This window comes from Passer domesticus, chromosome 9 (assembly GCF_036417665.1).
Source record: "Passer domesticus isolate bPasDom1 chromosome 9, bPasDom1.hap1, whole genome shotgun sequence".
Classification (NCBI taxonomy): Eukaryota; Metazoa; Chordata; class Aves; order Passeriformes; family Passeridae; genus Passer; species Passer domesticus.
Window position 1 is genome coordinate 15,453,712 of NC_087482.1, and position 68,339 is coordinate 15,522,050.

The 68,339-nt window shown below is 53.1% G+C and overlaps 2 protein-coding genes, 5 long non-coding RNA genes and 1 pseudogene across 7 annotated transcripts; 1 reads left to right on the forward strand and 7 right to left on the reverse strand.

The window, feature by feature from the left end:
• Positions 1 to 17,100: 17,100 nt before the first annotated feature.
• On the reverse strand, positions 17,101 to 17,540 carry LOC135307531 (uncharacterized). Its single transcript, XR_010368270.1, has 3 exons — positions 17,460 to 17,540; positions 17,291 to 17,371; positions 17,101 to 17,202 (listed from the first exon to the last, which is right to left on the reverse strand). It is a non-coding gene; the product is annotated as an uncharacterized LOC135307531 (long non-coding RNA).
• Positions 17,541 to 18,179: 639 nt separating this feature from the next.
• Positions 18,180 to 18,709, reverse strand: LOC135307671 (uncharacterized). Its single transcript, XR_010368361.1, has 3 exons — positions 18,637 to 18,709; positions 18,448 to 18,549; positions 18,180 to 18,287 (listed from the first exon to the last, which is right to left on the reverse strand). It is a non-coding gene; the product is annotated as an uncharacterized LOC135307671 (long non-coding RNA).
• A 1,930-nt stretch (positions 18,710 to 20,639) lies between these two features.
• On the reverse strand, positions 20,640 to 21,059 carry LOC135307954 (uncharacterized). Its single transcript, XR_010368521.1, has 3 exons — positions 20,985 to 21,059; positions 20,825 to 20,896; positions 20,640 to 20,737 (listed from the first exon to the last, which is right to left on the reverse strand). It is a non-coding gene; the product is annotated as an uncharacterized LOC135307954 (long non-coding RNA).
• A 967-nt stretch (positions 21,060 to 22,026) lies between these two features.
• On the reverse strand, positions 22,027 to 28,073 carry LOC135308296 (uncharacterized). The gene is made up of 9 exons (XM_064433237.1): positions 27,977 to 28,073; positions 27,788 to 27,889; positions 27,222 to 27,329; positions 26,502 to 26,573; positions 26,333 to 26,413; positions 26,144 to 26,245; positions 25,597 to 25,713; positions 25,206 to 25,277; positions 22,027 to 22,049 (listed from the first exon to the last, which is right to left on the reverse strand). The coding sequence occupies exons 2-9, from the start codon at positions 27,861 to 27,863 to the stop codon at positions 22,027 to 22,029; spliced, it is 651 nt and encodes a 216-aa protein (XP_064289307.1). The 5' UTR covers positions 27,864 to 27,889; positions 27,977 to 28,073.
• A 7,462-nt stretch (positions 28,074 to 35,535) lies between these two features.
• On the reverse strand, positions 35,536 to 38,734 carry LOC135307222 (uncharacterized). The gene is made up of 4 exons (XR_010367942.1): positions 38,690 to 38,734; positions 36,036 to 36,107; positions 35,763 to 35,834; positions 35,536 to 35,675 (listed from the first exon to the last, which is right to left on the reverse strand). It is a non-coding gene; the product is annotated as an uncharacterized LOC135307222 (long non-coding RNA).
• Positions 38,735 to 48,222: 9,488 nt separating this feature from the next.
• LOC135307223 (EF-hand and coiled-coil domain-containing protein 1-like) lies at positions 48,223 to 52,130 on the reverse strand (annotated as a pseudogene).
• A 1,644-nt stretch (positions 52,131 to 53,774) lies between these two features.
• LOC135308297 (actin-binding protein WASF2-like) lies at positions 53,775 to 57,028 on the reverse strand. Its single transcript, XM_064433238.1, has 6 exons — positions 56,985 to 57,028; positions 56,557 to 56,628; positions 55,860 to 55,955; positions 55,319 to 55,432; positions 54,552 to 54,726; positions 53,775 to 54,024 (listed from the first exon to the last, which is right to left on the reverse strand). The coding sequence occupies exons 2-6, from the start codon at positions 56,612 to 56,614 to the stop codon at positions 53,775 to 53,777; spliced, it is 693 nt and encodes a 230-aa protein (XP_064289308.1). The 5' UTR covers positions 56,615 to 56,628; positions 56,985 to 57,028.
• A 7,430-nt stretch (positions 57,029 to 64,458) lies between these two features.
• LOC135307224 (uncharacterized) lies at positions 64,459 to 65,852 on the forward strand. Its single transcript, XR_010367943.1, has 5 exons — positions 64,459 to 64,562; positions 64,994 to 65,110; positions 65,430 to 65,501; positions 65,590 to 65,663; positions 65,751 to 65,852. It is a non-coding gene; the product is annotated as an uncharacterized LOC135307224 (long non-coding RNA).
• The last annotated feature ends 2,487 nt before the right edge of the window (positions 65,853 to 68,339 follow it).

Genomic DNA, 68,339 nt, shown 5'->3' on the forward strand with positions numbered 1-68,339 from the left:
CTGTGTGTGGTAAATAGGTATGATTCATGCTGACAACATTGAAAGAGTAATCAATACTGATACAGTAATTAATATTTGGAAATAATAAAACAGTTAAAGGTGTAATGCCAAGCAAGAAAGGGAGAGGAGGGGTTATCCCTCTCCCCACCGTTCTCCTGCAGCTGTTCAGAACAGGAAGAAGGAAGAGATAACAATGACTGAATTAAGTTGGAAGAGAGGAGAATTTGGTTGGACACCAGGCAAATGTTGAATGTATGAGATTCACATCTTTAATGTTAGAACACAATATTGGCTTATACAGTACCAGCTTGGTGCGCATGTGTAATCCAAAAGATGAACTACAGGACATGGATGAAGAGGAGAGGCCTTCCTCAAAGAAGATCCCCAAAGAGTGGTACAACTTACTTAAAGAAGTGTGGAGCATGCGTGGTAAAGGTGATGATGAGGGCGGTGATACAAGTGTGATGAATTGAAAATGGGAGGAGATGGTAATGACATACAGCATAAAAAGGGGAATTTTGTCTTCACAAGCTAGTCCGTGAGGTGACGGGGGTCCAAAAGCCCTGCACTCCATACCCCAGGCATACCCCGCATGGTTAGTTTTGCTTATACGCTATTATCAGGACCAAATTATTCGTAATTTAAACCAAATTATATAGTCAGTGTTTCGAGTTTATTCAATTGTATATATATTAAGTTACATAATTAAAATTGCTGTTTTATTTAATTTTGTTTGGGTTTGTTTTTTTGTTTTTTTTGATTGGAAAACTTGGCAAATATAACATGTGGAATGTCCTCCACAGCAGAGTGTCAGACCTCTGAATCTTTTTAAACAATTTTATCAAGGTAGAACTGTGGCAGCTTCAGCTGGTGCCTCTGGAGGACCTTGAACAAAGAACCCCTGAGCTTTTCTACCCTCCCAGGTGATGTGTGATAGTCTGGGGTCTTCCTGCTGTGTCCGAGTGCCAGGCCACTGGCTGGCACCACAGGTCCCCAGACCCTCTGCAGAGGCATCCGTCTCCTAGAGTCAAGTTTAGTCTGTCACATTTGGCTTTTCTCTCTGATCCACCACCAGGACCAAAGATCACACGGTCGTGAGGATGTAAAAATGCCTGTTCCTTCTGGAACATTGCTGTTGCGTGACAGCCGTGCAGGCAGAGTGGGCAGCTGTAGGGATACTGACTCGTTTCCCTGGTCCCAGCCGTGCTGCATCCATCGAGCTGCTGGGTGTTGGTGCTCGCTGGGACGCGGCCCGGCCCGGCACCACGGGAGTTAGGAAGGAATCCCCACGCGTTAAAGCAGACGATTTAGCCAGGGATTTTAAGTTGTTTCTCAGTTAACCTTGTAAAAGGCCAAAACAAGTCTCCTATGAATTCTGTCCCTGTCAAGTTCAGTTCTGCCCCGAAATCCCCTCAGCATTCTCAGGGCAGTGGCAGGAGCCGGGTGCTGGCCCGGAGCCCCGCTGGCCGGGGAGAGCACGGCCCAGAGCGAGCCCCTGCTGCCCGGGATGGCCACAGGCCCGGGGGAGCCTGGTGGGCAACGCCAGGGCCCTGTCCAGGGCTCCTGGGGCTCCTCTGGCACCTGTTCCGTCCCCTCGGGCGCTGAGCGGTGCCCGTCCCGCAGGGCTGTCTGTGCCCGGCCCCAAAAGAGGCAGGGCCGGGGCTGTGGCCCCTGGGCTGGCGGTGCCGCCTGCCCGGCGCTCAGCACCGCCCGTGCCGTGCCGGTGCAGCGTGACCCAGCGGGGCAGCTCCGCCTCGGCGCCTCGCCACCGCCATCCCGGCACGGCGGCTGGCCCTGGGCCGCGGCAGCCCCGAGCCGCACGGGCCCGGGAGGGACTGCCGGAGGTCCCCGTCCCCTGCGTGCCTCAGCAGACACTCCAGCCCCACTGTGTGGCAGCAGGAGGGACACAAAGCACCTGCACGCTTATGAGAGTCCACAGCCCTTTCTACATGTGAAATGAGACCTCAGAACCGTGACATGTGCCTCAGGAGAGATCCCAGCACCCTGCACACCTTGGGAGAGATCCCAAACCCTCTGCATGCCTCACACAGGATTCCAAATCCCTTGCATGACTTGAAGTGGACCCCAGTGCCCTCCATGCCTCAGAGGAAACCTAAAATATTCCTGGGTGTCTCACAAGGGACTCCACTCCCTCGTGCACCTTAGGGGGACTCCAAAAACCCCACGTGCCCTACAGGGAAGTCCAGGCCAGCTACGCCGAGTGTTTTGACCTGGAAATCAAGCCTGGTTGGACCTGGGTTGTTGTGTCTCTGGGGCTGCTCACCAGCCCTGTCTGACCCTGAGGCTACACAGCCCTTCCCTTCCCTTCCCTTCCCTTCCCTTCCCTTCCCTTCCCTTCCCTTCCCTTCCCTTCCCTTCCCTTCCCTTCCCTTCCCTTCCCTTCCCTTCCCTTCCCTTCCCTTCCCTTCCCTTCCCTTCCCTTCCCTTCCCTTCCCTTCCCTTCCCTTCCCTTCCCTTCCCTTCCCTTCCTTCTGGCCCTGGCTGAGAGCAGCAGACCCTGTGCAGCACCCTGCATTGGTGATGGCCCATCAATTGGGTCCTATCCAGTGTGTGTTAATTAGGGAGGAGCTTTGTTTTGCCTGCTGACATTGCTGGTCAGGCTGTGTCCCTGGAGATACTCTTGATGGCTTCCCTCTTTTCCTGGCCATGGCACTGGAGGAGGTCTGGGCCCAGATGATCCCACGGAAGGAAATGTCCCTCAGCCCAGGGACGCTCAGCATGGGCTGCCCCATCCCCTCAGGGCCCCACCGCTGGTCACAGTGAAGCCATCTGCAGAATAAATAGACTCCACTGTCGCCCTGGTTTTTAATGTTCTGTCCTGGATTAGGGTAAATCTGGGAGAAAACCTCCAAAGGGGCCCCCCCAGAAAGCAACCCCACATGGCCCCTTCCCCCCAGCAGGTCGGGAAGGATTCCTTGGAGAGAAGTGGAAAGAACCTGTTTATTTGACAGGCAAAACACTCCCAGCACACAAAATGAACAATAGCAGATGACAATGCTTTCACCCATCTGAAAAGGATGACAAATTCAGAAAGTCTTTCCTGGCAGTGGTGGCTCTGTTGTCGCTCTCTCCGGCGCTGGGGATAGCTGCTGCAGCCACAGGATGCAAACTCTCGGTGTTTCCCAGGTCCCAGTCCGGAGCAGGTGTGAGTGGTTCCAAAAAGGGAAAGGAAAAACAGTCCAGGGAAAAATCTGGACTGCTTAGCTAAACTGACTTACAAGCAGAAGCCAAAAAGCAAAAGAAAAGCGGGAGCACAGCAGAAGCAAGAGCAAAGCAAGCAACAGAAAGCAAAGCAAAAAGCAAAAGCTGCACTATGTACTGCGCCGTCTGTCTGTCCTGCCAGCCGTGGGGGAGCAGGCTGATAACAAACCAAAACAAACCTTGCTCTTCAGCACCAGTCGTGAAGGCACAGTACGTAATATCCAGCATTAACAGAACACACGACTGGGGATGCAAGCATCATAACCTCACCCTAGGACAAGTTCTTCTAAGCCTTCTGATGTTTACATTCTTGTAGCAAACTTTCTCACGCATTTTATGCAAATAACTTATTGTTATGCATTCTTTTCTGCAGGAGGAGAAATTTGATGGACTGTTGGTTTGCCCAGTGTCATTGGAGAGGTGGCACTTTCACCCTCCAATCCACTGTAACTTTTGGAAATCTGTAAATGTTGGAGTCAGAAATTCAACTGCCCTCTTTTTTACCTTGGAGAGATGCATGTCTGTGTTGTTTTATTTCATGTCCTATAGAGACACTCCACAACCTGATGTAGTTATGAAGTGGGTATGCGTGTCAGGGCCTGGCACAGGCGAGATGGCTCTCGTGAAAACTTGTGCCCCGAGCCCTGGTCCGAGCCACATCTTTGTTCACAAACATGTTCCATATGCAATGCATTAAACAATCTCTTCATGCACATTCAAACCCTGGCCCCGCCTGTCCTCCCCTCACATGGCGATTAGATCCACGCCCTTCTGGGCACGCGTTGTTTCCTGTGGTGGTCACACTGGGGTCTTTGGTGGTCTCTGAGGCCAAAGGCTGTGGTCTTGCTCATGACTCAACTTTTGAACTTTTCTCCTTTGTGCGTGCACTGTGGTCCCCTGGTGCTTACCTGAGTATGTCTGTTGGTTGGATCAGCTTGGAGACAGGAGCTCCTTAGTCTAGGCTACCTGCATTCCCTGGTCTTCTCCTGGTGTTATGAGTAAAAAAGTAATCTGTAGCTATGATATTTTATTAAAAATCCTTTCCTAGGATTTTTCCCCTCCTGAGGAGCTGAGGGCCTCAGGAAAGAAATGCAAACAATAACTATCTGCTGCTGTGGAATGCAACAGGTGCATCTTCCATTGGTCCATGTGGATTGTTTTCACTTGATGACCAATCACAGCCAACTGTGTTGAGCCTGTGAGCAGTCACAAGATTTTTGTTATGCATTCCATTCTGTTCTTCTTCTTTGTAGCCTTCTGGTCATTTTTTCCTCTCTGTTGTTTTAGTGTAGTTTTAACGTAGTATTTTAATAGAAAATATAATAAATCAGCCTTCTGAAATGGAGTCAAGCCTCGTGTCTCCACACCTGGGGTGTTCTCCCCAACAAATTATCCATTTTTTTTAAGGCTGCAAAGTTAAACAGGTTGGGCCAGTTGCTGAGAGTTGAAATGTTGACTATTTGTTGTTGATAGCTTCATGTAGCAATCACCTCTTGTTAATAGTTTTTCTTCAATTACCTGTTAATGGTTAGAAATCAAGCGCAATTGTCCCCCTGCTGCTTCCCAGGAGCCTGAAGGTAGCAGGGGGAGGTGACATCAGAGCTAGTATGCAGATGAGAATGCATTTCACCAAATTTTGCAATTTTCCAGGAAAAAAAAACTAAAAACAGCAAGCCAACATGGAATTATGAAACCTAAGTAATGTCTAAAGGTGAGGAACTTAATCCAGTATCTGCTAAGATCCTTTTTACTCCTCACCCTAACCTGAAAGGATGTCAGCTAGAAAGAGGACCTGGAATGTTAGACCAAAAAAGTGGAATTCCCACTACTCCCTTGAGGATGGAAGCCCCAGCTCTGCCTGCATACCAGCCGGCACAGGTGCATCATCCTCCTCCTCTGTGCCACTCCTGGGAGCAGCGGGGGTGCGGGCGACCTGTCGTTTCCCACAACCTGAGCTGAATGTTTTTAATAAAGGCATTAAAAAGGAGAAAGCTCTCCTGCCCTGTTTATGACACTGGTATTGTCCTTCATAGCAAGAAGCTTCAGAAATTTGCATTTTCCTATGCCCTTTGTACCTTGGCAGAGGTTTCTTAAGTAAAAGGTTAAAATTCAACACATAATTCTACAATTTAAAATTTAAATGCTTAGTTCATATATTGCTAACTTAATTGAACCCCCCAAAACCTCCATTTCAACAGCAGCCCCTGCCTGGCTTCTGCCTGCCCATACCGTGGGCATCCACGGCTCCTCCTGGGCATGGAGCTCAGTCAGTGCTGGTGCTGGGTGGGCTTTGCTGCTGCTGCCACCTGGACACTGGGGTGACCGCTTGTCCTGGGTCACAGTGTAAAGATGTATTCTAATGCCATCCTCAAGAGCTGCTGAAACCTGGAGGGGCATTGTTTCTTCCTTATCATCCTGTTAATCAACAAGATCACCGCTCTGTCTCCACCTACCAAGGAGAAGAAAACACAAGTTTTCCTAGGTGCCGTAGGCTTTTGGAGAATGCATATTCCCTAGGACAGGCAGATTGTGAGCCCTCTCTACCTTGTTACCCACAAGAAGAACGATTTCCACTGGTGTCCTGAACAGCAACAAGCCCTTGCCCAGATTAAGCAGGCAATCGCTCATGCGGTAGCCCTTGGCCCAGTCAGGATGGGACCAGAGGTGAAGAATGTGCTCTACTCTGCAGCTGGGAACCATGGTTTGTCCTGGAGTCTTTGGCAGAGGTGCCTGGTGAGACTCAAGGCTGACCACTAGGACTCTGGAGATGGAGCTATGAAGGCTCTGAAGCAAACTACATTCCCAGAGAGAAGGAAATCTTGGCTGCCTATGAAGGAGTTCAAGCTGCCTCAGAAGTAACTGGCACCAAAACGCAGCTGCTTCTGGCACCCCAGCTACCAGTGCTGGGCTGGATGTTTAAAGGAAATGGTCCTTCCACACATCACGCCACCGACACCACATGGAGCAAATGGATTACCCTCATCACGCAGCGCACCCAGATTGGAAATGCAAATGGCCCTGGCATTCTGGAAATTCTATCAAACCGGCCTGAAGGGGAGACTTTTGGATTGTCTTCTGAAGAAGAAGAGGAGCAAGTGGCACGTGCCAAGGAAGCCCCACCATATAGTGAGCTACCGGAGCCTGACAGACAATATGCCCTCTTCTCTAATGGTTCCTGCTGAATTATAGGCACTAACCGGAAATGGAAAGCTGCAGCGTGGAACCCCACAGGACAAGTTGCACAAGCTACTGAGAGACAAGCTGGATCAAGTCAGGTTGCAGAGCTTAAAGCTGTCCAGCTGGCTTTGGCTATTGTCAAACGAGAGAAGTGGCCGAGGCTCTATCTCTACACCGATTCATGGATGGCAGCTAATGCTCTGTGGGGATGGCTGCATTGCTGGAAAAAGGCCAACTGGCAGCGCAGAGGGAAACCCATCTGGGCCACCAAGATTTGGCAGGACATTGCCACCCGAGTAGAGAGGCTGACCGTGAGATTCGACATGTGGATGTGCATGTACCCGAGAGTCGGGCTAATGAAGAGCATCACAACAACAAACAGGTGGACCAAGCTGCCAAGGTGAAAGTATCACAGGTGGATCTAGACTGGCAGCACAAGGGAGAATCATTCCTAGCTCTCTCGTTGGGCCCACGGTGCCTCTGGTCGTCAGGGGAGAGATGCAACATAGCGATGGGCCCGTGACCGAGGGGTGGGCCTTACTATGGACAACATCTCACAGGTCATCCACAACTGCGAGAGCTGCGCTGCAATCAAACAGGCCAAGCAGGTGAAGCCTCTGTGGTACGGTGGGCGATGGTTGAAGTACAGGTATGGGGAAGCCTGGCAAACTGACCTCATCACGCTTCCCCAAACCCGCCAAGGCAAGCGCTACATGCTGACCATGGTAGAACCTACCACAGAGTGGTTGGAAACCTACCCTGTGCCTCATGCTACTGCCTGGAACACCATCTTGGGCCTAGAAAAGCAAATCCTGTGGAGACAAGGCACCCCTGAGAGAATTGAGTCGGACAATGGAATTCATTTCAAGAACAGCCTTATCAACACCTGGGCCAGAGAAGATGGCATTGAAAGGACATATCATATCCCCTATCACGCACCAGCTGCTGGGAAAGTTGAACCATGCAAAGGAATACTTAAGACTATCCTGAAGGCACTTGGTGGAGGAACCTTCAGGAACTGGGAACTGAACTTAGCAAAAGCCATCTGGATGGTCAACACCTGAGGACCTATCAATCCTGGTGCTGCCCAGTCTGAACCCCTGCACACAGGGGATGGAGACAAAGTTCCTGTGATACACATGAAAGGTATTTTAGGAAAGACTGTTTGGATTAATCCTACCGCAAGCAAGGGCAAACCCATCTGTGGGAATTTTTGCTCAAGGACCTGGTTGCACTGGCTGGGTAATGCAGAAGGACAAGGAAAGTCGTTGGGTACCACAAGGAAATCTAACCTAATTTTAAGCGAGAATTGTGGGTAAAGTTTCATTTTATATTACACATATATATATATAGATAGATACATATATATAGTAAGAGGATATTGGTTTGGGTATAGATGGTAATAGAAGAAGGGTTAGATTATGTCCTAGGTTATAATATAAAATTGTGTTCTATTCCCATCCTCAAGAGCTGCTGAAACCAGGAGGGGCATTGTTTCTTCCTTATCTCCTGTTAATGGGCCCATCAATGTCTTGCCACATGACTCAGAGAGAACTCCCTCCCAGAGCCATTTCTGTTTAATGGCTAATCAAGGACCCACAGCATGAGGCAGAATGATATCAGCCCACTGTGAGATGCTCTGCCCATGGGGGAGGAGCTAAGCATCCCCAGCTGGATATAATCTGGGTTTTGGGACACAACAAGCAGTCTTTCCACTGGATTCCCAGAGGAACCACCGCCCTTACCCACTGCTTTTCCAGAGGATGAGAGCTACCAGATTGTTTCTACAGGATCACCACTTCCACAAGTCCATTTCATCTGGACTGCTTCCACCACCCTAACTAGCAGGGTGTCAGCAGGCTGTATTCTGAGCCTGTCAGTGGTTTTTCTTTTGTATTATTGCATGTATTTTGTTTTTTTTTTTCCTTTTCCTAATATATTGTATTTCTGACTTGGAGTTTCTCACTGGTTTTGCTTTGAAACCACAACACAGATCCTTCTCTTTATTTAAACAGAAGAATAGGCCATTGCCTACCCTGCAAGCGGGGGGGGTGGGGGGGGTGTCACCTTCAGTGATTCCTAGAGGGAAAGGCTAGGGGGCTCAGGGGCAGAGGGAGGGATGTGTTGGTCTCAGGAGGGGCTGGAGGGTGCTGGGCTGGTCCTGGGGTCCCTAGAGGTACTCGAATTGGCTGGGATGGGACAGACGGAGAGAAAAAAAGGGATGAAGGCAGCTTGGGGAGGCCCATGGGGAGAGCAGGTGGCAGTGGGATCTACAGGGTAAAAGGAGGTTCCCTCGTAGTTGGTTGTTCTGGGGTCCTCTTCACAGAAGACTTGAGAGGGCTGTCCAGGCCGTTCCTGCTGCTGGAGGAGCTGCTCACGCTGTCTGGCTGTGAGGTGCAGCCACGGTCTTCCAACTCCTGTCCTGAGGTGCTCCTGTGCAGAGAGGAGGTGGCTGAGGCCCCAGCTGCCAGTGGCACACAGGGACCCTCGTGCACAGCAGGGCCCAGAGCTGGCAAGGCTCCCCAGCACGGCTGGAGCTGCTGGCACAGCTGGGCCCAGCTGGACAGCTGCCCCTCAAGGCCCCGGCCAGCAGGGCACGGCTCTGGGCAGGGTCCCTGGCCAGGAGCGGGCCCCAGAGCACCTCTGCCTTTCAAGGGCAACCTCGGCCCTGCTCTTTCTCTTCCCCAACTCCCTCTGCCTCTGCCCCGAGCCCCTGGGGCTGCTCTTGGCCAGGCAGTCCCAGTGGGAGCCAGCTCTGGCTGCAGCCCCAGCGGGGCCCCCAGGACAAGGCCCAGCAATTGAGAGGCCAATGGAAGCACTGGGCAGCAGCAGAAGCCTCACCAGAGTTATTTGGACAATCATGGAATGGCCACAACTCCACTGCAGCCTCAATGGGAATGTTCCCTGTCCACGTTAGACTTTGAAAAGAAGCTGTTGGAGGGGGAGAGCAACAAAACACTCACTGTTTTCTGTTCCAAGAATACCAGATTCCAATGCAGAACAACATGAAGACAAGCTCCAAATAAAGCATGCCTGCCAGACACCCTAGCCAGCAGCCGGTTCCCTGACAGAAACCCCTTCCGAGGCCATCCTGGGCATTGGGAACAGGTCTTGTGGTGCCGGCTACATCTGTGGGAGCAATGGGGAGCGTGAGCCCCTGCTGTGCTGCACTGCTGAGCTGGCAGCACGGTGGATACAGGCAGGACGTTCTCTGTTGCCCCAGAGCTGGGGCCTGCAGGCACCTTGCCGGCCCTTGGCACAGGCTGTGCCAGCCAACAAAGCCCAGCAGGCCGGGAGGAGAGCCCGGGGGCAGCGCAGCTGCTCGGGCAGTGGCTGCTGCCAGGGACACGGGCCAAAGCCATCCCTGAGCAGCCACTGCCAGCCCTGGCCCTCCCTGCCCCATGACAGCTCCCCCAGCCCCAGGGGACAGGCTCAGGCCCTGACAGGACCCAGCACAGCCCCTGCTCACTCGGGAGCCAGGGCTGGCTCTGGCCCTGGGCTGGCGGCAGGGCTCCCGCTCGGGGCTGCTCCTGTGCCTTGGGCCTCTGGGCACTCAGGGCCAGCTCCCCAGCAGCTGCAGCGCCAGGGACGTTGCTGCACCAGTCCCGTTTCCCCGGGGCTCTGAACCAGCTCCAGAGGCCTGGAAGCCGAGGCGCCTCCAGCTTTGGCTGCTGCCGGGCCGGGCAAGGGCAGGCCCTGGGGGAAGAGCTGCTGCCACACAGCCCCGGCCAGGGCTGAGCCCGGCACAGCAATTACCTGCTGTGCCTGTGCCCGTGTCTGGCATTGCCTTCCTGCAGCTCGAGCTGCCAATGAGCCACTGCTTCTCCCTGGGTGCTCCTCCTTCTGCACAGCCTTTTGGTCCATCACTTGAACAAGGGAAAAAGGTCAACTGGATCAAATGGAAACACTCCCCACTGGGGAGGTGGCACCTTCATGAGGCAATGCTTGTCTAAGTCACAGGTAAAGATCAGGAAAAAGCCCAGGTAATTGGGGCTGGGCCAGTGCACTCCCATGAGCAAACAGCTACACCCCCTGATCTTCTCAGAGACTGGGAAATGGCAGGGGATCTCCGGCCCACGGTACAGTTGGGGCACCCTATCAGCTAATGCCAAATTCCATCCTGCAGAGGCTGGGGAGGAATTGCAGCAAGGCCAGGCTGGGAAACAGCCCTGCAGGGTGTCAAAGCAGCAGCGGGGCAGCGAGGCTGCCATGGATCCCTTCCTGCTGTGCCGGGCACGGCGTGTCCAGATGTGCAGCCAAAGCCCCCGGCTGCTGAGTCCCAGGGGAAGCATGAGGGAAACGCACCCACCTTGTCCTCCGGGTGCTTGCTTCTGTGTTTGTCTCAGGAATTCATCTGCCTCATGAGACGTTTTGGCTGCAGTATCTTGGGTCTTTACTTTTGGAGGACCTTAAGAGAAAGTAGTTCCATTTCCCAGGAATGGATCCCACAAAAGCGGGGCTCAGCCTGTGGAGTCAGCAGGGACACACTACTCACCCCTGCCATGGGAGCTGGGTTGGGGCCAAGCATCCAGCCCTGGAGCTGGAGAAGTCCTCCCTGCAGACACACCTGTAACTCAACAGCCACAGAAGCTTCTGCCATCTCTGCTGATCTGCACGGGCACCACTGAGCCGCAGGAGCGGTGAGGGGATCGTGCAGGGCGAGGGCACACACGTGCATGGTTCTGTGCTGGCACCTGCAGCAATGCCTCCCTGGCCCAGCTTTGGGCTCTGAGCTGGCAGCTCTCCCAGGGGAAAGGCCTTGACCTACCCTCAGCATCTCCCAGAGCCTCAGTCCTGGATGTGGGAGCTTCACTGGCAGGTTCAGCTGCAAAGAAAGGCAGGACAGAAGAGCTCCTGTGGCACTGCAGGAGATCCTCAGGCTGCCCACAAGGCTCAGCCCCGGGGCACAGCCCTGGGCCCGGCCCCTTCCCTCTCTGCTCTTCTCTGTGGCTGCACAGAGCACACGGAAGGACACACTGGCACAGTACACGGGAGGAGGACTGAAAGATCAATGCTCCTTCCTCCCTCTGACAGCGATCCTGTGGGATCCCTCAGGGATCCAGAAGGGAGCAGGGAAAGATTCTCAGAATCCTTCAGCCCTTACATAATGTTAAGGGAAATGGTTTATAAATGAGCTTTTTTTGCATTGATCCTGATTATTCACTCAGGAAAGGCAGAATGAAAACTTGCCTCCAGCATCCTCCAGGAACTTCAAACCATCCTTCATCAGGACTTCCTGAAAACCCATGTCACGACTCCAGTCTAAAAGGGAGCAGAGATCAGAACCATATCTGTGGCATGAAGGAACCTCTAATGCTACAGGGAAAAGGGCACTGCAAGGGGGTCGGGTAAGGCTATGGGACCCAGATGGGAATGGACATGGCCAAAGCTGCCCAGGGGCCTGGGGAGCTCTGGGCTGGCTCCTGATCACTCTCCACACTCTTTCCCTGCCCTCAGCAACATCCCTGGGAGGGGTGGCTGGAGTAGCCCAGGGCCCCGGGGTTCTCTCCCTCAAACTCACAGAAAATCCTCCCTAAAGCCCTGGGGAAAACTGCAGCAGGCAGTGCCACAGCTATCCATCCGGCCCTCCTACACTCCCTCCTGCCCTCCTTCTGCTGGGAGAGCTCCAAGATCCCAAGAGCAAACAGCCAGGCCCTCTCAGGACACACTGGAGCCTTGCTCTCCCCCTCTGTCCTTTCCCCACCGTGGGCACCCCATGCAGTCACTGCCAGGTTTCAGGACATGTCTCCCATGGAGGGACCCCAGCAGGACTGCTCAGTACCCGAGTGCCCTGAGCCTGCTCGGGATAATTCCCCTGGGCTGTGCCGGTCCAATCCAGGCTGTGCCCGCAGTGCCAAGCAGCAGAGAGGGCAGCTCAAGCCTCAGCAGGGCTCAGGCCCAGAGGCACAGCAATTACCTCCTGTGCCTGTGCCTGGCATGGCCTCCCTTCCTGGAGCTGAGGCTGGCATGCAACCACTGCTTCCTCTGGGGAGTGCTTCCATCTGCACAGACTCTCCTTTCATTTCTGGAGAATGAAAAAGAGACAGCTGGATCAGATGGAAACATTCCTCACTGGGAATGGGGAAGGTGAGGCATCACTTGTGAAAGGAATGCATAAGGATCAGAAAACACCCAGGATTTTGGGACAACCCAAGGCTGCTTCCTTCCCCAAACAGCCCCAACATCTGATCTGCCTGGACACCAGGAAATTGCAGGGCATCTGAGGGTGGGCATGGACTGTCTGTCAGCTGGTGCAATTGGGGCTGTCTGTCAGCTGATGCCAAATGCCTTCCTGCAGAGGCTGGGCAGAAGCTGCAGCCAGGCCAGGATGGGAAACAGCCCTGCAGGGCGTGAAAGCAGCAGCGGGGCAGCGAGGCTGCCATGGATCCCTTCCTGCTGTGCCGGGCACGACGTGTCCAGATGTGCAGCCAAAGCCCCCGGCTGCTGAGTCCCAGGAGCAGCATGAGGGAAATGCACCCACCTTGTCTTCTCTGCAGACGTTCCTTCAGCATTTGCCACATGATTTCTAATGGGTCCTGGAATTTCCTGCCTGCCATGTCTTTGGTCTTTCCCTTTTGGAGGACCTTAAGAGAAAGTAGTTCCATTTCCCAGCAATGGACCCCACAAAAGCAGGGCTCAGCCTGAGGGGTCAGCAGGGACACACTACTCACCCCTGCCATGGGAGCTGGCCTTTTGTGCAGCATCCAAGGTAGGAGTTGGTGAGGTCGTCCCTGCAGACACGCCTGTAACACAACAGCCACAGAAGCTTCTGTCACCTGGTTCTTACCAGTCAGTCAAACATTACGCCTTGGTGGGACAGTGAGAACATACCTGCAGAATGCTCAGAGTGCTTCACAACTTCAGAGCGCCAGGCTAATGGAGAATCCTTCCCAGCATCCCAGTCTGGAAGCAAACCAAGATGAGAACTGTTTCCATTGTGTGCCAGGGCTGGCTCTGGCCCTGGGCTGGCGGCAGGGCTCCTGCTCGGGGCTGCTCCTGTGCCTTGGGCCTCTGGGCACTCAGGGCCAGCTCCGCAGCAGCTGCAGCGCCAGGGACGTTGCTGCACCAGTCCCGTTTCCCCGGGGCTCTGAACCAGCTCCAGAGGCCTGGAAGCCGAGGCGCCTCCAGCTTTGGCTGCTGCCGGGCCGGGCAAGGGCAGGCCCTGGGGGAAGAGCTGCTGCCACACAGCCCCGGCCAGGCCTGAGCCCGGCACAGCAATTACCTGCTGTGCCTGTGCCCGTGTCTGCCATCGCCTTCCTTCCTGCAGCAGGGGCTGGCACCGAAGATGGAGTGCTTCCTTCAAGAAATACCACCTTCCACTGAAGCACTATGTCCATCTCTTGACAAAGGAAGGGAGACAGCTGCATCAGATGGAGCTGTTCCCCACTTGGGTGGTGGCATCAGAGGTAATATTTGTGAAATTTATGGAGCAGGAAAATGGCCAGGTTACAGTGGCATGATGACAGCACTTCCACCACCAAACAGCCACCCTTTTCCTAATCTGCAGGGCTGGATATTGTGGGGGATCTCAGGGTGTGTTACAGTTTGGGCATGGCCTGTCAGCTGATGCCAAATAACTTCCTACAGAGGCTGGGCAGAAGCTGCAGCCAGGCCAGGCTGGGAAACAGCCCTGCAGGGCGTGAAAGCAGCAGCGGGGCAGCAAGGCTGCCATGGATCCCTTCCCGCTGTGCCGGGCATGGCGTGTCCAGATGTGCAGCCAAAGCCCCTGGCTGCTGACTCCCAGGGGAAGCATGAGGGAAATGCACCCACCTTCTCTTCTCTGCAGGGGTTCCTTCAGCTCTTGCTTCATCTGTTTGGATGGTTCCAGGGATATCTTATCTGTTGTATCTTGGATTTTCCCTGTTGGAGTACCTTAGAGAAAAATATTTCCATTTCCCAGGAATGGATCCCAGAAAAGCAGGGTTCAGCCTGTGGGGTCAGCAGGGACACACTACTCACCCCTGAGATGGGAGCTGGGCTTGAGTGCAGCATCCAAGGTAGCAGCTGGAGAAGCTGGAGAAGTCTTCCCTGTAGACACATCTGTAACACAACAGCCACAGAAGCTTCTGTCACCTGGTGCCTGCCCGCTTGTCTACAATTCTTCCTTGGTGGCACACTGAGAACATACCTGCAGGAGGCTCCAAGGGCTTCAAAACTTTATTCATCCAAGCTGATGGAGAAGCCTTCCCAGCACCCTCATCTACAATGCAGCACAGATGAGAACATTTTCCAGTGTGTGCTGGGATCTCTTTCTGCCACAGGGAACTGGGCACTGCCAGGGAGTCGGGTAAGGCCATGGGAGCCAGATGTGAATAGACATGGCCAAAGCTGCCCAGGGGCCTGGGGAGCTCTGGGCTGGCTCTCCACACTCTTTCCCTGCCCTCAGCAACATCCCTGGGAGGGGTGGCTGCAGCAGTGCAGGGACCTGGAACTCTCCCCCTCACACACAGAAGAAATCCTCCCTAAAGCATGGCGGAAAACTGCAGCAGGCAGTGCCACAGCTATCCATCCTGCCCTCCCTCTGTCCCTCCTGCCCTCCTTCTGTGGGGAAACCCCCCAGATCCCAAGGGCAAACAGCCAGGCCCTCTCAGGACACACTGGAGCCTTGCTCTCCCCCTCTGTCCTTTCCCCACCGTGGGCACCCCGTGCAGTCGCTCCCAGGTTTCAGGACATGTCTCCCATGGAGGGACCCCAGCAGGGCTGCTCAGTACCCGAGTGCCCTGAGCCTGCTCGGGATAATTCCCCTGGGCTGTGCTGCTCTAGTCCAGGCTGTGCCCGCACTGCCAAACAGCAGAGAGGGCAGCTCAAGCCTCAGCAGGGCTCAGGCCCAGAGGCACAGCAATTACCTCCTGTGCCTGTGCCTGGCATGGCCTCCCTTCCTGGAGCTGAGGCTGGCATGCAACCACTGCTTCCTCCGGGAAATGCTTCTTTCTCCGCAGGCTCTCCTTTCATTTCTGGAGAATGGAAAAGAGACAGCTGGATCAGATTAAAACATTCCTGACTGGGAATGGGGAAGGGGATAATTTCAGGTGGCATCACTTGTGAAAGGAATGCATAAGGATCAGAAAACACCCAGGATTTTGGGACAACCCAAGGCTGCTTCCTTCCCCAAACAGCCCCAACATCTGATATGCCTGGGCACCAGGAAATTGCAGGGCATCTGAGGGTGGGCATGGCCTGTGGTGCATTTGGGGCTGTCTGCCAGCTGATGCCAAATGCCTTCCTGCAGAGGCTGGGCAGAAGCTGCAGCCAGGCCAGGCTGGGAAGCAGCCCTGCAGGGCGTGAAAGCAGCAGCGGGGCAGCGAGGCTGCCATGGATCCCTTCCTGCTGTGCCGGGCACGACGTGTCCAGATGTGCAGCCAAAGCCCCCGGCTGCTGAGTCCCAGGAGCAGCATGAGGGAAATGCACCCACCTTGTCTTCTCTGCAGACGTTCCTTCAGCATTTGCCACATGATTTCTAATGGGTCCTGGAATTTCCTGCCTGCCATGTCTTTGGTCTTTCCCTTTTGGAGGACCTTAAGAGAAAGTAGTTCCATTTCCCAGGAATGGACCCCACAAAAGCAGGGCTCAGCCTGAGGGGTCAGCAGGGACACACTACTCACCCCTGCCATGGGAGCTGGCCTTTTGTGCAGCATCCAAGGTAGGAGTTGGTGAGGTCGTCCCTGCAGACACGCCTGTAACACAACAGCCACAGAAGCTTCTGTCACCTGGTTCTTACCAGTCAGTCAAACATTACGCCTTGGTGGGACAGTGAGAACATACCTGCAGAATGCTCAGAGTGCTTCACAACTTCAGAGCGCCAGGCTAATGGAGAATCCTTCCCAGCATCCCAGTCTGGAAGCAAACCAAGATGAGAACTGTTTCCATTGTGTGCTAGGGCTGGCTCTGGCCCTGGGCTGGCGGCAGGGCTCCCGCTCGGGGCTGCTCCTGTGCCTTGGGCCTCTGGGCACTCAGGGCCAGCTCCGCAGCAGCTGCAGCGCCAGGGACGTTGCTGCACCAGTCCCGTTTCCCCGGGGCTCTGAACCAGCTCCAGAGGCCTGGAAGCCGAGGCACCTCCAGCTTTGGCTGCTGCCGGGCCGGGCAAGGGCAGGCCCTGGGGGAAGAGCTGCTGCCACACAGCCCCGACCAGGGCTGAGCCCGGCACAGCAATTACCTGCTGTGCCTGTGCCCGTGTCTGGCTTTGCCTTCCTTCCTGCAGCAGGGGCTGGCACCGAAGATGGAGTGCTTCCTTCAAGAAATGCCACCTTCCAGTGAAGCACTATGTCCATCTCTTGACAAAGGAAGGGAGACAGCTGCATCAGATGGAGCTGTTCCCCACTTGGGCGGTGGCATCAGAGGTAATATTTGTGAAATTTATGGAGCAGGAAAATGGCCAGGTTACAGTGGCATGATGAGAGCACTTCCACCTCCAAACAGCCACCCTTTTCCTAATCTGCAGGGCTGGATATAGTGGGGGATCTCAGGGTGTGTTACAGTTTGGGCATGGCCTGTCAGCTGATGCCAAGTAACTTCCTACAGAGGCTGGGCAGAAGCTGCAACCAGGCCAGGCTGGGAAGTAGCCCTGCAGGGCGTGAAAGCAGCAGCGGGGCAGCAAGGCTGCCATGGATCCCTTCCCACTGTGCCAGGCATGGCGTGTCCAGATGTGCAGCCAAAGCCCCCGGCTGCTGACTCCCAGGGGAAGCATGAGGGAAATGCACCCACCTTCTCTTGTCTGCAGGGGTTCCTTCAGCTCTTGCCTCATCTGTTTGGATGGTTCCAGGGATATCTTATCTGTTGTATCTTGGATTTTCCCTGTTGGAGTACCTTAGAGAAAAAATATTTCCATTTCTCAGGAATGGATCCCAGAAAAGCAGGGTTCAGCCTGTGGGGTCAGCAGGGACACACTACTCACCCCTGAGATGGGAGCTGGGCTTGAGTGCAGCATCCAAGGTAGCAGCTGGAGAAGCTGGAGAAGTCTTCCCTGTAGACACATCTGTAACACAACAGCCAAAGAAGCTTCTGTCACCTGGTGCCTGCCCGCTTGTCTACAATTCTTCCTTGGTGGCACACTGAGAACATACCTGCAGGAGGCTCCAAGGGCTTCAAAACTTTATTCATCCAAGCTGATGGAGAAGCCTTCCCAGCACCCTCATCTACAATGCAGCACAGATGAGAACATTTTCCAGTGTGTGCTGGGATCTCTTTCTGCTACAGGGAACTGGGCACTGCCAGGGAGTCGGGTAAGGCCATGGGAGCCAGATGTGAATAGACATGGCCAAAGCTGCCCAGGGGCCTGGGGAGCTCTGGGCTGGCTCCTGGTCACTCTCCACACTCTTTCCCTGCCCTCAGCAACATCCCTGGGAGGGGTGGCTGCAGCAGTGCAGGGACCTGGAACTCTCCCCCTCACACACAGAAGAAATCCTCCCTAAAGCATGGCGGAAAACTGCAGCAGGCAGTGCCACAGCTATCCATCCGGCCCTCCCTCTGTCCCTCCTGCCCTCCTTCTGTGGGGAAACCCCCCAGATCCCAAGGGCAAACAGCCAGGCCCTCTCAGGACACACTGGAGCCTTGCTCTCCCCCTCTGTCCTTTCCCCACCGTGGGCACCCTGTGCACTCGCTGCCAGGTTTCAGGACATGTCTCCCATGGAGGGACCCCAGCAGGACTGCTCAGTGCCCTGAGCCTGCTCGGGATAATTCCCCTGGGCTGTGCCGCTCTAGTCCAGGCTGTGCCCGCACTGCCAAGCAGCAGAGAGGGCAGCTCAAGCCTCAGCAGGGCTCAGGCCCAGAGGCACAGCAATTACCTCCTGTGCCTGTGCCTGGCATCACCTCCCTTCCTGCAGCCGAGGCTGGCACAGAACCACTGCTTCCTCCGGGAAATACTTCCTTCTGCACAGGCTCTCCTTTCATTTCTGGAGAATGAAAAAGAGACAGCTGGATCAGATGGAAACATTCCTCACTGGGAATGGGCCATGGATGCCATCCCGCTGTGCCGGGAACCATGCGTTCAGATGTGCAGCCAAAGCCCCCGGCTGCTGACTCCCAGGGAAAGCATGAGGCAAATGCACCCACCTTGTCCTCCCTGCAGCATTTTCTTCAGCACTTGCCTTGTCTGTTTGGATGGTTCCAGGGATATCTTCTCTGTTGTGTCTTGCATCTTCCTCTTTGGATGAACTTAGAGAAAAATATTTCCATTTCCCAGGAATGCATCCCACAAAAGCAGTGCTCAACTTGTGGGGTCAGCAGGGACACACTACTCACCCCTGCCATGGGGGCTGGCGTTGTTGGCAATAACCACCAAAGTATGTATGAATCTCCTCCCTGCAGACACACCTGTAACTCAACAGCCACAGAAGCTTCTGCCATCTCTGCTGATCTGCACGGGCACCACTGAGCCGCAGCAGCGGTGAGGGGATCGTGCAGGGCGAGGGCACACACGTGCCTGGTTCTGTGCTGGCACCTGCAGCGCTGCCTCCCTGGGCCAGCTTTGGGCTCTGAGCTGGCAGCTCTCCCAGGGGAAAGGCCTTGACCTACCCTCAGCATCTCCCAGAGCCTCAGTCCTGGATGTGGGACCTTCACCGGCAGGTTCAGCTGCAAAGAAAGGCAGGACAGAAGAGCTCCTGTGGCACTGCAGGAGATCCTCAGGCTGCCCACAAGGCTCAGCCCCGGGGCACAGCCCTGGGCCCGGCCCCTTCCCTCTCTGCTCTTCTCTTTGACTGCACAGAGCACATGGAAGGACACACTGGCATTGCACACGGGAGGAAGACTGAAAGCTAAATGCTCCTTCCTCCCAATGACAGCGATCCTGTGGGATCCCTCAGGGCTCCAGAAGGGAGCAGGGCAAGATTTTCAGAATCCTTCAGCCCTTACATAATGTTAAGGTAAATGGCTTATGAGTGAGCTCTTGTCGCATTAATCCTGATTATTCTGTCAAGAAAGGCACACGGAGGAATAGCCTCCAGCATCCTCCAAGAATTTCAAGCCATTTTCCAGCAGGGCTTCCAAAAAATCAAAGTCATGATTCCAGTCTAGAAGGGAGCAGAGAACAGAACGATATCAGTGGCATTCTGGGATCCCCTTCTGCCACAGAGAACTGGGCACTGCAAGGGGGTCGGGTAAAGCCGTGGGAGCCAGATGTGAATAGACTTGGCCAAAGCTGCCCAGGGGCCTGGGGAGCTCTGGGCTGGTTCCTGGTCACTCCCCACACTCTGTCCCTGCCCTCAGCAACATCCTTGAGAGGGGTGGCTGGAGCAGCGCAGGGCCCTGGGACTCTCTCCCTCACACACAGAGGAAATCCTCCCTAAAGCCCTGGGGCAAACTGCAGCAGGCAGTGCCACAGCTATCCCTCCCTCTCTTCCTTCTCCCCTCCTGCCCTCCTTCTGATGGGACACCTCCCCCAGATCCCAAGGGCAAACAGCCAGGCCCTCTCAGGACACACTGGAGCCTTGCTCTCCCCCTCTGTCCTTTCCCCACCGTGGGCACCCCGTGCAGTCACTGCCAGGTTTCAGGACATGTCTCCCATGGAGGGACCCCAGCAGGACTGCTCAGTACCCGAGTGCCCTGAGCCTGCTCGGGATAATTCCCCTGGGCTGTGCCGCTCTAGTCCAGGCTGTGCCCGCACTGCCAAGCAGCAGAGAGGGCAGCTCAAGCCTCAGCAGGGCTCAGGCCCAGAGGCACAGCAATTACCTCCTGGGCCTGTGCCTGGCATGGCCTCCCTTCCTGCAGCAGAGGCTGGCACGGAACCACTGCTTCCTCCGGGAAATGCTTCCATCTGCACAGGCTCTCCTTTCATTTCTGGAGAATGGAAAAGAAACACATGGATCGGATGGAAACATTCCTGATTGGGAATGGGGAAGGGGACAATTTCAGGAGGCATCACTTGTGAAAGGAATGCATAAGGATCAGAAAACACCCAGGATTTTGGGACAACCCAAGGCTGCTTCCTTCCCCAAACAGCCCCAACATCTGATCTGCCTGGACAGAAGGAATTTGCAGGGGATCTGAGGGTGGGCATGGACTGTGGTACAAGTGGGGCTGTCTGCCAGCTGATGCCAAATGCCTTCCTGCAGAGGCTGGGCAGAAGCTGCAGCCAGGCCAGGCTGGCAAACAGCCCTGCAGGGCGTGAAAGCAGCAGCGGGGCAGCAAGGCTGCCATGGATCCCTTCCTGCTGTGCCGGGCACGGCGTGTCCAGATGTGCAGCCAAAGCCCCCGGCTGCTGAGTCCCAGGGGAAGCACGAGGGAAATGCACCCATACACCCACCTTGTCTTCTCTGCAGACATTCCTTCAGCATTTGTCACATGATTTCTAATGGGTCCTGGAATTTCTTGTCTGCCATGTCTTTGGTCTCTCCTGTCGTAGGACCTTAAGAGAAAGTAGTTCCATTTCCCAGGAATGGACCCCACAAAAGCAGGGCTCAGCCTGTGGGGTCAGCAGGGACACACTGCTCACCACTGCCATGGGAGCTGGCCTTTTGTGCAGCATCCAAGGTAGGCGTTGGTGAGGTCGTCCCTGCAGACTCGCCTGTAACACAACAGCCACAGAAGCTTCTGTCACCTGGTTCTTACCAGTCAGTCAAACATTACGCCTTGGTGGGACAGTGAGAACATACCTACAGAATGCTCAGAGGGCTTCACAACTTCAGAGCGCCAGGCTAATGGAGAATCCTTCCCAGCATCCCAGTCTGGAAGCAAACCAAGATGAGAACTGTTTCCATTGTGTGCCAGGGCTGGCTCTGGCCCTGGGCTGGCAGCAGGGCTCCCGCTCGGGGCTGCTCCTGTGCCTTGGGCCTCTGGGCACTCAGGGCCAGCTCCGCAGCAGCTGCAGCAGGAGGGACGTTGCTGCACCAGTCCCGTTTCCCCGGGGCTCTGAACCAGCTCCAGAGGCCTGGAAGCCGAGGCGCCTCCAGCTTTGGCTGCTGCCGGGCCGGGCAAGGGCAGGCCCTGGGGGAAGAGCTGCTGCCACACAGCCCCGACCAGGGCTGAGCCCGGCACAGCAATTACCTGCTGTGCCTGTGCCCGTGTCTGGCTTTGCCTTCCTTCCTGCAGCAGGGGCTGGCACCGAAGATGGAGTGCTTCCTTCAAGAAATACCACCTTCCACTGAAGCACTATGTCCATCTCTTGACAAAGGAAGGGAGACAGCTGCATCAGATGGAGCTGTTCCCCACTTGGGCGGTGGCATCAGAGGTAATATTTGTGAAATTTATGGAGCAGGAAAATGGCCAGGTTACAGTGGCATGATGAGAGCACTTCCACCTCCAAACAGCCACCCTTTTCCTAATCTGCAGGGCTGGATATAGTGGGGGATCTCAGGGTGTGTTACAGTTTGGGCATGGCCTGTCAGCTGATGCCAAGTAACTTCCTACAGAGGCTGGGCAGAAGCTGCAACCAGGCCAGGCTGGGAAGTAGCCCTGCAGGGCGTGAAAGCAGCAGCGGGGCAGCAAGGCTGCCATGGATCCCTTCCCACTGTGCCAGGCATGGCGTGTCCAGATGTGCAGCCAAAGCCCCCGGCTGCTGAGTCCCAGGGGAAGCATGAGGGAAATGCACCCACCTTCTCTTGTCTGCAGGGGTTCCTTCAGCTCTTGCCTCATCTGTTTGGATGGTTCCAGGGATATCTTATCTGTTGTATGTTGGATTTTCCCTGTTGGAGTACCTTAGAGAAAAAATATTTCCATTTCTCAGGAATGGATCCCAGAAAAGCAGGGTTCAGCCTGTGGGGTCAGCAGGGACACACTACTCACCCCTGAGATGGGAGCTGGGCTTGAGTGCAGCATCCAAGGTAGCAGCTGGAGAAGCTGGAGAAGTCTTCCCTGTAGACACATCTGTAACACAACAGCCAAAGAAGCTTCTGTCACCTGGTGCCTGCCCGCTTGTCTACAATTCTTCCTTGGTGGCACACTGAGAACATACCTGCAGGAGGCTCCAAGGGCTTCAAAACTTTATTCATCCAAGCTGATGGAGAAGCCTTCCCAGCACCCTCATCTACAATGCAGCAAAGATGAGAACATTTTCCAGTGTGTGCTGGGATCTCTTTCTGCTACAGGGAACTGGGCACTGCCAGGGAGTCGGGTAAGGCCGTGGGAGCCAGATGTGAATAGACATGGCCAAAGCTGCCCAGGGGCCTGGGGAGCTCTGGGCTGGCTCCTGGTCACTCTCCACACTCTTTCCCTGCCCTCAGCAACATCCCTGGGAGGGGTGGCTGCAGCAGTGCAGGGACCTGGAACTCTCCCCCTCACACACAGAAGAAATCCTCCCTAAAGCATGGGGGAAAACTGCAGCAGGCAGTGCCACAGCTATCCATCCGGCCCTCCCTCTGTCCCTCCTGCCCTCCTTCTGTGGGGAAACCCCCCAGATCCCAAGGGCAAACAGCCAGGCCCTCTCAGGACACACTGGAGCCTTGCTCTCCCCCTCTGTCCTTTCCCCACCGTGGGCACCCCGTGCAGTCACTGCCAGGTTTCAGGACATGTCTCCCATGGAGGGACCCCAACAGGACTGCTCAGTGCCCTGAGCCTGATCGGGATAATTCCCCTGGGCTGTGCTGCTCTAGTCCAGGCTGTGCCCGCACTGCCAAACAGCAGAGAGGGCAGCTCAAGCCTCAGCAGGGCTCAGGCCCAGAGGCACAGCAATTACCTCCTGTGCCTGTGCCTGGCATGGCCTCCCTTCCTGGAGCTGAGGCTGGCATGCAACCACTGCTTCCTCCGGGAAATGCTTCTTTCTCCGCAGGCTCTCCTTTCATTTCTGGAGAATGGAAAAGAGACAGCTGGATCAGATGAAAACATTCCTGACTGGGAATGGGGAAGGGGACAATTTCAGGAGGCATCACTTGTGAAAGGAATGCATAAGGATCAGAAAACACCCAGGATTTTGGGACAACCCAAGGCTGCTTCCTTCCCCAAACAGCCCCAACATCTGATCTGCCTGGACACCAGGAAATTGCAGGGGATCTGAGAGTGGGCATGGCCTGTGGTGCATTTGGGGCTGTCTGCCAGCTGATGCCAAATGCCTTCCTGCAGAGGCTGGGCAGAAGCTGCAGCCAGGCCAGGCTGGGAAACAGCCCTGCAGGGCGTGAAAGCAGCAGCGGGGCAGCAAGGCTGCCATGGATCCCTTCCTGCTGTGCCGGGCACGGCGTGTCCAGATGTGCAGCCAAAGCCCCCGGCTGCTGAGTCCCAGGAGCAGCATGAGGGAAATGCACCCACCTTGTCTTCTCTGCAGACGTTCCTTCAGCATTTGCCACATGATTTCTAATGGGTCCTGGAATTTCCTGCCTGCCATGTCTTTGGTCTCTCCTGTCAGAGGACCTTAAGAGAAAGTAGTTCCATTTCCCAGGAATGGACCCCACAAAAGCAGGGCTCAGCCTGAGGGGTCAGCAGGGACACACTACTCACCCCTGCCATGGGAGCTGGCCTTTTGTGCAGCATCCAAGGTAGGAGTTGGTGAGGTCGTCCCTGCAGACACGCCTGTAACACAACAGCCACAGAAGCTTCTGTCACCTGCTTCTTACCAGTCAGTCAAACATTACGCCTTGGTGGGACAGTGAGAACATACCTGCAGAATGCTCAGAGGGCTTCACAACTTCAGAGCGCCAGGCTAATGGAGAATCCTTCCCAGCATCCCAGTCTGGAAGCAAACCAAGATGAGAACTGTTTCCATTGTGTGCTAGGGCTGGCTCTGGCCCTGGGCTGGCGGCAGGGCTCCCGCTCGGGGCTGCTCCTGTGCCTTGGGCCTCTGGGCACTCAGGGCCAGCTCCGCAGCAGCTGCAGCGCCAGGGACGTTGCTGCAGCAGTCCCGTTTCCCCGGGGCTCTGAACCAGCTCCAGAGGCCTGGAAGCCGAGGCGCCTCCAGCTTTGGCTGCTGCCGGGCCGGGCAAGGGCAGGCCCTGGGGGAAGAGCTGCTGCCACACAGCCCCGGCCAGGCCTGAGCCCGGCACAGCAATTACCTGCTGTGCCTGTGCCCGTGTCTGGCTTTGCCTTCCTTCCTGCAGCAGGGGCTGGCACCGAAGATGGAGTGCTTCCTTCAAGAAATGCCAACTTCCACTGAAGCACTATGTCCATCTCTTGACAAAGGAAGGGAGACAGCTGCATCAGATGGAGCTGTTCCCCACTTGGGCGGTGGCATCAGAGGTAATATTTGTGAAATTTATGGAGCAGGAAAATGGCCAGGTTACAGTGGCATGATGAGAGCACTTCCACCACCAAACAGCCACCCTTTTCCTAATCTGCAGGGCTGGATATAGTGGGGGATCTCAGGGTGTGTTATAGTTTGGGCATGGCCTGTCAGCTGATGCCAAATAACTTCCTACAGAGGCTGGGCAGAAGCTGCAGCCAGGCCAGGCTGGGAAACAGCCCTGCAGGGCATGAAAGCAGCAGCGGGGCAGCAAGGCTGCCATGGATCCCTTCCTGCTGTGCCGGGCACGGCGTGTCCAGATGTGCAGCCAAAGCCCCCGGCTGCTGACTCCCAGGGGAAGCATGAGGGAAATGCACCCACCTTCTCTTGTCTGCAGGGGTTCCTTCAGCTCTTGCCTCATCTGTTTGGATGGTTCCAGGGATATCTTATCTGTTGTATCTTGGATTTTCCCTGTTGGAGTACCTTAGAGAAAAATAGTTCCATTTCCCAGGAATGGACCCCACAAAAGCAGGGCTCAGCCTGAGGGGTCAGCAGGGACACACTACTCACCCCTGCCATGGGAGCTGGCCTTTTGTGCAGCATCCAAGGTAGGAGTTGGTGAGGTCGTCCCTGCAGACACGCCTGTAACACAACAGCCACAGAAGCTTCTGTCACCTGGTTCTTACCAGTCAGTCAAACATTACGCCTTGGTGGGACAGTGAGAACATACCTGCAGAATGCTCAGAGGGCATCACAACTTCAGAGCGCCAGGCTAATGGAGAATCCTTCCCAGCATCCCAGTCTGGAAGCAAACCAAGATGACAACTGTTTCCATTGTGTGCCAGGGCTGGCTCTGGCCCTGGGCTGGCGGCAGGGCTCCCGCTTGGGGCTGCTCCTGTGCCTTGGGCCTCTGGGCACTCAGGGCCAGCTCCGCAGCAGCTGCAGCGCCAGGGACGTTGCTGCACCAGTCCCGTTTCCCCGGGGCTCTGAACCAGCTCCAGAGGCCTGGAAGCCGAGGCGCCTCCAGCTTTGGCTGCTGCCGGGCCGAGCAAGGGCAGGCCCTGGGGGAAGAGCTGCAGCCACACAGCCCCGGCCAGGCCTGAGCCCGGCACAGCAATTACCTGCTGTGCCTGTGCCCGTGTCTGCCATCGCCTTCCTTCCTGCAGCAGGGGCTGGCACCGAAGATGGAGTGCTTCCTTCAAGAAATACCACCTTCCACTGAAGCACTATGTCCATCTCTTGACAAAGGAAGGGAGACAGCTGCATCAGATGGGGCTGTTTCCCACTTGGGTGGTGGCATCAGAGGTAATATTTGTGAAATTTATGGAGCAGGAAAATGGCCAGGTTACAGTGGCATGATGAGAGCACTTCCACCACCAAACAGCCACCTTTTCCTAATCTGCAGGGATGGATATAGTGGGGGATCTCAGGGTGTGTTACAGTTAGGGCATGGCCTGTCAGCTGATGCCCAATAACTTCCTACAGAGGCTGGGCAGAAGCTGCAACCAGGCCAGGCTGGGAAACAGCCCTGCAGGGCGTGAAAGCAGCAGCGGGGCAGCGAGGCTGCCATGGATCCCTTCCCACTGTGCCAGGCACGGCGTGTCCAGATGTGCAGCCAAAGCCCCCGGCTGCTGACTCCCAGGGGAAGCATGAGGGAAATGCACCCACCTTCTCTTGTCTGCAGGGGTTCCTTCAGCTCTTGCCTCATCTGTTTGGATGGTTCCAGGGATATCTTATCTGTTGTATCTTGGATTTTCCCTGTTGGAGTACCTTAGAGAAAAATAGTTCCATTTCCCAGGAATGGATCCCAGAAAAGCAGGGCTCAGCCTGTGGGGTCAGCAGGGACACACTACTCACCCCTGAGATGGGAGCTGGGCTTGAGTGCAGCATCCAAGGTAGCAGCTGGAGAAGCTGGAGAAGTCTTCCCTGTAGACACATCTGTAACACAACAGACACAGAAGCTTCTGTCACCTGGTGCCTGCCCGCTTGTCTACAATTCTTCCTTGGTGGCACACTGAGAACATACCTGCAGGAGGCTCCAAGGGCTTCAAAACTTTATTCATCCAAGCTGATGGAGAAGCCTTCCCAGCACCCTCATCTACAATGCAGCACAGATGAGAACATTTTCCAGTGTGTGCTGGGATCTCTTTCTGCCCCAGGGAACTGGGCACTGCCAGGGAGTCGGGTAAGGCCATGGGAGCCAGATGTGAATAGACATGGCCAAAGCTGCCCAGGGGCCTGGGGAGCTCTGGGCTGGCTCCTGGTCACTCTCCACACTCTTTCCCTGCCCTCAGCAACATCCCTGGGAGGGGTGGCTGCAGCAGTGCAGGGACCTGGGACTCTCCCCCTCACACACAGAAGAAATCCTCCCTAAAGCCCTGGGGCAAACTGCAGCAGGCAGTGCCACAGCTATCCATCCTGCCCTCCCTCTGTCCCTCCTGCCCTCCTTCTGTGGGGAAACCCCCCAGATCCCAAGGGCAAACAGCCAGGCCCTCTCAGGACACACTGGAGCCTTGCTCTCCCCCTCTGTCCTTTCCCCACCGTGGGCACCCCGTGCAGTCACTCCCAGGTTTCAGGACATGTCTCCCATGGAGGGACCCCAGCAGGACTGCTCAGTGCCCTGAGCCTGCTCGGGATAATTCCCCTGGGCTGTGCTGCTCTAGTCCAGGCTGTGCCCGCACTGCCAAACAGCAGAGAGGGCAGCTCAAGCCTCAGCAGGGCTCAGGCCCAGAGGCACAGCAATTACCTCCTGTGCCTGTGCCTGGCATGGCCTCCCTTCCTGGAGCTGAGGCTGGCATGCAACCACTGCTTCTTCCGGGAAATGCTTCTTTCTCCGCAGGCTCTCCTTTCATTTCTGGAGAATGGAAAAGAGACAGCTGGATCAGATGAAAACATTCCTGACTGGGAATGGGGAAGGGGACAATTTCAGGAGGCATCACTTGTGAAAGGAATGCATAAGGATCAGAAAACACCCAGGATTTTGGGACAACCCAAGGCTGCTTCCTTCCCCAAACAGCCCCAACATCTGATCTGCCTGGACACCAGGAAATTGCAGGGGATCTGAGGGTGGGCATGGCCTGTGGTGCATTTGGGGCCGTCTGCCAGCTGATGCCAAATGCCTTCCTGCAGAGGCTGGGCAGAAGCTGCAGCCAGGCCAGGCTGGCAAACAGCCCTGCAGGGCGTGAAAGCAGCAGCGGGGCAGCGAGGCTGCCATGGATCCCTTCCTGCTGTGCCGGGCACGACGTGTCCAGATGTGCAGCCAAAGCCCCCGGCTGCTGAGTCCCAGGAGCAGCATGAGGGAAATGCACCCACCTTGTCTTCTCTGCAGATGTTCCTTCAGCATTTGCCACATGATTTCTAATGGGTCCTGGAATTTCCTGCCTGCCATGTCTTTGGTCTCTCCTGTCAGAGGACCTTAAGAGAAAGTAGTTCCATTTCCCAGGAATGGACCCCACAAAAGCAGGGCTCAGCCTGAGGGGTCAGCAGGGACACACTACTCACCCCTGCCATGGGAGCTGGCCTTTTGTGCAGCATCCAAGGTAGGAGTTGGTGAGGTCGTCCCTGCAGACACGCCTGTAACACAACAGCCACAGAAGCTTCTGTCACCTGCTTCTTACCAGTCAGTCAAACATTACGCCTTGGTGGGACAGTGAGAACATACCTGCAGAATGCTCAGAGGGCATCACAACTTCAGAGCGCCAGGCTAATGGAGAATCCTTCCCAGCATCCCAGTCTGGAAGCAAACCAAGATGAGAACTGTTTCCATTGTGTGCCAGGGCTGGCTCTGGCCCTGAGCTGGCGGCAGGGCTCCCGCTCGGGGCTGCTCCTGTGCATTGGGCCTCTGGGCACTCAGGGCCAGCTCCGCAGCAGCTGCAGCGCCAGGGACGTTGCTGCACCAGTCCCGTTTCCCCGGGGCTCTGAACCAGCTCCAGAGGCCTGGAAGCCGCGGCGCCTCCAGCTTTGGCTGCTGCCGGGCCGAGCAAGGGCAGGCCCTGGGGGAAGAGCTGCAGCCACACAGCCCCGGCCAGGGCTGAGCCCGGCACAGCAATTACCTGCTGTGCCTGTGCCCGTGTCTGCCATCGCCTTCCTTCCTGCAGCAGGGGCTGGCACCGAAGATGGAGTGCTTCCTTCAAGAAATGCCCCCTTCCACTGAAGCACTATGTCCATCTCTTGACAAAGGAAGGGAGACAGCTGCATCAGATGGAGCTGTTCCCCACTTAGGTGGTGGCATCAGAGGTAATATTTGTGAAATTTATGGAGCAGGAAAATGGCCAGGTTACAGTGGCATGATGAGAGCACTTCCACCACCAAACCGCCACCCTTTTCCTAATCTGCAGGGCTGGATATAGTGGGGGATCTCAGGGTGTGTTACAGTTTGGGCATGGCCTGTCAGCTGATGCCAAATAACTTCCTGCAGAGGCTGGGCAGAAGCTGCAGCCAGGCCAGGCTGGCAAACAGCCCTGCAGGGCGTGAAAGCAGCAGCGGGGCAGCGAGGCTGCCATGGATCCCTTCCCACTGTGCCGGGCACGGGGTGTCCAGATGTGCAGCCAAAGCCCCCGGCTGCTGACTCCCAGGGGAAGCATGAGGGAAATGCACCCACCTTCTCTTGTCTGCAGGGGTTCCTTCAGCTCTTGCCTCATCTGTTTGGATGGTTCCAGGGATATCTTATCTGTTGTATCTTGGATTTTCCCTGTTGGAGTACCTTAGAGAAAAATAGTTCCATTTCCCAGGAATGGATCCCACAAAAGCAGGGCTCAGCCTGTGGGGTCAGCAGGGACACACTACTCACCCCTGAGATGGGAGCTGGGCTTGAGTGCAGCATCCAAGGTAGCACCTGGAGAAGCTGGAGAAGTCTTCCCTGTAGACACATCTGTAACACAACAGCCACAGAAGCTTCTGTCACCTGGTGCCTGCCCGCTTGTCTACAATTCTTCCTTGGTGGCACACTGAGAACATACCTGCAGGAGGCTCCAAGGGCTTCAAAACTTTATTCATCCAAGCTGATGGAGAAGCCTTCCCAGCACCCTCATCTACAATGCAGCACAGATGAGAACATTTTCCAGTGTGTGCTGGGATCTCTTTCTGCCCCAGGGAACTGGGCACTGCCAGGGAGTCGGGTAAGGCCATGGGAGCCAGATGTGAATAGACATGGCCAAAGCTGCCCAGGGGCCTGGGGAGCTCTGGGCTGGCTCCTGGTCACTCTCCACACTCTTTCCCTGCCCTCAGCAACATCCCTGGGAGGGGTGGCTGCAGCAGTGCAGGGACCTGGAACTCTCCCCCTCACACACAGAAGAAATCCTCCCTAAAGCCCTGGGGCAAACTGCAGCAGGCAGTGCCACAGCTATCCATCCTGCCCTCCCTCTGTCCCTCCTGCCCTCCTTCTGTGGGGAAACCCCCCAGATCCCAAGGGCAAACAGCCAGGCCCTCTCAGGACACACTGGAGCCTTGCTCTCCCCCTCTGTCCTTTCCCCACCGTGGGCACCCCGTGCAGTCACTCCCAGGTTTCAGGACATGTCTCCCATGGAGGGACCCCAGCAGGACTGCTCAGTGCCCTGAGCCTGCTCGGGATAATTCCCCTGGGCTGTGCTGCTCTAGTCCAGGCTGTGCCCGCACTGCCAAACAGCAGAGAGGGCAGCTCAAGCCTCAGCAGGGCTCAGGCCCAGAGGCACAGCAATTACCTCCTGTGCCTGTGCCTGGCATGGCCTCCCTTCCTGGAGCTGAGGCTGGCATGCAACCACTGCTTCTTCCGGGAAATGCTTCTTTCTCCGCAGGCTCTCCTTTCATTTCTGGAGAATGGAAAAGAGACAGCTGGATCAGATGAAAACATTCCTGACTGGGAATGGGGAAGGGGACAATTTCAGGAGGCATCACTTGTGAAAGGAATGCATAAGGATCAGAAAACACCCAGGATTTTGGGACAACCCAAGGCTGCTTCCTTCCCCAAACAGCCCCAACATCTGATCTGCCTGGACACCAGGAAATTGCAGGGCATCTGAGGGTGGGCATGGCCTGTGGTGCATTTGGGGCCGTCTGCCAGCTGATGCCAAATGCCTTCCTGCAGAGGCTGGGCAGAAGCTGCAGCCAGGCCAGGCTGGCAAACAGCCCTGCAGGGCGTGAAAGCAGCAGCGGGGCAGCGAGGCTGCCATGGATCCCTTCCTGCTGTGCCGGGCACGACGTGTCCAGATGTGCAGCCAAAGCCCCCGGCTGCTGAGTCCCAGGAGCAGCATGAGGGAAATGCACCCACCTTGTCTTCTCTGCAGACATTCCTTCAGCATTTGCCACATGATTTCTAATGGGTCCTGGAATTTCCTGCCTGCCATGTCTTTGGTCTCTCCTGTCAGAGGACCTTAAGAGAAAGTAGTTCCATTTCCCAGGAATGGACCCCACAAAAGCAGGGCTCAGCCTGAGGGGTCAGCAGGGACACACTACTCACCCCTGCCATGGGAGCTGGCCTTTTGTGCAGCATCCAAGGTAGGAGTTGGTGAGGTCGTCCCTGCAGACACGCCTGTAACACAACAGCCACAGAAGCTTCTGTCACCTGGTTCTTACCAGTCAGTCAAACATTACGCCTTGGTGGGACAGTGAGAACATACCTGCAGAATGCTCAGAGGGCATCACAACTTCAGAGCGCCAGGCTAATGGAGAATCCTTCCCAGCATCCCAGTCTGGAAGCAAACCAAGATGAGAACTGTTTCCTTTGTGTGCCAGGGCTGGCTCTGGCCCTGGCTGGCAGCAGGGCTCCCGATCGGGGCTGCTCCTGTGCCTTGGGCCTCTGGGCACTCAGGGCCAGCTCCGCAGCAGCTGCAGCGCCAGGGACGTTGCTGCACCAGTCCCGTTTCCCCGGGGCTCTGAACCAGCTCCAGAGGCCTGGAAGCCGAGGCACCTCCAGCTTTGGCTGCTGCCGGGCCGAGCAAGGGCAGGCCCTGGGGGAAGAGCTGCAGCCACACAGCCCCGGCCAGGCCTGAGCCCGGCACAGCAATTACCTGCTGTGCCTGTGCCCCTGTCTGCCATCGCCTTCCTTCCTGCAGCAGGGGCTGGCACCGAAGATGGAGTACATCCTTCAAGAAATGCCCCCTTCCACAGAAGCACTATGTCCATCTCTTGACAAAGGAAGGGAGACAGCTGTATCAGATGGAGCTGTTTCCCACTTGGGTGGTGGCATCAGAGGTAATATTTGTGAAATTTATGGAGCAGGAAAATGGCCAGGTTACAGTGGCATGATGAGAGCACTTCCACCACCAAACAGCCACCTTTTCCTAATCTGCAGGGCTGGATATAGTGGGGGATCTCAGGGTGTCTTACAGTTTGGGCATGGCCTGTCAGCTGATGCCAAATAACTTCCTACAGAGGCTGGGCAGAAGCTGCAACCAGGCCAGGCTGGCAAACAGCCCTGCAGGGCGTGAAAGCAGCAGCGGGGCAGCGAGGCTGCCATGGATCCCTTCCCACTGTGCCAGGCACGGCGTGTCCAGATGTGCAGCCAAAGCCCCCGGCTGCTGACTCCCAGGGGAAGCATGAGGGAAATGCACCCACCTTCTCTTGTCTGCAGGGGTTCCTTCAGCACTTGCCTCATCTGTTTGGATGGTTCCAGGGATATCTTATCTGTTGTATCTTGGATTTTCCCTGTTGGAGTACCTTAGAGAAAAATAGTTCCATTTCCCAGGAATGGATCCCAGAAAAGCAGGGCTCAGCCTGAGGGGTCAGCAGGGACACACTACTCACCCCTGCCATGGGAGCTGGCCTTTTGTGCAGCATCCAAGGTAGGAGTTGGTGAGGTCGTCCCTGCAGACACGCCTGTAACACAACAGCCACAGAAGCTTCTGTCACCTGGTTCTTACCAGTCAGTCAAACATTACGCCTTGGTGGGACAGTGAGAACATACCTGCAGAATGCTCAGAGGGCTTCACTACTTCAGAGCGCCAGGCTAATGGAGAATCCTTCCCAGCATCCCAGTCTGGAAGCAAACCAAGATGAGAACTGTTTCCATTGTGTGCCAGGGCTGGCTCTGGCCTTGGGCTGGAGGCAGGGCTCCCGCTCGGGGCTGCTCCTGTGCCTTGGGCCTCTGGGCACTCAGGGCCAGCTCCGCAGCAGCTGCAGCGCCAGGGACGTTGCTGCACCAGTCCCATTTCCCCGGGGCTCTGAACCAGCTCCAGAGGCCTGGAAGCCGAGGCGCCTCCAGCTTTGGCTGCTGCCGGGCCGGGCAAGGGCAGGCCCTGGGGGAAGAGCTGCTGCCACACAGCCCCGGCCAGGCCTGAGCCCGGCACAGCCATTACCTGCTGTGCCTGTGCCCATGTCTGGCTTTGCCTTCCTTCCTGCAGCAGGGGCTGGCACCGAAGATGGAGTGCTTCCTTCAAGAAATGCCACCTTCCACTGAAGCACTATGTCCATCTCTTGACAAAGGAAGGGAGACAGCTGCATCAGATGGGGCTGTTTCCCACTTGGGTGGTGGCATCAGAGGTAATATTTGTGAAATTTATGGAGCAGGAAAATGGCCAGGTTACAGTGGCATGATGAGAGCACTTCCACCTCCAAACAGCCACCCTTTTCCTAATCTGCAGGGCTGGATATAGTGGGGGATCTCAGGGTGTCTTACAGTTTGGGCATGGCCTGTCAGCTGATGCCCAATAACTTCCGGCAGAGGCTGGGCAGAAGCTGCAGCCAGGCCAGGCTGGGAAACAGCCCTGCAGGGCGTGAAAGCAGCAGCGCGGCAGCGAGGCTGCCATGGATCCCTGCCTGCTGTGCCGGACATGGCGTGTCCAGATGTGCAGCCAAAGACCCCGGCTGCTGAGTCCCAGGGGAAGCATGAGGGAAATGCACCCACCTTCTCTTGTCTGCAGGGGTTCCTTCAGCTCTTGCCTCATCTGTTTGGATGGTTCCAGGGATATCTTATCTGTTGTATCTTGGATTTTCCCTGTTGGAGTACCTTAGAGAAAAATATTTCCATTTCCCAGGAATGGATCCCACAAAAGTAAGGCTCCGCCTTTGAGGTCAGCAGGGACACACTGCTCACCATTGTGATGGGAGATGAGCTTGCGTATAGCATCCAAGGTAGGAGCTGGAGAAGCTGGAGAAGTCCTCCCTGTAGACACATCTGTAACACAACAGCCACAGAAGCTTCTGTCACCTGCTTCCTGCCCGCTTGTCTACAATTCTTCCTTGGTAGCACACTGAGAACATAACTGCAGGAGGCTCCAAGGGCTTCAAAACTTTATTCATCCAAGCTGATGGAGAAGCCTTCCCAGCAACCTCATCTAGAACGGAGCACACATGAGAATACTTTCCAGAGTGTGCTGGGATCCCCTTCTGCCACAGAGAACTGGGCACTGCCAGGGGGTCGGGTAAGGCCCTGGGAGCCAGATGTGAATAGACATGGCCGAAGGTGCACAGGGGCCTGGGGAGCTCTGGGCTGGCTCCTGGTCACTCTCCACACTCTTTCCCTGCTCTCAGCAACATCCAGGGGAGGGGTGGCTGGAGCAGCGCAGGGCCCCCGGGTTCTCTCCCTCAGACACAGAGGAAATCCTCTCTAAAACCCCAGGGAAAACTGCAGCAGGCAGTGACACAGCTATCCATCCCTCCCTCTGTCCCTCCCGTCCTTCTTCTGCTGGGACAGCTCCCAGATCCCAAGGGCAAACAGCCAGGCCCGCTCAGGACACACTGGAGGCTTCCTCTCCCCCTCTGTCCTTTCCGCACCGTGGGCACCATTGCAGTCGCTCCCAGGTTTCAGGACATGAAATAAATGGGCAGGAGATCTTTCTCCTTTTTAATGCCTTTATTAAGAAGAATCAGCTCAGGTGGGGAGAAATTGACGGGTTGCGCCCTCGCCGCCGCTGTTCCCAGGCGTGGCACGAAGGAGGAGGATGATGCAGTTTGTCCGCTGGTCTGCAGACAGAACTGGGGACTCTGTCCTCACGGGAGAGTCGTTGAGTCCTTGGTTTGTTTTGTTTATAAACCCGGGGGGTCTCCTTAATCAGTGTCTTTTCAGGTTAGGGTGAGAAAATAAAAAGGTCCAAGCAGGTACGGGACTATGGTCCCATTCTTAGACCACTTAAGTCACTTGTTGGCTCGTGATTTTAGGGGTTTTTTTCTTGTAAAAACTGTAAAACTGTAAAAACCCAGGGTGCACTGCATTTCTTATTTGCATGTTGTCTCTGGTGTCACTGCCCATTCTCTTTACCCTGGAGGGTTTCCCTTGGTATCTTCTTGGCATGCGGCCAGCATCAGGGAAACAATCAGTTAATCACCTGCCATTAACAGGCATTTGAAGAGCTTTCCTTCGGCAGCAAAACCAAAGGAGTCTGACTCGGTCTGGCTTGGTTTTTTTTAACTCTGAAACTTAAAAAAAATACAATTTTCTATTCATAACAGGACATGTCTCCCATGGAGGGACCCCAGCAGGACTGCTCAGTACCCGAGTGCCCTGAGCCTGCTCGTGATACTTCCCCTGGGCTGTGCCTGACTTGTCCAGGCTGTCCCTGCACTGTCAGGCAGCAGAGAGAGCAGCTCAAGCCTCAGACGGGCTCAGGCCCAGAGGCACAACAATTACCTCCTGTGCCTGTGCCTGGCATCGCCTCTCTTCCTGCAGCAGAGGCTGGCACGGAACCACTGCTTCCTCTGGGAAACGCCGCCTCATGCCCAGCCTCTGCATCCACTTCTGGAGAAAGGAAGAGGGACAGCTGGATCAGGTGGGGCTGTTCCCCACTGGGGAGGTGGCGCCTTCAGAAGGGAATGCTTGTCAAAGACATGGCTAAGAATCAGGAAATCCCTATAAACATTTTGGGAAGGCCAGGGCCCTCCCTTCTCCAAACTGCTGAGCTTTCTGTTCTACCCGGCGACTGGAAAATTGCAGGGGATCTCAGGCCTGTGGTGCGATTAGGTGGCCCGTCAGCTGATGCCAAATGCCTTCCTGCAGAGGCTGGGCAGAAGATGCAGCCAGGCCAGGCTGGGAAACAGCCCTGCAGGGCGTCAAAGCAGCAGCAGCAGCTGTGGGGCAGAGAGGCTGCCATGGATGCCTTCCCGCTGTGCCAGACACAGCGTGTCCAGATGTGCAGCCAAAGCCCCCGGCTGCTGAGTCCCAGGGGAAGCATGAGGGAAATGCACCCACCTTCTCCTGCCTGCTGCATTTCCTTCAGCATTTGCCTCATGTTTTCGGATGGATCATGGGGTTTGTGGTGTCCTGTGGCTTGGTCCTTCCCCCTTGGAGGACCTTAGAGCAACAGAATTCCATTTCCCAGGAACAGATCCCACAAAAGCAGGGCTCAGCCAGAGGGGTCAGCAGGGACACACTACTCACCCCTGCCATGGTTGCCAGGCTTCTCTGTAGGAATCAGCAAAGGAACTGGAGAAGTCCTCCCTGCAGACACACCTGTAACTCAACAGCCACAGAAGCTTCTGCCATCTCTGCTGATCTGCACGGGCACCACTGAGCCGCAGCAGCGGTGAGGGGATCGCGCAGGCCGAGGGCACACACGTGCATGGTTCTGTGCTGGCACCTGCAGTGATGCCCCCCTCGCCCAGCTTTGGGCTCTGAGCTGGCAGCTCTCCCAGGGGAAAGGCCTTGACCTACCCTCAGCATCTCCCAGAGCCTCAGTCCTGGACGTGGCTTGGGAAGCTGCACCACCTTCACCAGCAGGTTCAGCTGCAAAGAAAGACAGGACAGGAGACCTGTAAATCCACCAACAGAAACACCAGCCAAACCTCACTAAAATGTCACCACTACTCCTTGAAGTAAAATAGACTGATGCATGTTAATACCTAAGCTTGTAAGCTGTAAAACCCATTGTTATGAGAAGTAAAATATTTTATTTTAAACTGTATTATTCATGAGGTTGTTTTAAGTGAACTGAATATTTAAGGTGTGATATGCAAATTTATTTCAAAAAATAAAATATTTTTGTGCTTTTGTTATAACAGACAAAAGAAATAGAAGCAAAAGCTAATGAAACACTGTAAAGAATATATTAGAACAATAATATGATTCGTGAAAAATTGGAAAAAAAAAAGTATATAAGATACAAACCAGATTTAAGTTCCAAGAAACACTAAAAGTAACATTAAATCAGATAGGGTATAACAAAAGCCGTTAGATATTTAATAAGGATCAAATTAAAATAAAGGAAAAAAGCCAAGTAGAGCTGAAAGAAAGAGAAGTGTACAGACTAATTACAACTTTACAGCTAAAATGTCAAAGAAATAAAACTATAACAATTAGAAATAAGCAGGTGCTATCCTAAATCCTGAAAAACAATTTAAAAGGCTCTTATAAATCTTATGAAGTAAATACTGAGAATGAGACGAATGACTCCAGTGACTAGATCCCAAGGTGTAAGCTCTGCTACCAAGAAGATACACATCTTGGCCCTTTGGCTGCAACCCAAAGGGGCTTTGAGAGAGCTAGAGTGTTAAAACTGCAGAGGATTATTGTCACTGTATCAGTCATCCAAGCCCAAAAAGAATGAGCCATATGCACACTCCCAAGTTAGTGTAGTACGCTATAATTTTAACAAATTCAGAAGGTGCACTATGAGTAGTAAAAGACACTGCAATAAAGAAAATGTGAAATAGAGCAAAAAGAAGAAAATGGCAAAATTTGTAAGCAATATATTAAAACTTTTTGTTCTGGAAGAGATAGAGAAGAAATAAATCCTGAGAGTAGAATAAAGCAAATTGCTCAAGAATTAGAAAACAAGAACATGAGACAGTTATAAAGACACATTTTAGCAGGCAACATAAGAAAACATTAAAAATTTATTTTACAAATATTACCAGCCTTAAACGACTATGGAGTCAAAATATATCTAAAGTACAATAAGTACATGCATTGATATAAAAAAATATAATTGACAATTCAAAGAAAAGAAATTAAAGATTTAGAATAATCTACCTTATGAGAAGAGCTGTTAATTTTATACCCTGACTAGTAGTATAAAAGTGTAGTTGTTAAGTTTTATAAATACTAAACATAAAATTAGAAAATAAGTAAGCTTTGTCAAAGTGTATCCTAAAAGGACAAAATTAATAAATTAATAGAGAAAGGGAGGGATTCTGATAGATTGTATGTACAAATTCATGCTGAGACTACAGTAATCTCGCCTAATGAAAATCCTAGCATACCAAAAGAGGGTTCAGGGCAATCAATATGCACCAAAATCCTAGCCTGAATATTCGTCCCCAGAAATGCTGATTCCAGAAGATTATTTCTCTGACCAAATCTCAGCAATATGCATTCGACATGCATCATCTATAAGATAAATGTGTGCCTCCTAGAACGCATATTCCAGGAGATTTTCTTCTAACAATGTGAATTATTTACCAGTTTTTGGGAAACTCTCAGCAAGAGCTGCAGCAAGAAAGGAAAAACTACATGAAAATGCAAAAAGGATAAGATCAACCATAAGAAAGCAGAAAAACGGCTGCCCCCAACAACCCTTGGAGCTTGGAAATGTACAAAAATCTTTGTGAAAGCTGTCCCTTCGTGATGCACAGGGGAGAGAAATGCCCCACCTGTCTCACCTGACGCTGTCAGCCTGCTTCAGGGCCAATCTGATATTTGCTTCTAGACATTCTAAGACTGTATTTTAATTATGAAATAAATTCTCCTTATTAATCAAAAAAAGCTAATTATTTAAAACATGCGGGACTCCTGGGACCCTCATCAGGGACCCCAAAAATATCCCTTTGTGCCTCTTCAGGTCCAGGCCCAGATGATCCCACAGAAGGAAATGTGCCCTCAGCCCAGGGATGCTCAGCATGGGCTCCCCCATCCCCTCAGGCCCCGCTGCTGGGCACAGCAGCCCCTGCCTGGCTCCTGCCTGCCCACACCGTGGCCATCCATGGCTGCTCCTGGGCATGGAGCTCAGCCACTGCTGCTGCCGGGTGGGCTTTGCTGGTGCTACCACCAGGACAATCTGGTCACAGCTGCATCTCTCTACTGCAACAGAAGAGCTGATTTGGGAAGTGCTGTGCTGCCCCATTTCTTCAGCCCCACTAGCTGCCCACACCCACAGTGGCACTGGGCCGCCCCCAGAAAACTGTCGAATCTGGGCTGTGGCTGCAGGGCACAGCTGCTCTACAGCACAGGTGGACTGCCTTGGGGGTAGGACTGCACTGAGGGTAGGGACAAGGAACAGGGTGAGGTCTGCTCTATGTTTTCCAAAGGTGATTATTCTACAGACCATCAGGGGCAGGCCAACACTGCATTAAAGGCATACATCAACTTACAAACTTGGCAGGGTCCTAGGGGAGGATACAATCTTTAGCCAATTGGGAGAAACTGAGGGTGGAACACCAGGCGGGGAATACAAGGTTTAAACCAATTGGGGATTACAGGGGAGGGGAAGAACTTAAACAAACCAATGGGATTCCGAAGGATACAAAATTGATAGGGAAGTTTCTAGAGCAAGGGGCAGGCTTGGAGAGGGACTGACATGCAATGGGAGGAGGAACAGTGAACAAAAGGGCAGGTCTTTGGAGAGATGGACAAGTGGGGCAAAACCAACATCACAGGGGGGAAAGGAGCAACCCATTGCTAATAAAATATGCTATAACAATAGAAAATAAGGGGAGGGGTATAAAACTGACTGCTAGGACTGAATTACAGTCAAAAATTTTGTTATATTTCTCCAATTACTGTATCATGAAAGAAAACCAAGCAAATTAAATGTTGCAGCAATTTTAATGAAGTAGCTGAAAAGTATATGAAATTGAATCCAGTCAAAATATTGACAATATAATTTGGTTATGATAAGGGATAATTTGGTTCTTATAATAGCGCATAAGGAAAAATAACCGTGCGGGGTACACGGGGGGTACGGAGGGCAGGGCTTGACCCCTGTCCCCTCACATACAAATTGCCAAGCCTAAAATTCTCCTTTTTACACTGTACATCATCACCATCTCCTCCCATTTTCAATTTGTCACACTTGTATCTCCACCTTCATTATCACTTTTACCACGCATGCTCCACCGTTTTTTAGGTGGTTGCACTGTTCTTTGGGGTCATCTCTGATGAAGGCCTCTCCTCTTCCTCGATGTCCTTTGGTTCACCTTTTGGATTACACATGCGCAACAAGCTGGTATAATGTAAGTCAAAGCTAATATCATACAAGCCAATACTATGTTCTAGCATCAAAGCAATAAATCTCCTATAATTAACATTTTCCTGGATGTCCAACCAAACTTTCCTCTCTTCCAACTAAATTCAGTAATACTTATCTCTTTCTTCTTCCTGTTCTGAACATCTGCAGGAGAAGGGGGGGAGCCCCTCCTCTCCCTTTCTTCCTTGGCATTACACCTTCTAACTGTTCTACTGTTTCCAAGTATTAATTATTATATCAATATTAATTACTTTACAATTTTATCAGCAGGAATCACACCTATTTATTACAACATGAACTGCAATGGAGAAGCTCTGAGTAAAGGCTTGGATGAGCTCTTCAAATAATTTCCTGGCAGAAACAGATAGCCAAACTTGCCCTTATCCCATGCAAACAGAGGGTTCCAAAAATAGCAACACCTTCCGAGGCCCAGGGACACGGGCCAAAGCCAGCCCTGAGCAGCCACTGCCACCCCTGGCCCTCCCTACCCCGTGACAGCTCCCCCAGCCCCAGGGGACAGGCTCAGGCCCTCTCAAGAGACACTGGAGCAATCACCTGCTGTGCCAGTGCCTGGAACTGCCTGTTCTCCTGCAGAAGAGGCTGCCACTTAGCCGCTGCTTCATCCTGGAACAGCCACCTTCTCTGCCAGCTTTTGGGTCATCGCTGGAGAAAGAAAAGGGACAGATGGATCAGATGGGACAGTTCCCCATGGGGAGGTGTCGTCTTCAGAAGCTAACACTGGTGAAAGTCATGGACAAGGATGAGGAAATCAGATGAGCTTTTGGGATTGGACAGGCCCCTCCCTTCTCCAAACCACCACCTCTCGTGATCTGCCTGGAGACTGGGAAATTGCAGGGGATCTCAGGGTGGGCATAGCCCATGGTGCAGTTTGGGCTCCCTGGTGGCAGATGCCAAATGCCTTCCTGCAGAGGCTGGGCAGAAGCTGCAGCCAGGCCAGGCTGGGAAACAGCCCTGCAGGGCGTGAAAGCAGCAGCGGGGCAGCGAGGCTGCCATGGATCCCTTCCCGCTGTGCCGGGCACGGCGTGTCCAGATGTGCAGCCAAAGCCCCCAGCTGCTGAGTCCCAGGGGAAGCATGAGGGAAATGCACTCACCATGGCACCTCTCCAGATCACTCAGCATCTTGTGCAGAGATTTGGCTGCCTCCAGAGACTTGCTGTCTCCTGTGTCTTGGTTCTTCCATCTCCTGTGTCTTGGTTCTTCCATCAAGGAGGACCTTAATGGAAAGTGATTCAATTTCTCCTTCAGGCCTGAGTGGCAGTGAGGGCACCTGGGTGACTGGTGCCCTCCAAGGCACTCCCTCAGCTCTGCCTCCCACTCAGGAGCACAGGTGGTTTCTCAGTGAGCTTTGCTGGGGTGGTATGTGCAAAGTGGTCAGTTATTGGTGGATCAGGCTCTGATGTTGTACAGTTCAAGAAGCTGATGACATAGAGAGCCTTGCAAAGTCTTTCAACTGGAGAAATGATTTTTGTTTCTCTCTATTGCTGATTGAGGACTCTTTTGAGGGTTTGATGCGTCCTTTCTATGATGGATTGTCTTGTGGGGTTTGCAGGTATACTTGTCTTATGTTCTATTCCCCAGTCACTGAAGAACTCTTTCAACTTGTGAGAGGTATAGGCAGGTCCATTGTCTGTTTTGATCTCCTTTGGTACTCCCAGGGTAGCAAAGGCCAGGAAAAAATGTTTTATGGTGTGCTGCGCAGTTTTTCCTGGTTGTGTTGATCCAAGTACTGCTCCTGAAAATGTATCGACCGATACATGCAAGTATTTTGACTTTCCAAAAGGTGCAAAGTGGGTTACATCTGTCTGCCACAGCTGGCAGCTGTTTAAACCTCTGGGATTGACTCCCGTCCCCATAGATGGTATCTGGTAGTTTTTACAGTTCGGGCACATGGCAACAGTAGCTCCTGCTTGATCTTTTGAATGCTTGAACATTCTCATAAGGGCAGGCACATTTTGATGAAAAAACGCATGTGACAACTTTGCCTGGGCACAGATGTTAGGGACATTAGCAGTCTCTATTGCCATGGCTAAGGTGTCTGCTTTCCTGTTCCCTTCTGTAATGAAACCTGGGAGGTCAGTGTGTGACCTCATGTGCATTATATGGTAAGGTTGTTTTCTGTGGGAAATTAAGCGTGTTAATGTAGAAATCAATTGTTATAACTTTGGATTGGAAACCTCTTTGAGAAGAGCATGTTCTGCTCTCATAGCTATGCCAGCAACATAAGCTGAATCTTATGTGACCAGATTAAAAGGTTCGTTTTTGAATTTCTCAAAGGCTCTGATAACAGCTGCTAATTCTCCAATCTGTGGAGATCGCTCCACTATTTCCGTGTCAGATTCCCAGTTTTGGGTCTTAGGGTCTTTCCATGTCATTACTGACTTGTGGGATGACCCTGAGCCATCTGTAAAGATGGTTAGAGCTTTGAGAGGTGTTCTACTTTGGATTAATTTTGGGGTCAGATGAAATGTTACATCACTATTAAAAAGCTTATGTTTTGGGATATGTACTGAAATTTGGCCTGTATAGCTGTCTAAGGCATACTGGAGATTTTCATTGGTCTGGAGCAAATGTTCCACGTCCCCAGTGGTCACTGGCAAATATATGCATGTGAACTCACACCCTGCAGGGGAGCGGAGGCAAATTGTAGCTTTTTTTTTAAATGTGCCATAATTTCTTGGAAGGTGGTAATTGTCTTTGTGGGTTGGTTATTTGTAAAGATCCATTCCAGTATTAGTAAAGGGTCTCGAAGTTGAGTGTCCCATTGGAAGATCAGTCCATAGAACCAAGGTGCTTTTCCCAGAATGACGAACTGGAAAGGCAGGCTGGGCTCAAAGCGATGGGTTTTGAGTGAAGACAGGGCTTCTTGGACCTTGGTGACGGCATCTCGGGCCTCTGCTATAAGAGTGCATGGAGAGTCCAGATCCTCCTTGCCCCGAAGAAGGTTGAACAGTGGAGCGAGGTCCTCTGTTGTAATTCCTAGCAGTGGACGTACCCAGCTGATGGATCCGCACAGACTGTGTAAGTCTCTCAGGGTTTTTGGGTCGTCTCGGATGGCGAGCTGCTGGGGTACGATGGTCCTTTCCCGGATCTGGAGTCCAAGGTAAGTCCATGGGTTGGTGTACTGTATTTTGTCCTCACGGATCTCGAATCCTGCCTTTTCTATGGTTTCAATAGTCCTTTTAACTGCTTTGTCCAAGTACGTTTTTTCTGGTGCACAGACCAGGATATCGTCCATATAGTGATGGATGATTGCATCTGGGAATAGGTTCCGAACAGGAGACAGGATGTGAGCAACATACCACTGGCATAGAGTGGGACTGCACTTGAGACCTATAGGAAGAAAAAGGCAATGATATCTTTTGAGTGGAGCCTCTCTGTTAAGAGAGGGGACGGAGAAGGCAAACCGTGGGCGTCCTGGGGATGCAGCGGGATGCTGAAGAAACAGTCTTTAATATCAATGATAGCAAGTGTCCAGTCTCTAGGCAGCATCGATGGTGAGGGCAGGCCAGGCTGGAGGTGACCCATGTCCTCGATGACCTCGTTGATTTTGCAAAGATTGTGGAGGAGCCTCCACCTGTCCATGCCAGGCTTTTGTAGTACGAAGACTGGAGAATTCCAAGGGCTGGTGGTCTCTACGATGTGGCCTTTGGTGAGCTGTTCATCCACAAGGGCATGCAGTGCACGCAGTTTGACTTTTGAGAGGGGCCACTGCTCGATCCAGATTGGGTTATGGCATTTCCAGGTGAGACGAGGAGTGTCTGGCAGTGCGCGCTCCTCAGTGGTCCCAGTTAGAAATCCGGACTGGGAATATACATAGGGAAGCACCCCACTGACATAAAATGTCCCGTCCGTACAAGGTGAGGGGGGCCCTTACCACCAATGGGCGGATGGTTGCCAACTTGCCTTCAGGCCCTTCGACAAGGATGTTGTTCTTGCTCCGCATGGAAACTGTAGCTCCACCGATCCCTGTGATCATGCCTGCCACAGGTTGTAGCTCCCAGTGAGCTGGCCATTCTGAGCGAGCAATGATGGTCACGTCTGCACCGGTGTCCAGCATCCCTGGTAGGTGGAACTTCTCTCCTCTGCAGGTAAGACCGCACTCGATGACAGGCTTACTCGGTCCCACAGCTTGTGTCCACATTGCTGTGGGGTTGAGAGGAAGCTGTTCCCTGTGATTCTTAGGGAGTAAAAAGGCTTGTGCAAACGGAGTACCCTTTGGAAGAAAAAATGGTAAGTCTGTGCAGTACATCTGGACAGAGATTTCTTGTCCCGAGTACACTGTTTGTACTTCTGGAACAACAAATATTTCCTTTGGGCTACGGAGAGTATCACCTATAATTAGGATGTTAGAAGGACCACCTTTTGGCCCACGTTTGCCTGTGGGAACACGATAAACATTGTCATTTTTAAAGTCAATGGACAGTGCAGTTACCAGTAGCTGGCAGGTTCCCCTCGGTATTGCTCTGTGTGTTGGGTCCTCCTCATGTGGTCTGGAATCTCCTGGGATGGTGCGTGACTGGCTCTGGATGGCCTTTGATTTGGTGTCCTTGCCTGGGGCCCCACCACGCTCCACTGGAAGTTTCCCGGACACGGCTGATAGTACTGCTGATTCTGGGACCTTTGGTAGAAATTGCGAGGGTACCTGGGAGGTGACCTCTCTGGACAGTCCTTTATAAAATGTCCAAAGTCTCCGCAGTGGTAGCAGCGGACCTCGTCTTTAGAAGCTATTATTGCATATGCACCAGAAACTCCTTCTGCAACACCCTTAGTAACTGCTTGGGCCACTGTGTCTTCAGTGGACAAGTGGCGTGTGCAGCTTTCCAGCATTTGCTCTATGGTAGGTTCTGTGTCTAAGGGTAAGACTCTCAGAATTGCTTTACATTTTTCATTTGAATTACTCATGGCAAGCTTACACAACAGTTCTTTCCTTGCCTCTGTGCTCTCTATCTGTTTTTCCAGAGCATCCTTAATTCTATCCACAAATTTGATAAAGCTTTCATCTATTCCTTGTTTAATACTAGAAAAGTGTTGGGTAGAAATAGAGTCATCAGGGGTAAGAAGTAAGGAGGTTTCTGCTGCAATAACCATGTCTTGTAGTGTCGTCTTAGGTAAGGTATCAGCTTGGTGAGAGGGTTTCTGCAAATCCCCTTCACCAGCCAGCTGTTCGAGTGTAAAGTTTGACTTATCAGCATCTGCAGTGTAGTTATCTGATAATGTTTTTAATTGCTTTTTCCAATGCCTTTCCCAAAGCATGTACTCGGCGGGAGAAAGGAGGCACTGGGCAATATTTTTAATATCGCGGGGTACCAGAACATGTGCTGAGAACGTAGATTCTAGGGAATTTCTAAAAATATGTGAACTTCTACCATGTTCTTTTGTACAAGTTCTTTATTTGTAATAGGTTCCCATGTCTTTCTAGTAGTAGCACCGCCCCTTTTTTCCTTTTTATAATCTACTGGAAAGGCAGTAATTCTCTGAGCCAAAACGGAAACAGGCGCAGTTGCACTCGGAGATAACGCAGAGCAAGGTCGCTCACAGGATGCCGCGGGCTGCACAGTGGAATTCACGTCCAAGGGGGAGGGGGGGACACAGGCAGGAGCCTCGGGCACGGCAGGGGTGGGGGAGGCAGCACAAGGGGAGGGGGGGACGGCAGGACACTAGGAACCAGGGGAAGAGTGGAGGGTGAAGGAATGTTATCAGCATGATTAGCATTTGATGGAAAGGGTTCTGGTGAAACAGATAAGTTAGCACTTTGTTCATAAAAGGCTCGCACTAAAGTTACAGGTCTTTTGTTAGTTGTTTCTATGGCTTTGGTTATAATGTGAAATATAGGGATAAACTGAGTTACAGAAAAATCTTGGTTAGTTTGAAACTTATATATCGTGGTCCCAATTGTATCCCAAAAGGAGTCTAAAGTGGTAGTGTGTGTGTTAGTATCTGGAAAGTGGGAAAGAATCCATTTTATAAATTTTTTCAGGTTAGTTTTTGAAAGGTTACCTTTAGAAAAAGAAAAGTTGTTAGAAGATAGGATTTCTAGGATTAGTAAATATAAATCTCTCTCGTTCTGGGATTGTTTTAACATACTGAGCTTCGATCCCATGTTCCCGTTCCCTGCCAGCAGAAAAAAAGAGAAAAAAAAAACAAACAAAAAAAGGACCCAAGGAAAAAGTTTTTTGCGTGCAAGAAAGGCTGTTTTAAAACTTACACTTCTTCAGCCAGATGTGGGTCAAAGGTCTGCCAGCAGGTAGTCTGCTGAATCAGTCTCCTCGAGCACTTTTTGTGCCCAGATGTCAGCGGTTTGTGGGTCGACTGACAGCCTTTCAGAAGAGTCCTGCTAAAATGGAGGGCTTCTTCTTCCAGGACGTCTGGTGAGCAAAGGCAGTGACAATTTCAAGAAGAAATGCTGCTCCTCTGAAATGCCAGGTCCAGCACTCAGTTCGGGTGCCAGTTTATCAGGGCAGTTTCCCGCCAGGCTGATGCCCAGCAGGGTGCCGGAGCCAGGATAACTCAGTGGAGGCTCAAGCAGCCTAGGCAAGCTATAGTGATTGGAGCTCTTAGTGATTATCAGCTCAGTGATGTCAGCTCGTGGCTTGCTAGGTGCTGCAGCAGCAGACGCAGGGAGAGAGAGGAGAAGGCCGTGTGAGGTTCCACAGGATTCTTTATGCAGGTGTGCCACGAAGGTTCCCAGTGACAGCTCTTCTGCCGAACCGGGCAGAATCGGGGGGTTTTATACCCTACAGGGGTTTTGAAAACTGTCCAATAGAAAGGGTCAGGGGAAAGTGACCTATGGGCTTACAGAGAGATAAGCAGGGTCGGAAAGGCGGAAGAGAGGGGCTGCTAGGGTCCAGTCATGCTGACCTGGCATTTCCTAGCTCAGGCGTCTGACCGCCAAGGAGGCCGTGCAGGCCCTGGGCCTGCTACACTGACCCACAGGGTGTCAGGTCCTGCTCTGACTCTGGCTGTGGGTTTTGGGTTTTTTTTGTTTGTACTGTTGCATTTGTATTTTCAGTTTTCCTAGTAAAGAACTGTTATTCCTATTCCCATATCTTTAACTGAGAACTTTTTAATTTCAAAATTACAGCAATTTGAAGGGAGGGGGTTGACATTGTCCATTTCATGGAAGGCTCCTGCCTTCCTTAGCAAAAGCTGTCTTTTCCCACCAAGACACCTCCAATGCTCTTACAGAGAAAAAGAATATGGACACTTTATTAAGTAATTGATTTCTAAGCCACCTCCAATCTAGTACAGAAAACAAAGCCAACTCATATTTGGCAAGAACAATTCATGTCAAACCAATCCAGTTTCCTTTTCTGACAGGGCAAATGGCTCAATGGGTGAAAGAAGCAGTAGATGTGACATTTGTACTGTAGTAATATTTTAATGTGTGGTATTTTTAGAAACAACACTTAAAAATCATAGGATTCCATTAGAACATGGAAGATGTCACCTTGTGCTGCAGCAGAACTTAAAGCGGGGGAAAAAGGGAGTTCAGGGAATAGTGACCAATGATTTGTCCTGTGAGAATAAATCCCTGGGCACTGCATAAAAATGGGACTTGCCTGACTTCCTAAACTCTCCTGTCATCAGGCACTGGCAACTACACACTCTTGATACAACACCAATGGTAAGTATACAATTTCTTGTGATGTCTTTTGCACTGAAATGAACTGAACTCAAGCTTTTCAGGAAGGAATTTATTGAAATGTACCTTTAAAGTTGAGCTGACTCACTAACTTGACAGGGATTAAAAAGTAAAAGCTGAAAGATAGTCCAGACACAAACCTGGCACTCATCAGAGTAGGAAGATCAGGATGGGCACCTGAAGAAAAGAACTATGAACTATTTGGTCAACTAGGCTGGTTTAGGAACCCAGTGACATGACAGGGGCAGTTCAAACCCTGGCACAGGAACTTGTGCTCTCAGAAGAAGTTCATGTTTAAGTCATACAGATTGCAGGAATATGAGTCTGGAATATGAAATCAGGAATAGGTGATTATAATTACACACTCCAATTCAGGACAACATTTAATCACTTGCAGGTACTTAAACACTTGACTAAATGCAAACTCTTGTTTCCTGCATTAGGGATTATAACTTCAGGTCATGGCTGGGATTTCAGATCTAAGTGATAGCAAGTAGGTCTCAGATGAAGGTCTAGAAGAGGGATTTAGATGCTAAAAGAGCTTTTAAAATCTGAGCCTAAAAGGAGAAAGCATTTCCTTGATAAATATGAAACTATAAACATGAGCAGTGTGTAAAGCTTACAGGTTGGACTCTTTCTTGAATATGATCCTCTCTGGAAGAAAGTGGACTTTAGCTGGAGGAAACCTGTGGCTCACCAAGCCAGTTAAGGTGAATTCTCAGGAGAGATATCTCCAATTGGCAGTGCTTCCTGCAGAACACCCAAATCCCCCCCATTCCTCTCCAGCCCTACCTTGCAGCATTAGTTCTGGCCAAATCCAGACCCTGCTCACAAACTCTGTGTGGCACCTGGCAAGGGGGAAAACTGTTCACTGGAGTGGTGACTGAAACGCAGCCAGACTTCAACAGGGCGGGTAACAGCAACTGAAACCCAGCCAGACTTAAGCAACAGGACAAGTGACACTCTTGCCAAGTGACAGAACCCTGTGGGTTCCCAGCTGTCCCTCCCTCTCCCCGCCTCAGCCAACCCATCTCTTCCCCTCAACAAAAGCAACAAGAGCAGTGGACTATTACATTTGTGACCAACTTTCTGACTTCTGCAAGCATTTATTTATGCTGTGGCAAAAGTGGGGTTTAGTTGGCTAGTGGTTTTTCTTTCAGATTCCCACTCTATTTTCTTGTGGGTTTAGGAACGTTTCAGCTTCTCTCCTCTATCACCTGTTCTGTCAGTGAAGAAGCAATGAAGTCACAGCAAGTTTCAAACCACTGGCCAGAAGTTGTCCTTGTGTGCTTTTCCCCAATTCCTAGGACAAGCTGAAGAGCTTTTATATGAAATGGAGACTCAGCCATCTGATTACAGCTGGCTTGGGATGGGACCTAAGGACCAGGAAAGGCAGCAAAAAAAGTAAGTGTGCTGGAAATGGTTTCTGAAGGACTGTAAGCAATTTGTTTTGAGGCTTTCTTGAAGCATTACCATGCTGAGTTCTGTCGTTGTGTGTCTGAAGAGTAACTTCAGCTCTCTGTAGATCTGCACCCTGACTTTTGCCTGGAAGACTCCCACATCTCCTAAAGACCCCTACCAAGAAAATGCATGAGCAGCTTCTCATTTCCCTCTGGCCAGATTTCACAAGGTGTTTTGGAGACATCTAATAAGCCCCAGCCAGAGATTCTCAAAGTCACTTGTGCCCCAAGCCAGTGATTTTATAGGCACTTTTTGTCAGACTCCAACCTACCTGTAGTGCTGCAGTTGTGATTCCAGCTGCTGGATGTGTATTTGCAGATGTGTCACCTCGTTAGCTCTCACTTCCAGCTCCTTCACTTTGCCAAGACTGTTCAGGACAGCCTGTCTGGCCTCTTCCACCTTCCTCCTCATCTCTGCCTGCTCCCTCTTCAGGTGACGGTTGCAATCTTCCAGGCTGACCAGAGCTTCCTGAGAGCTCTCCAGCTCCTTCTCCAGCTCCTGACTGAACAGGATGGCTTCTTCAACCTCCCCATCCCCGGAGCTCCGGATGAGCTCCATCTCCTCCAGGACACTTTGGAGATACTTGGACTGGGAGTGCTTCTGTGTTAACGCTCTCTTCCTCCCTGTGAAGCAGGATCCTTCTTCTCTATGGCTGGCACGGCTCTTCCGCAGTCCCACCTGTAATGACCAGGAGCACAAAGCAGGGAGAAATTGATGGGGTTTACTGAAGACTGAAAGTGGCTGGACTGTGCTTTGTTTTTGTTTTGTTTTGTTTTGTTTTGTTTTAATCACATAGAGTTGATCAGCAACTAAAGCTACTTGACCTCTGCCAGATACAGAGACAAGAAAACAATCTCTGGAAAGTATTTTTTAATACCTAGCTATGCATTTAATTTTCAAACTACACACTATCATGTTATTGCACAAGTTTCTGTATAGCTTTAATGTCATTACTGTGGTGTCTACTCAGGAGTTAAGTAGTCTTCTGAAAAAGATATTTCCAATGAAGTTGTGTTCATGAGAAAAGAGCAGGGAGCAGCTGGGGGTGTTCTGGAGCTCTCCTCTTTGTCGTTTTCATTCTTCCTGGGACCTCTGACTGGTGACTTGGTGATGGAGAAGGAAGACTCGCTCACCATATGATGATCGACAAGTCTCGTCTTTATTCCCGAATCACCGATTATTATACACCCTTTAATTAGCTCATGCATAGTGCAAAATCCCAGCTCACCATTGGCTAACTAGCGATCAGCTAACTACGTGATGGTTTTGGTATAACTATCACCACTTTCCCAGGCTATCCCGCTCCACCACCTGTGTCTGTGCATTACTTCATCCGTGGGCCAAGGACACAGTTTAATTAGAATGGCAACTCCCCTCATTTTCTATCTTGGTCAAATTAATCTCACTGTGAGCTTTAGCTCGGAGCCAGCTTGTTACAAAGCTCTCAACAACTTGGTGTTTGCTGCTGATTTCCTTTCCTATTTTCAGATGAAAATGGTAGAAGTGCCGACCTGCCTTGCTGGACATTGTGAAGACAACAGTCATCTACTGCAAGTGGAAGTGTCACAGGTGGAGCAGAGTTCTGTGAGTGCTGTGTTAGTACCAAATCACACCTGGCCAGACCTGCCAGAACAATGGCTCCATGCTGCCCTTCCCTGCTCTGCCTGTTCCACGCTATTTCATGCCAGCGGAATTTAACTGCTGTTAAGTGTGTATGTGTGTCAGTCGTGCCAGAACAGCAGAACCAGCAGAAACCAGCCCTGGAATAATGGGGCTCTGCAGAGGAGCCCCAGACTATTCATCAGCCTACCTGCAGAACTGGCTCCAACTCTGGACTCTCGTGACCACACTCTGAAGAAAACAGCCTTCTAGTATTTCTCATAGGCACTTCTGGCTGAGACACTGCTTGTGCTTGTGCAGGTAGCAATCCAAAAGTTCTTTCTCGCTTCAGGAAAAACCCTGCAGCGGTGCACACCCAGCATATGGTATCGGCACATCCTGACTGCACGTGTAGTAGAAGAAGCAGCAGCATTGTACGCGTGGGTCTGTAAAGCTGAACTCCCCTACACTTCTAACAGAGTGCTCATCACAACAATATTTAATGGTACGCCGGTGCCATACATTTCTCCTTAAAGCCTCCCCATAACTAAACTTTGCTGAAAAGTTACTGCCAAGGATGAACGAGCAACTTGGGTCTCAGTCTGGCAGCGGAGGGGTTATAAACGCTGACCCTCCGAGAGCAGCATCTCTCCTGAAGCCCTCGGGGCCAGCCGAGCCGGCCCGGGAGGCCAGTGCAGAAGCAGCCCGGACTCACCTGCAGTGCCAGGCACCACGCATCGCTGCTCTGCAGGGCGGCGCGCATGTCCTCCACCAGCTCCCGCAGGCTGCCGTTCTCCTCCTCCAGCTTGGCGAGGCGGTCCTTGGCCTGTGTTGTATTGTGCTTTTTGTTTTATTAGTAGGTTTATGGTTTGATTTGTGGTTTGGTGGTTTTCCTTGGTGCTGTTTTCCTTTGTCTCCACCTTTTCCCAATTACTTTGTCGGCTAGATTCTAGTTTCTATTTCTCCAAACTTTAGCTGTTTTTTGAAACCGTTTTTCCTCCCTTGGAATTTTATTGGTTCACTATTGTTATCCCCGCCTAGGTTTTTACTCCCAACTCTCCTGATTTGTTGAAAGTTACACCTTTCCCTGACCTTCCCCCACATATAAGTCTTTGTTTGCCCCTTGATCGGGGTCCCAGGAGAGGAAAAGAGGAAGTTTACCATCAAATAAAGTTTCCCTGGGACCCGTGTGTGCTGCCTGTGTTTCATATTGCGCCAAAACAATTGACAGCTAGGATTCAATGGAGTTCCAGGGGGAACCTGCTGATCCCCCCTCTCTTGTCGGGGAAAGACAAGCGGCAGGCCTGCTCCAGCGCCACGATCTCCTCGTAGCACTCTCGGGAGCAGGGCCCCGGCGGCCGCCGCTCGGCGCTGCCCGCGGCTCCGCTGCCGGCGGGGTCAGCGCGGCGGCGGCGGGGGCTGCGCAGGCGGATCTGGGTCTCGATGTGCTCGCTCTCCCGGCCCAGCGGCAGCTGAAGTGGCCGCAGAGCCGCGCGTGGAACTGGCGGAAGGTGAGCTCTGCCGAGAGCCCGTCCCACAGCCCCGCGCACTCCTCGGGCTCCGCCGCCTCCTCCAGCCCCAGCACCTGGCACAGCGTGCGGAAGTCCTCGCCGGGGATGCGGCCCGCCCCGGCGCAGTCCAGGTGGTGGAAGATCTCCTGCAGGTACTGGTCCAGGCCAGTGGCCAGCACAACGATCTCGTTCTCCACGCCGCGGTCCAGCCTGTAGTGGTAGGCGAGGGCGCTGACCAGCCACTGCGTGCGCCGGGCCGGCCGCGCGTAGGGGTCCCAGCCCTCAGGCGGCTCCATCACGCCCACCCGGCCCGCGGCGCTGCCCGAGCATCCCGAGCGCCTGGCTCGCCCCGCAGCCAAGCCGCGTCCGCCTTTGTCCGGCACAAAAAGGGATTCCGGCACAGCGGCCAGGTGCCACCCTGCTCCGCTTGTCTGCCAAGCCTGCGCCCCAAGTGTGCTGCTCCTTTCTTAACTCATTTCTTCCATTCTGCTTTCTCTTTAACACAAGCGGCACAACAACATCGCACAATCCGCTTTGACAAGCAGCGCTTGTGAACGAGTGAGTGGTGCTTGCACTAAATTAAAAGCCCAACGTGCGTGAAAGCTGAGCTTCTGTTCGCTCAGACCTCCTCACCTGTGTAGATGACGTGACTTTATGGTGTTGCTGTGTGGGTTTTAAGAGGTCTGGGATAGAGGTGAGGAAGCGTTAAACTCCTTCAAAGGAGCTGCCCAAAGCAGTGCCTTCAGTCCCTCTTTGCCTGGGGAGTAGGACCGGCGCTGTTGAACGCAGGCAGCAGCACGAGCAGGGCTCCTGTAACAGCAGGGACATGCCACGAGCCAGCAGGGACCGTGGCACCAGAGGGGACCGTGGCACCAGAGGGGACCGTGGCACCAGCCGTGCCCAAGGTCTGAACAGGGTGGCAAAGTCAGGTGCTGCTAACAGGCTGCATTAACAGCCCAGGCAAGGCGTGGTGAGCATCCACCAGTAGTTTGGGAGCCATCCAAGGAGTCCTGTCAAGAGCAAATTGTTCTAATATTCTCTAGGACAAAAAAGGAGCAAACCAATCTGGCTGATATGTGAGGAAAGAGAATTCAAGTTCATTAAAAGCGCTGCTCAGTTCAGGGCTGACTTTCTTTTGAGTGAACTGATGCTAAGAAATATTTTCTCACATATGGTGGGGCTTCTATGCCAACATGCTTTGATGAGAAATTTCTGACCACATTTCTTTTGTTCTTTAAGATAAGTCAAGAACCTGCGTAGCTTTGTTGAGGAATGGAGAACTGTTTGTAGCTCAGGAAGAGCCTAACATTATAGCACAGGAGGAAGGTAAGGCAAAGGTTTAGAAGCTTTCCCCTCCTGGAGGGACACACTTTGAGAGGAGTCTGTGAGGAGAAGTCCTCTCAGCCACTGCCAGGGCTGTCTGCCTCCTCTGCAGGCTCAGGATTCTGGGAGTTCCACGAGCCTCAGCTGCCAGTGAATTTTCTTCTGAATATTTCTTGTTGTGCAGTACACAGGGAGTGTACTATATTTTGTGTTAGATTTCCTTCTGGGCTTTGAGTTGAATCTCACTAATTGTGCTGATTTTTACATCCAGATGAACTTTCTATGGATAGGAAGGAAAAGGGAAGAAGTACCATGGAAAATTAATTGCTCAAAATGTGAGTGGCCCAACCACATTAAAAAGTAAGTCTGAACTGAAGTATTTTTCATTTTTTTTCCCCGGTAGCAGGGGCGAAACATGCAGTGCAAATAAAGTCTATAAGAGATGCAACAAGCTGCCAAGTGTATGACAATCAAATTGGCAAACGAGGAGACAGGGTATGGGAAGAATCTTCAGCCCTTCCTGCTGAAGATCCAAGAGTATGAAAACTGACTCTGGTTGTTGCTCATAGGTAACATGTGTTATTTGTAAAGGAGAGCAGGTGCCCCAAGCTGTTGGTGGCCCACGCCCTGCCATGGCTGGCCCAGTTCCAGTCCTAGCTGGACCAGGGCGGTGGGCTGGGGAGGGGAGGAGGTGGGGGGATCTCGGGAGGCTTCCGCTTCACGGCCGGGATGGGGGGCCGTGGGGGAGGCACAGAGGGCTGGTAGTCTGCTTTCTTGGGCAGCTGTGGCTGCTGCTGCTGAGGACATGTCTGAGAGCTGCCAAACTCGAAGCTCTCTGGGCTCCCTGGGGGCCAGGGAGAGTCACGCCTTCTCGGCCGGGATGCTGGAGCTGCGGCAGCGCGACTGCAGAGAGAGGAGGAGGCTGAGGACCCAGCTGCCAGTGGCACACAGGGACCCTCGTGCACAGCAGGGCCCAGAGCTGGCAAGGCTCCCCAGCACGGCTGGAGCTGCTGGCACAGCTGGGCCCAGCTGGACAGCTGCCCCTCAAGGCCCCGGCCAGCAGGGCACGGCTCTGGGCAGGGTCCCTGGCCAGGAGCGGGCCCCAGAGCGCCTCTGCCTTTCAAGGGCAACCTCGGCCCTGCTCTTTCTCCTCCCCACCTCCCTCTGCCTCTGCCCCGTGCCCCTGGGGCTGCTCTTGGCCAGGCAGCCTCAGTGGGAGCCAGCACTGGCTGCAGCCCCAGCGGGGCCCCCCAGGACAAGGCCCAGCAATAGAGAGGCCAATGGAAGCACTGGGCAGCAGCAGAACCCTCAGCAGAGTTATTTGGAGAAGCATGGACTGGCCATAGCTCCACTGCAGCCTCTCTGGGAATGTTCCTTCACTATGAGCAGCATTTAAAGAAGCTGGAGGGGAGAGATCAGCAACAACTTACTGTTTCTTTTCCTTCCACCACCGGAACCCAGCATAGCACAGCACCATGGAAAGTGGCACTGTGAACAGTGTCACCACCATGCCTATCATGCAGGACCTGCGCACGTCCTGAGGGCAGACAATTCTTCGGTTGTTCTGTGGATCCGGGGCATTTGTGTCTGACTTGCCAAGAACTTCTGTGGGAGCAATGGGGAGCGTGAGCCCGTGCTGTGCTGCACTGCTGAGCTGGCAGCACGGTGGATACGGGCAGGACGTTCTCTGTTTCCCCCAGAGCTGGGGCCTGCAGGCACCTTGCCGGCCCTTGGCACAGGCTGTGCCAGCCATCAAAGCCCAGCAGGCCGGGAGGAGAGCCTGGGGGCAGCGCAGCTGCTTGGGCAGTGGCTGCTGCCAGGGACACGGGCCAAAGCCATCCCTGAGCAGCCACTGCCAGCCCTGGCCCTCCCTGCCCCGTGACAGCTCCCCCAGCCCCAGGGGACAGGCTCAGACCCTGTCAGGACCCAGCGCAGCCCCTGCTCACTCGGGAGCCAGGGCTGGCTCTGGCCCTGGGCTGGCGGCAGGGCTCCCGCTCGGGGCTGCTCCTGTGCCTTGGGCCTCTGGGCACTCAGGGCCAGCTCCGCAGCAGCTGCAGCACGAGGGACGTTGCTGCACCAGTCCCGTTTCCCCGGGGCTCTGAACCAGCTCCAGAGGCCTGGAAGCCATGGGCAGGCCCTGGGGGAAGAGCTGCTGCCACACAGCCCTGCCCAGGGCTGAGCCCAGCACAGCAATTACCTCCTATGCCTTTGCCCATGTCTGGCAACTCCTCCTTTCCTCCATCAGGGACTGACACAGAGCCATTGCTTCCAGTATGATATGGCGCCATCTGCACAGACTTTTTCTCCATTGCTGTGGAAAGGAAAAAGTACAGCTGGACCAGATTAAACCATTCAGCATTGCGGAGGATGGCATCATCAGGAATCAGTACTTGTGAAGTCATGGATAATGCTCAGGAAGATGGCCAGTTGTTAGGTCTGGGCCAGGGCCCTCCCTCCTCCATGGAGCTGCCCCTCCATGTGTGCTCAGAGACTGGGAAATTGCAAAGGATCTCAGGGTGGGCATGGCCCATGGTGCAGTTTGGGTTGCCTGCCAGCAGATGCCAAATGCCTTCCTGCAGGGGCTGGGCAGAAGCTACAGCCAAGCCAGGCTGGGAAACAGCCCTGCAGGGTGTGAAAGCAGCAGCGGGGCAGTGAGGCTGCCATGGATCCCTTCCCGCTGTGCTGCCAAAGCCCCCGGCTGCTGAGACACAGGGGTAGGCTGAGGGAAATGCACCCACCACGGCGTCTCTCCAGGACACTCAGCATCTCGTCCAGATGTTTGGCTGCTTCTAATTTCTTCTTGCCTGCCATCTCTTCCTTCTTCATTGCAGGACCTTAATGGAAAATTGCTCCATTTCTCTTTCAGGCCTGAGTGGCAGTGAGGGCACCTGGGTGATTGATGCCCTCCAAGGCACTCCCTCAGCTCTGCCTTCCACTCAGGAGCAGGGGCATGAGGACCTCATGCCTGGAGTGGCCCCACACTGGGATGGAAGGAGCCCCTTGCGGGGCAGTCGTGGCAGAAAGGACTCCCTGGAGCTGCCAGCAGCTCTAACCCGAGCCACGGGCAGGGCCAGGGCTTGGCAGTGGCAGCAGGAGCAGCTGAGGCTCCTTGGGGCTGGCAAAGGAGCTGCCAAAGGCTCAGCCCCGGGGCACAGCCCTGGGCCTGGCCCCTTCCCTCTCTGCTCTTCTGCCGGGCTGCACAGAGCACACGGAAGGACACACTGGCATTGCACACAGGAGGAAGATGGACAGCTAAATGCTCCTTCCTCCCACAGATTGCAATCCTGTGAGATCACTCATGGTTCGAGAAAGGAGCATAGCCAGATTTCCAGATACCTTAAATCCAGAGATTATGTTAAGGGAAATGGCACATGAGGGAGCCCTTGCCACTTGGACACCAATTATTTTGTCAGGAAAGACACATGAAGAACTTGCCTCCACCATGCTCTGGAGTCTTCCAACTGTTATGCACTAGCTTTTCTATATAAGCCATGTCGCGATCCCAATCTAGAAGGGAGCAAAGATCAGAAAATTTCCATAGTGTGCTGGGATTCCCCTCTCCCTTAGAGAACTGGGCACTTCAAGGGGGTCGGGTAAGGCCTTGGCTGCCAGATGTCAGTGGACAAGGCCAAAGCTGCACAGGGGCCTGGGGAGCTCTGGAATGGCTCTGGCCACCCTCCACCCTCTTTGCAGGCCCTGTGCAACATCCCTGGAGTCGTGGCTAGAGCTGCCCAGGGCCCATAGGGCCTCTCTCCCTCCCACAGGGGAAACCCTCTCCAAAGCCCTGGGCAAAACCATTCCCAGTGCTTCCCAGGGAGCAGGGAGCGCTGTCCCAGGAAAGGGCAGCCAGGCTGCCGGCTCACCTGCTCCCCGCGCTTGCAGCGGAGCAGCCTGGGCAGCCCTGGCAGGCAGGGCCACGGCCAGGAGCAGCAGGAGTAGGAGGCGCAGAGCAAGGGCCATGGTGCCTTGCCCTCTGCCAGTCCCGCAGCTCTTGCTGCCACCGCTGTCCCGACACCGCTGTCCCAATGTCAGCACCGCTGCTGCCACCGCCGCTGCTGCCGCAACAGTTGTGCTCAGGGACTGACTGCTGGCTCCTTGTGCTGCTGTGCAACCACGGGGCTCTGGCACCTCTGTGATCTCAGAGCCTGCTTGTGACCTCATGGCCAGGGTGGAGTTGTGTGGAGTGGGTTCTGCTTTCTTCGGAAGGGAGCTCATCCTGCCCAGCTGCTCTGCCCAAGGGCTGTGACACAGTCCCAGCTCAGCTGATCTCACAGGCTGGGACATGAAGGGATGGAGAGCAGCTCTGCCGAGAAGGACTTGGGGGTACTGCTAGATGAGAGGCTGGACATGAGCCAGCCATGTGCATCCAAACGAGAGTGCCCAGCAGGTTGAAGGAGGTGACTCCCCACTCTGCTCTGGCGGGACCCCACCTGGAGTACTGTGGAAGAGGTTTTACAGTGACCTCTGTGAGCCATCGAGAAGTTAGGTAGGAGGATCCATGTTTACAACTAAAACAATTTTCTAGTAATTTTCTATGTCATTGATCATAGAAACCAAGAAAGAAAGGATAAATAAGAGAAACCTGCAACTCCCTATTCCAATGAGCATTTTGCTTGTCTCTTGTGACCAATGAATAAAGTGTAAACATAAGAGCTTTGTAAGAATGCAGAAAAGGCATGCAGGCTAGAATAAAAACAGAGTTTGAAGCCTTCTGGAAATGGACTGTGTTGCTTTGCAGTGTCTCAGTCTCTACCACGACAGAGTACTGCATCCTGCTCTGGGTCCCCAAGATAGGAAGGACATGGACCTGTTGGATCTAGTCCAGAGGAGGGACAAAATGCTCTGAGGGCTGGAGCCCTTCTGCTTTGGAGACAGGCTGGGAGAGCTAGCAGTGTTCAGCCTGGAAGAGAGAAGACTCCAGGGACACCTGATTGCTGCCTTTCAGGGCCTTCTGAGCGCTTGTAAAGAGATGGGACAGAATTTTTAGTAGAGTCTTTTGTGACCAAACCGAGGGGGAATGGTTTTAATCTAAAAGATGGTCAATTCAGACTAGATGAAAGAAACATATTTTTTACACTGTTTGTTATGAAAACCTGGCACAGGTTACCCAGAGAGGTGGACATCCATCCCTGCAGACATTCAAGCTCCTGCTCTGAGCAACCTGACCTAGTTCAAGGTGTCCCTGCTCACTGCAGGCCATTGGGACTAGATGGCCTTTAAATGTCCCTTCCAAACCAAGCCATTCTGTGCTCCTGTGCACCATCAAAGCAGTGCTGCATTAGTGCTGGGCTGATTATGCTGGCACCTGTATTTTGGTACTTGTGCCATTTAGCAATTGGCCATGAGAGGATTGATGGGCTGGACAGTGAAGTCTGCAAATAACACTCAGTGTGCTCAAGGAGAAACAGGAGAGGAACACGGCTTCCAGTTCAGATAAATGCCAGCATTTTGCTGCCCATTCCTGGTTAGAGAAATAAAGGAATGTCCTGAAGATCCCTTCATGTGGGTTCATTATTGGCCGTATCAGTACTTGTGTTCTGTAAAACAGGTTAAGTTGTTACAGCTTCTTGCCACATTTATCCCTGGATAAACCCCAAATACTGCATTGCTCCTTGTCTATTTTCTTCCAAGTCAAGGCAAATTTTTTTCATTACTGAGTGGGACATTATTCATCTGTTCACAAGCAAATTCCTCTTGCCACTCACACGATGGCAAGACTGCTTTGTTGATTTGCTCTAATCGGACTGTAATTAAGGCCTACCTCTCACTAGAATTAAAGCTGATGCATTGGGAGGCAAAGTGTTGAGTCATTTCTCCTGGAGTCTGGCACTGTAGAGAGTTGTTCTGTAAGTAAATGACATCTGAAGACAGGTGTAGTCTACCATACTTCTGGCATACTAGAAGTGAGAAAAAACCCTTTGAATCAGGATTTTATCCTTTCTTCCTCCTCCTCCTCCCCCTCCCAGGAATTTTAATCTCTGAGATCTAAGCTCTTCAGCTGCCTCACAAACATTGTTTTAATTCAGACAGTCATTCATGCAGTGAGCCACAAATCAGGACTGTGGTGTGAACCTTGAAGCAATGTAGGTTTATAGCACTGAAAATAATAATCCAATACCCAGGTTAAGACAAGCATTTCTCAAATAACTCCACATGTCCTCAGAGATGTTTCAAAAATTATCATTTAATAAGCTGCGAGTGGGGAGAGAGAATGTCCTCAAAATCAAAAATACAGCTTTTTGAAGTCTTTATATTCCTATAAAAAGAGAGTCCAAATTGTTAATCTATGGAACATTAACTAAGAAGTGAATGACAGATTGTCAAAATAATTGCTTAGGGAACAAAGGACCATAAATAAAAACAAGTTTAATGTAGATAATAAGTAAACCATCACACTAAGGAAAAAGCCTGACCTGCCAAAACTAAAACAAATAAAGCTGTTTCATCTGCCTCATAAAAGAAAAAAAATGAAAATAATCAGAGATCGTCAAGGGCATTACTATCTATAGAAACTTTTGGGTATTGGGAAAAAAGGAAGGAAAGTGTAGCATGCAATTCACAGATGTAACCTGGAATTTATTGGTGGATTTGTTGCAGAATTTCTGAGAGCAGAGTGGAAAAGCATAGGGGCTGATCAGACCATGTGTGGGCATTTACAGCAGTCTAAGGGATGTTTCTGGGACCAGCTGCAGGAGGAAAAGCAGCACACAATTCCTGGGACAATCTCTTTGCTGGCTGTGGACTTTTTGACAGTCTGTCCCCTGGGGCTGGGGGAGCTGTCACGGGGCAGGGAGGGCCAGGGGTTGCAGTGGCTGCTCAGGGATGGCTTTGGCCCGTGTCCCTGGCAGCAGCCACTGCCCAAGCAGCTGCGCTGCCCCCGGGCTCTCCTCCCGGCCTGCTGGGCTTTGTTGGCTGGCACAGCCTGTGCCAAGGGCCGGCAAGGTGCCTGCAGGCCCCAGCTCTGGGGGAAACAGAGAACGTCCTGCCCGTACCCACCGTGCTGCCAGCTCAGCAGTGCAGCACAGCACGGGCTCACGCTCCCCATTGCTCCCACAGATGCGGCCGACCCCACAACAAGTGTTTCCCATGCCCAGAAGAGCCTCAGACTGGGTTGCTGTTGGGGAACCCTCTGTTTGCATGTGATAAGGGCAAGTTTGGCTATCTGTTTCTGCCAGGAAATTATTTGGAAGTGCTCAACTGAACCTCAACTCAGAGCTTCGGCACTGCAGTTCACGTCTTTGATTGTAATTCAGTCCTAGCAGTCAGTTTTATACCCCTCCCCTTATTTTCTATTGTTATAGCATATTTTATTACCAAGGGGTCGCTCCTTTACCCCATGTGTTGGTTTTGCCCACTTGTCCATCTCTCCAAAGACCTGCCCTTTTGTTCACTGTTCCTCCTCCCATTGCATGTCAGTCCCTCTCCAAGCCTGCCCCTTGCTCTAGAAATTTTCCTATCAATTTTGTATCCTTCGGAATCCCATTGGTTTGTTTAAGTTCTTCCCCTCCCCTGTAATCCCCAATTGGTTTAAACCTTGTATTCCCCGCCTGGTGTTCCACCCTCAGTTTCTCCCAATTGGCTAAAGATTGGATCCTCCCCTGGGACCCTGCCAGGTTTGTAAGTTGGTGTATGCCTTTAATGCAGTGTTGGTCTGCCCCTGATGGTCTGTAGAATAATCACCTTCGGAAAACATAGAGCAGACCTCACCCCGTTCCTTGTCCCTACCCTCAGGGCAGTCCTACCCCCAAGGCAGTCCACCTGTGCTGTAGAGCAGCTGTGCCCTGCAGCCACAGCCCAGATTCGACAGTTTTCTGGGGGCGGCCCAGTGCCACTGTGGGTGTAGGCAGCTAGTGGGGCTGAAGAAATGGGGCAGCACAGCACTTTCCAAATCAGCTCTTCTGCTGCAATAAAGAGATGCAGCTGTCACGCGATTGCCTGGGAGGTAGCACCAGCAAAGCCCACCTGGCAGCAGCACTGCCTGAGCTCCATGTCCAGGAGCAGCCGTGGAGGCCAGGACTGGGCCCAGCTGTGCAGGAGGGTCCCTGTGTGCCACTGGCAGCTGGGGCCTCAGCCACCTCCTCTCTTCACAGGTGCTCCTCTCCATCTCCAGAAGACCAGCCTAACAACGCAGGCAGTGAGAATTTGAGCCATGACCTCAGCTCTCCACTTCTGCCCCTATCTGCCCTGCCATGGCTGCAGCAGTGTCACGAGGCCATCCCAAAACCCACCGCTCCTCAACGAGAACCTCTGCCCCTGAGCCCCCTGGTCCTGTTCCCCGGCCAGGACTGAAGGTGGGCAGCCCTTGCCTGGCAGGGCTTACAAATTTTGCCATTTTATTCTTTTTGCTATATTTCACATTTTCTTTATTCCAGTGTCTTTTACTACTCATAGTACACATTCTGAATTTGTTAAAATTATAGCGTACTACACTAACTTGGGAGTGTGCATATGGCTCATTTATTTTCGCCTTGGATGACTAATACAGTGACAATAATCCTCTGCAGTTTTAACTCTCTAGCTCTCTCAAAGCCCCTTTGGGTTGCAGCCAAAGGGCCAAGATGTGTATCTTCTTGGTAGCAGAGCTTATACCTTGGGATCTAGTCACTGATGTCATTCGTCTCATTCTCAGTATTTACTTCATAAGATTTATAAGAGCCTTTTAAATTGATTTTCACAATTTAGGATAGCATCTGCTTATTTCTAATTGTTATAGTTTTATTTCTTTGACATTTTAGCTCTAAAGTTGTAATTAGTCTGTACACTTCTCTTTCTTTCAGCTCTACTTGGCTTTTTTCCTTTATTTTCATTTGATCCTTATTAAATATCTAACGGCTTTTGTTATATCCTATCTGATTTAATGTTACGTTTAGTGTTTCTTGGAACTTAAATCTGGTTTGTATCTTATATACTTATTTTTTTTCCGATTTTTCACGAATCATATTATTGTTCTAATATATTCTTTACAGTGTTTCATTAGCTTTTACTTCTATTTCTTTTGTCTGTTATAACAAAAGCACTAAAATATTTTATTTTTTGAAATAAATTTGCATATCACTCCTTAAATATTCAGTTCACTTAAAACAACCTAATGAATAATACACTTTAAAATAAAATATTTTACTTCTCATAACAATGGGTTTTACAGCTTACAAGCTTAGGTATTAACATGCATCAGTCTATTTTACTTCAAGGAGTAGTGGTGACTTTTTAGTGAGGTTTGGCTGGTGTTTCTGTTGGTGGATTTACAGGTCTTCTGTCCTGTCTTTCTTTGCAGCTGAACCTGCTGGTGAAGGTGGTGCAGCTTCCCAAGCCACGTCCAGGACGGAGCCTCTGGGAGATGCTGAGGGTAGGTCAAGGCCTTTCCCCTGGGAGAGCTGCCAGCTCAGAGCATAAAACTGGGCCAGGGAGGCATCACTGCAGGTGCCAGCACAGAACCATGCACGTGTGTGCCCTCGACCTGCACGATCCCCTCACCGCTGCTGCGGCTCAGTGGTGCCCGTGCAGATCAGCAGAGATGGCAGAAGCTTCTGTGGCTGTTGAGTTACAGGTGTGTCTGCAGGGAGGACTTCTCCAGCTCCTTTGCTGATTCCTACAGAGAAGCCTGGCAACCATGGCAGGGGTGAGTAGTGTGTCCCTGCTAACCTCACAGGCTGAGCCTTCCTTTTGTAGGATCCATTCCTGGGAAAAGGAATTCTGTTGCTCTAAGGTCCTCCGAGGGGGAAGAACCAAGCTACAGGACACCAGAAACCCCATGATGCATCCGAAAACATGAGGCAAATGCTGAAGGAAATGCAGCAGGCAGGAGAAGGTGGGTGCATTTCCCTCATGCTTCCCCTGGGACTCAGCAGCCGGGGGCTTTGGCTGCACATCTGGACACGCCGTGCCTAGCACAGTGGGAAGGGATCCATGGCAGCCTCGCTGCCCTGCTGCTGCTTTCACACCCTACAGGGCTGTTTCCCAGCCTGGCCTGGCTGCAGCTTCTGCCCAGCCTCTGCAGGAAGGCATTTGGCATCAGCTGACAGGCCGCCTAATTGCACCCCAGGCCTGAGATCCCCTGCAATTTTCCAGTCGCCGGGTAGAACAGAAAGGGCACCAGTTTGGAGAAGGGAGGGCCCTGGCCTTCCCAAAAAGTTTATAGGGATTTCCTGATTCTTAGTCATGTCTTTGACAAGCATTCCCTCCTGAAGGTGCCACCTCCCCAGTGGGGAACAGCCCCACCTGATCCAGCTGTCCCTCTTCCTTCATCCAGAAGTGGATGCAGAGGCTGGGCATAAGGCGGCATTTCCCAGAGGAAGCAGTGGTTCCGTGCCAGCCTCTGCTGCAGGAAGAGAGGCGATGCCAGGCACAGGCACAGAAGGTAATTGCTGTGCCTCCGGGTCGGTGCCCGGCTGAGGCTTGAGCTGCCCTCTCTGCTGCTTGGCAGTGCAGGGACAGCCTGGACAAGTCAGGCACAGCCCAGGGGAATTATCCCGAGCAGGCTCAGGGCACTCAGGTCCTGAGCAGTCCTGCTGGGGTCCCTCCATGGGAGACATGTCCTGAAACCTGGCAGCGACTGCACGGGGTGCCCACGGTGGGGAAAGGACAGAGGGGGAGAGCAAGGCTCCAGTGTGTCCTGAGAGGGCCTGGCTGTTTGCCCTTGGGATCTGGGAGCTGTCCCAGCAGAAGGAGGACAGGAGGGACAGAGGGCGGGATGGATACCTGTGTCACTGCCTGCTGCAGTTTTCCCTGGGGTTTTAGACAGGATTTTCTCTGTGTCTGAGGGAGAGAACCCCGGGGGCCCTGTGCTGCTGCAGCCACCCCTCCCAGGGATGTTGCTGAGGGCAGGGAAAGAGTGTGGAAAGTGACCAGGAGCCAGCCCAGAGCTCCCCAGGCCCCTGGGCAGCTTTGGCCATGTCCATTCACATCTGGCTCCCACGGCCTTACCCGACCCCCTTGCAGTGCCCAGTTCCCTGTGGCAGAAGGGGATCCCAGCACACCCTGCAAAAGTGTTCTCATCTGTGCTCCGTTCTAGATGAGGTTGCTGGGAAGGCTTCTCCATCAGCTTGGATGAATAAAGTTTTGAAGCCCTTGGAGCCTCCTGCAGGTATGTTCTCAGTGTGCCACCAAGGAAGAATTGTAGACAAGCGGGCAGGAACCAGGTGACAGAAGCTTCTGTGGCTGTTGTGTTACAGATGTGTCTACAGGGAAGACTTCTCCAGCTTCTCCAGCTGCTACCTTGGATGCTGCACTCAAGCCCAGCTCCCATCTCAGGGGTGAGTAGTGTGTCCCTGCTGGCCCCACAGGCTGACCCCTGCTTTTGTGGGATCCATTCCTGGGAAATGGAAATATTTTTCTCTAAGGTACTCCAACAGGGAAAATCCAAGATACAACAGATAAGATATCCCTGGAGCCATCCAAACAGATGAGGCAAGAGCTGAAGGAACCCCTGCAGACAAGAGAAGGTGGGTGCATTTCCCTCATGCTTCCCCTGGGACTCAGCCGCCAGGGGCTTTGGCTGCACATCTGGACACGCCGTGCCTGGCACAGCGGGAAGGGATCCATGGCAGCCTCGCTGCCCCGCTGCTGCTTTCATGCCCTGCAGGGCTGTTTCCCAGCCTGGCCTGGCTGCAGCTTCTGCCCAGCCTCTGTAGGAAGGCGTTTGGCATCAGCTGACAGGCCATGCCCAAACTGGAACACACCCTGAGATCCCCCACTATATCCATCCCTGCAGATTAGGAAAAGGGTGGCTGTTTGGTGGTGGAAGTACTCACATCATGCCACTGTAACCTGGCCATTTTCCTGCTCCATAAATTTCACAAATATTACCTCTGATGCCACCGCCCAAGTGGGAAACAGCTCCATGTGATGCAGCTGTCTCCCTTCCTTTGCCAAGAGATGGACATAGTGCTTCAGTGGAAGGTGGCATTTCTTGAAGGAAGCACTCCATCTTCGGTGCCAGCCCCTACTGCAGGAAGGAAGGCAAAGCCAGACACGGGCACAGGCACAGCAGGTAATTGCTGTGCCAGGCTCAGGCCTGGCCGGGGCTGTGTGTCAGCAGCTCTTCTCCCAGGGCCTGCCCTTGCCCGGCCCGGCAGCAGCCAAAGCTGGAGGCGCCTGGGCTTCCAGGCCTCTGGAGCTGGTTCAGAGCCCCGGGGAAACGGGACTGGTGCAGCAACGTCCCTGGCGCTGCAGCTGCTGCGGAGCAGGCCCTGAGTGCCCAGAGGCCCAAGGCACAGGAGCAGCCCCGAGCGGGAGCCCTGCCGCCAGCCCAGGGCCAGAGCCAGCCCTGGCACACAATGGAAACAGTTCTCATCTTGGTTTGCTTCCAGACTGGGATGCTGGGAAGGATTCTCCATTAGCCTGGTGCTCTGAAGTTGTGAAGCACTCTGAGCATTCTGCAGGTATGTTCTCACTGTCCCACCAAGGCGTAATGTTTGACTGTCTGGTAAGAACCAGGTGACAGAAGCTTCTGTGGCTGTTGTGTTACAGGCGTGTCTGCAGGGACGACCTCACCAACTCACCAACCTTGGATGCTGCACAAAAGGCCAGCTCCCATGGCAGGGGTGAGTAGTGTGTCCCTGCTGACCCCTCAGGCTGAGCCCTGCTTTTGTGGGGTCCATTCCTGGGAAATGGAACTACTTTCTCTTAAGGTCCTCTGACAGGAAAGACCAAAGACATGGCAGGCAGGAAAATCCAGGACCCATTAGAAATCATGTGGCAAATGCTGAAGGAACGTCTGCAGAGAAGGCAAGGTGGGTGCATTTCCCTCGTGCTGTCCCTGGGACTCAGCAGACGGGGGCTTTGGCTGCACATCTGGACACGCCGTGCCCGGCACAGCAGGAAGGGATCCCTGGCAGCCTCGCTGCACCGCTGCTGCTTTCACGCCCTGCAGGGCTGTTTGCCAGCCTGGCCTGGCTGCAGCTTCTGCCCAGCCTCTGCAGGAAGGCATTTGGCATCAGCTGGCAGACAGCCCCAATTGCACCACAGGCCATGCCCACCCTCAGATCCCCTGCAATTTCCTGGTGTCCAGGCAGTTCAGATGTTGGGGCTGTTTGGGGAAGGAAGCAGCCTTGGGTTGTCCCAAAATCCTGGGTGTTTTCTGATCCTTATGCATTCCTTTCACAAGTGATGCCTCCTGAAATTGTCCCCATCCCCATTCCCAGTCAGGAATGTTTCCATCTGATCCAGCTGTCTCTTTTCCATTCTCCAGAAATGAAAGGAGAGCCTGCGGAGAAAGAAGCATTTCCCGGAGGAAGCAGTGGTTCCGTGCCAGCCTCAGCTCCAGGAAGGGAGGCCATGCCAGGCACAGGCACAGGAGGTAATTGCTGTGCCTCTGGGCCTGAGCCCTGCTGAGGCTTGAGCTGCCCTCTCTGCTGCTTGGCAGTGCGGGCACAGCCTGGACTAGAGCAGCACAGCCCAGGGGAATTATCCCGAGCAGGCTCAGGGCACTGAGCAGTCCTGCTGGGGTCCCTCCATGGGAGACATGTCCTGAAACCTGGCAGCGGCTGCACGGGGTGCCCACGGTGGGGAAAGGACAGAGGGGGAGAGCAAGGCTCCAGTGTGTCCTGAGAGGGCCTGGCTGTTTGCCCTTGGGATCTGGGGGGTTTCCCCACAGAAGGAGGGCAGGAGGGACAGAGGGAGGGCAGGATGGATAGCTGTGGCACTGCCTGCTGCAGTTTTCCCCCATGCTTTAGGGAGGATTTCTTCTGTGTGTGAGGGGGAGAGTCCCAGGTCCCTGCACTGCTGCAGCCACCCCTCCCAGGGATGTTGCTGAGGGCAGGGAAAGAGTGTGGAGAGACAGACCAGGAGCCAGCCCAGAGCTCCCCAGGCCCCTGTGCACCTTTGGCCATGTCTATTCACATCTGGCTCCCACGGTCTTACCTGACACCCTGGCAGTGCCCAGTTCCCTGTGGCAGAAGGGGATCCCAGAGTGCCACTGATATCGTTCTGATCTCTGATCCCTTCAAGACTGGAATCATGACTTGGATTTTTTTGAAGCCCTGCTGGAAAATGGCTTGAAATTCCTGGAGGATGCTGGAGGCTATTCCTCCATGTGCCTTTCTTGACAGAATAATCAGGATCAATGTGACAAGAGCTCACTCATAAGCCATTTCCCTTAACATTATTTAAGGGCTGAAGGATTCTGAAAATCTTGCCCTGCTCCCTTCTGGATCCCTGAGGAGTCGCACAGTATCACTGTCAATGGGAGGATCTAGCATTTAGCTTTCAATCTTCCTCCAGTGTGCAATGCCAGTGTGTCCTTCCGTGTGCTCTGTGCAGTCACTGAGAAGAGCAGAGAGGGAAGGGGCCGGGCCCAGGGCTGTGCCCCGGGGCTGAGCCTTGTGGGCAGCCTGAGGATCTCCTGCAGTGCCACAGGAGCTCTTCTGTCCTGCCTTTCTTTGCAGCTGAACCTGCTGGTGAAGGCCCCACATCCAGGACTGAGGCTCTGGGAGATGCTGAGGGTAGGTCAAGGCCTTTCCCCTGGGAGAGCTGCCAGCTCAGAGCCCAAAGCTGGGCCAGGGAGGCATCGCTGCAGGTGCCAGCACAGAACCATGCACGTGTGTGCCCTCGCCCTGCACGATCCCCTCACTGCTGCTGCGTCTCAGTGGTGCCCGTGCAGATCAGCAGAGATGGCAGAAGCTTCTGTGGCTGTTGAGTTACAGGTGTGTCTGCAGGGAGGACTTCTCAAGCTCCAGGGCTGGATGCTTGGCCCCAACCCAGCTCCCATGGCAGGGGTGAGTAGTGTGTCCCTGCTGACCCCACAGGCTGAGCCCTGCTTTTGCGGGATCCATTCCTGGGAAATGGAACTACTTTCTCTTAAGGTCCTCCAAAAGGAAAGACCCAAGATACTGCAGCCAAAATGTCTCATGAGGCAGATGAATTCCTGAGACAAACACAGAAGGAAGCACCCGGAGGACAAGGTGGGTGCATTTCCCTCATGCTTCCCCTGGTACTCAGCAGCCGGGGGCTTTGGCTGCACATCTGGACTCGCTGTGCCCGGCACAGTGGGAAGGGATCCATGACAGCCTCGCTGCCCCGCTGCTGCTTTCACGCCCTGCAGGGCTGTTTCCCAACCTGGCCTGGCTGCAATTCCTCCCCAGCCTCTGCAGGATGGAATTTGGCATTAGCTGATAGGGTGCCTCAACTGTACTGTGGGCCTGAGATCCCCTGCCATTTCCCAGTCTCTGAGAAGATCAGGAGGTGCAGCTGTTTGCTCATGGGAGTGCACTGGCCTAGCC

Coding starts and splice junctions, on each gene's coding strand:
- LOC135308296 (XM_064433237.1), bottom strand. CDS start 27,863: ATGGCAGGCAGGAAATTCCAGGACCCATTAGAAATCATGTGGCAAATG. Junction 25,278..25,596: donor CACGGGCACAGGCACAGCAG/GTAATTGCTGTG, acceptor GTTTGCTTCCAG/ACTGGGATGCTGGGAAGGAT. Junction 22,050..25,205: donor GCCCTCTGAGCATTCTGCAG/GTATGTTCTCAC, acceptor TCCATTCCTGAG/AAATGGAAATATTTTTTCTC.
- LOC135308297 (XM_064433238.1), bottom strand. CDS start 56,614: ATGGCTTATATAGAAAAGCTAGTGCATAACAGTTGGAAGACTCCAGAG. Junction 55,956..56,556: donor GACTCCAGAGCATGGTGGAG/GCAAGTTCTTCA, acceptor TTTTCCATTAAG/GTCCTGCAATGAAGAAGGAA. Junction 55,433..55,859: donor TGTCCTGGAGAGACGCCGTG/GTGGGTGCATTT, acceptor TCCTTTCCACAG/CAATGGAGAAAAAGTCTGTG.